The 54,225-nt window shown below is 41.8% G+C and overlaps 1 protein-coding gene and 1 long non-coding RNA gene across 3 annotated transcripts; one reads left to right on the forward strand and one right to left on the reverse strand.

Moving 5' to 3' along the window:
• Nucleotides 1-31,084: 31,084 nt before the first annotated feature.
• On the reverse strand, nucleotides 31,085-36,832 carry Lratd2 (LRAT domain containing 2). Of its 2 annotated transcripts, none has more exons than XR_003834969.1 (2): nucleotides 34,528-35,718; nucleotides 31,085-32,028 (listed from the first exon to the last, which is right to left on the reverse strand). XR_003834969.1 is itself a non-coding variant. In XM_021183664.1 (2 exons), exon 2 carries the CDS (start codon nucleotides 35,645-35,647, stop codon nucleotides 34,715-34,717), a length of 933 nt encoding a protein of 310 aa, XP_021039323.1. In that variant the 5' UTR covers nucleotides 35,648-35,743; nucleotides 36,266-36,832; the 3' UTR covers nucleotides 31,085-34,714. The 2 variants fall into 2 exon arrangements, 1 of the variants encoding a protein (XP_021039323.1); XM_021183664.1 differs by adding an exon at nucleotides 36,266-36,832 and having other exon boundaries at nucleotides 31,085-35,743.
• Nucleotides 35,740-40,740, forward strand: LOC115029411. Its single transcript, XR_003834970.1, has 3 exons — nucleotides 35,740-36,178; nucleotides 39,280-39,310; nucleotides 40,212-40,740. It is a non-coding gene; the product is annotated as an uncharacterized LOC115029411 (long non-coding RNA).
• Nucleotides 40,741-54,225: the final 13,485 nt, after the last annotated feature.

Genomic DNA, 54,225 nt, shown 5'->3' on the forward strand with positions numbered 1-54,225 from the left:
AATCTCTGAGTTCGAGGCCAGCCTGGTCTACAGAGTGAGTTCCAGGACAGCCAGGGCTATACAGAGAAACCCTGTCTCAAAAAACCAAACCAAACCAAAGCAAGACAAAAACAAACAAACAGTTGGGTTCAAAGATGTGGAGAGAGCCATCTTAATTGTGATAGGACTATTTCTTTGAGTCCTGGACTGTTGCAAGTAGAGAAAGCAAGCCAAGCATCAGAAGTCATTCATCTCTGCTCTCTGCTTCCTGGCTGTGAGCACAATGTGAACAGGGGTTTCATGCTCCTGCCACTGTGACTTCTACAACATAGCACAACCTCAAACTGTCAGACAAAATACACTCCTTTTTCCTTGTGTTGCTTTGGATGGATAATTGTATAACAGCAATGAAAAAGAAAGTAAGACTGAACGTCTCTTCAAATACAGACAAAAAGAAGGTCTTGATTCTCCTTTGGCATAGAGGAAGGATACAACAGAAGTTTTTTTTTTTTTTTTTTGCTTTCTGTCTTAGGAAATGTCTGCAAGACAGCACTTGAGGCTGAGTTCAAGTGCATGTGACTCAGTGGGGAAGGCTATGTGGACTGAGAGGTGTGGTGTGGAAACAGAACAAGAAGGGGAGGCGGTGCTGATGGGGATGTGAACTTGAGACTCTAGCCTAGCTCTGGGACATGGAAAGTCTGTAGAAGACTGGAGTCACCTTCTCACAGCAATGAGACTTAATGCACAAGCTAGAAACCAGACTCTAGAACGGAAATCAACATTGTTAATCATCCCTCCCCCTTTTGAAGGATCAATTAATGAAGGTCACAGTACCCATTTGTATTATGATAAGTATATAATATATAGCAGAGAAGTAATTAAAAGGTTTGAGTTGCATCTCTGAAGAACTACAATCATTTTGATGATTAGACACAATTGAACCATGGGGTTAAACAGAGACAGAAGCAGGAAGGCTGACTGTAAATGGTTAACTCTTTCCAAAGCCATCAAATTAAAGGCAAGCGCATATAGTCCACACTGGACTTCCTCCAGAACCTTCTGCTCTTGGTCCTGATGAGGTTCTTCCCAACATCTCATTACCTGACTCAAGACTGCTAATTTCAATGCACTTCGAATATGAAGGTAAAAATCCCATTTATTCTCTCCGGGGAAGGCTGGCCTGCTCCTTTAGAGCAGGGACTTCTGGAACACATGGCTGGAAGTAAATGGACGCTTTCAGCTGTTTTCATTACAATTCACCCCTTGACAACTCCATTTTATCAAAACTGCTGGGTAACACTATTCTCTGTGTTCAGGTAGGTTTCCCAAATGCACAAGCAGGAGGTGCAGGAACCCAGGGGAAGCTGTGGTAGGGACAGACTTCCTTAAAGAGGACTTACGTGCTAAACTCCTCCATGCTTATGCACAAAACCCAAACCCAAGTAGACAGCCTTGACTCTTCCAGGCAGATAGAAGGGGAACAGAGATTCAAAGCACTGAGTCGGCTGCTCAGCATTTGAGTATTCAAGAGTAAATCAAATGCTCTTTCCGGTTGTGTTGTTATTGTTGTTGTTGTTATTATTCCTAAAACGGGCTTAGGAATACCTCCCTCGCCCATATGGAAAGGTTGTCTAAATTAGGTTGTATCTATTCATGTGAAATTCTATGTAAATCAGTGCTGATACAAATGAAAAATAGCTGAACATTATGCCTCCTAGTAAAAATGCCTGAGAATTCACAATCAAAACTCTGAAAGCGGGTTTCTAAGATCTCTTGATGTGTAAATCCTTATCCCCTTCCCCTTGTGAATAAGCTTGAGAGTATGATCTAGATGGTCACCTTGTGGTATGTTGGTTACCTTTTCTGAAACTAGAACAAACACTTGAAAGGGATTATTTAAAATAATAATGAATTTTGGCATGACACTTGCTTCAAGCGATTTCTGTCTACAATGCTCTGCTCCTCTGATTCTGAGGATAAGGGGAGGCTAAGAGCTCCTGGGGTAGAAGCTGCTTACCTCCTGGCGCAGATGCAGCAGAGAACAAAAATGGTCCAGAGGGTTGGGTGTAACATTGCAAGACGCATTTCCTGGAGTCTGATAAACTGTGCCTCTTAAAGTTTCACACCCTCCCAAAATAACCCCATCAGCTGGAGACTGTGTTTAAATAATGCATGGGCCTGTAGGGGCTGAAGGCATTTCACAGTCAAACATTACACATCATTGGGTTATGATATAGATAAGCCTCCATTTTACCAGTCTGAAGAGAGGATTTTATTGGCCACATTAAGCTTGTGGCTCAGGATAGTGACCTGAGGATAGTCTCTAATAGCTAGGATTGACTGGAAGCTCTCCCCTCTCCCAACTGCAAGGTACTCAAGTCTATAGACAACCTGAATGAATGTGAAAACAAAAACAAAAGGAAACAAACAAACAAAAACAAAACAGCTAAGTGCTCCAGAAGAGAAATGCAGTCCAGCTCACTTGTTGATCTGGCCTTTGAAGTCTTTAAATAAAAATATGTTACTTTGTGACAGCTTTTTAATTTATAAAAGCTATGAGTCAGTAAATTACCATATTTTGGCTGCTATATTTGTGCTAATTTACTGCATAGCTATAGATAGCTAATACCTACTTTGTTATTCTGAGGTAATATATTGAAGTCCCCTGAAAGCCATTGTTCTCTAAAGGCAATGAGAAAAGTAGTGAGAACTATCAGAATCAATGTGTTAGAGCACTAGAAATTCACTAAAGGATTGTAATAAAAAAGCCAGTTATTCAAGAAAATAACTGAACTTCATACAACACAGCCTCATGACATATTAACTTCCCCATCGCCCTCTCTCTGGGCCATTGGCAGCATCAAAAGCCATCAGCCTCACTGATCTAACTATTTCTAACTATTGTGGTAGTTAGAAAAACTAGCAGCTAAGGGATTCCTGGAGAGAGAAAAGCGATCAGAGCTTCCCAGAAACTTCATCTCTCCAGGGAACTGGCACTGTTTGATTTGTTGGAAAATATGAAAAGCTCTAGTTTTGACCATTGTCTTCATTTGATCGAATCCAGAGGTCATTATTTTCTTGGAGAATAAGCATACCCACATGGATAGCTGTCAAACCTGAGCAGTGACAATTAAACGGATCTGTCATTGTTAGAGGAAGTGATATCACTTGGGGCTACATACAGGCTAACCAATATGACCTATGTAATATCTGCAGGGGCCTTTGAAGCACATGGATATTTTTAGGACTGTCTATAGTCTTCAGCAGACATGTGAATTGATGGTTCTGATCCCTCTTCTCAACGACGGCGAGTCTCTGAATTGGCAGGAAGTTAAGTCTAAGACAGAGGTATGAACCATTGCCAGTATACCAAACTTAACACACACACACACACACACACACACACACACACACACACACACGTACAGAGGTGGGCGGGGGGCGGGGAGAGAGAGAGACTAAGGAATTTGAAGAAATCTGTTTCTAATAATTAGCTAAACACTAAGTTAATTATTTGAAGATTTCAGTGGCCACACATGCCAAAAATCCAGACTTTATTTTTATTTTATACTTCCTTTTTGGCCAATGGACGTTAATAAGCACACAATAACTGACACAGTAACAGCCATCAGTAACAATATCAGAAGCCAAGAGAGAGTAAAAATCTGATTCCCAGAGTTGGCCCAATGTCATGTAAAAATCCAGTTTCTTCTAAAAAGAAAAGAAAAAGGTAAGAAATGTAAAGAAATGGGAATGTATGGAGTATACACAGAGGGGAAAAAAGCAGGCAATAGAACCATCTTAGCCAAAGCACATCCACTGTGCTTACCAAGGAAAAACATCAAAATAGTTATTATAAACATATTGAAGAAATAAAAGAAATTGTATTGAGAAAATTAAAGGAAACCTGAGAGCAGATAATCACTAAATTGGTTGTCTGTAAAAACGATATAAATTATAATACAGAACTAAACACAAGTCTAGAGCTGACGTAGGAAACAGTGACACAGGTATGAAATCCCAGTACTTGATAAGGTAAAGACAGGAAAACAACTGTCTTCATATCAAATCTATGGCCAGCCTGGACTGTGTGAGACCTTGTTTCACAAATATCCAAAGTAACAAAGTTAACCAAAGTAGAAAATGACCAACAGGAACTTAATTGCATATTTGAAGAAGCAAAAGCAAAGAATCAATAAGCTTAAAGATACATCGATACAGATTACTCAAACAAAGAACAAAACAAAAGAATAAAGACAAAGCAATTATTTCAGTGACTCACGGGGCCCAGGACTATGAGGCCCAAGAATACACCAAACTAGCCAAAGTCATAAAAACAAAGGGAAAATGATGTTCCACACAAATATCGACATCTAAAGATCCTAACAGCAACACAAACTTAATTCTCCAATGCACAAAATGTCACATAGCATTAGCAAATGAAATCTATACCAGGAATGTAAGGTTTTATGATACATGGATCTAAGTTAGGACTTCTATTGCTGTGAAGAAATACTATAACCATGGAAAGTCTTATCAAGAAAAAACATTTCATTGAGGCTGGCTCACAGATCAGAGGTCTAGTGCATTACTGTCATCACAGGAAGTGTGGTGGCAAGGGTGAGAGTTCTACATCTCAATTTCAGGTAGCAAGAAGAGAGTGAGATACTCTCTCACAAGGCCTGGCTTGAGCTTCTGAAACCTCAACCATCCCCAGTGATATACTTCCTCCAACAAGGCCGTACCTACTCTAACAAGACCATGTGTTTTTATTCTTTCAAATAATTCCACTCCTTATGAGCCTATGGGGGGGGGGGGCATTTTCATTCAAAGCAACAAACTATTAAAAGCAACTAATATGATATATGGCATAAATAGAACAGATTTTTTTAAAAATACCTTATCATCCTTACAATAGAACAAATAGAAAAACCCAATGCCATTTCTTTTTTTTTTTTAAAGATTTATTTATTTATTATATGTAAGTTCACTGTAGCTATCTTCAGACACTCCAGAAGAGGGCGCCAGATCTCGTTACGGATGGTTGTGAGCCACCATGTGGTTGCTGGGATTTGAACTATGGACCTTCGGAAGAGCAGTCGGGTGCTCTTACCCACTGAGCCATCTCACCAGCCCCCCAATGCCATTTCATAATAAAATCACCACTCACTTAGGGAGAAGCATGGGGATGGAGCGGTTTCAGCTAATACATCTGTGAAACAGCCATCACAGCTAGCTAATGATGAATAGCTAAAAGTCATTCCACCATGACCAGGTACATGACATGATGTGCATTCTTGCCACTTCCACTGATGGTCAGATTGGACGTTCTAGACAAGCTATTAAATAAACAGTAGACACAAGTCATCTACATTGAAAGGAAGATTACAGATCTCAAAGGCTAGATAAAGACGTAACAACAAAAGAAAACCACTAGTGAACATCTGTAGGTTGCCCTTCTCTCCTAGGAAGAGAAAGGAAGTGCTTCTGTGGCATATATGTTTATTCCAGGCTTTGTGTGGCTATGGCAGTCATGAAGCAGGGCAGCTGTGGTAATGTACAGGATGCTTGGCCTACTGTCACTGTCATGAAATAAACAGAACTGGATCCATAGTACTATCTATCTCTTCACATTCAAAGGCACTTTTCTTTGCTCCAGATATGTGAGTAGTTGTGAAGTACAGACAAGACCCAGGGAGACAGGCTTCTGTTATCCTCCAATGTTACATTTTACTACATAGAGTCCCTGTGTTCTCACCCCATAGAGAAAGATCATATACTTGAATGACAGAATATCCAGGGCAGAACTTGTATAACAGCCTCCAACCAGAAGACTAAAATCAATTCATTGTAATATCAAAAAGAACAATTATGAAAGAATAAAATCAATGAAAGAAGTATAAGCTACACTAAAAAATAGAAAATGGGAATGGATAGATTAATGAAAATATTAATGGAAAGATGCCTCATGCAAATAGTTTGGAAAACATAATTTTAGAGATAGCAGTTTTAACTTTATTCCCAAGCTGATCTGCAGGTTTAATGCAATCCCATTCAAAATTCAACCTGGCATTTTTATAGAAATTGACAAGTTCATCCTAAAATGTATGTGAATGTTGAGGGGTCTGAGAATAGCCAAGAGCCTGAAAATGGAAGAAAGCAGTCTAAATATTCACACTTTGACAACAAAACATAACAAATTGAGAGTCAAGATAACAAGGATCAGAAACAAGGGCAGATGTGAGTCAAAGCAGAAGAATCCACAAGGACACCTTACTTCTGTATGAATTGACACTTCACCAGAATGCTAAAGAAATAATAGTGTCTTAATAAATTGTGCTGGGCAGTTAGATTTCCACATGTAAAACATGTAATGGAGCCTGTACTTAACACCCATCCTGAACATGGAATATCAACCTAAATGCACGGCCTAAAATAATGAAACTCTTAGAATTACACATAAGCTTTAGGCATTATAGTCTTGGATTATGCAATGGATTCTTAGACATTACACAAAACATATAAACAAACCAACCATGCTAACAAAATTTACAAATGGTATCAAAGAACACCATTATTCATAATGGCCTAAAGTTTGAAATACACATGCCCATTAGCTGTTGAAGACATAAACAGAATGTGGCCCGTTTAAGTAATAGAATTATTATTATTATTCAGACACAGACTCTACATTTGATAGTATCACAATTATATCTCAATAAAACTGATAGTTAAAAGAAAATCTAAAAGGTCCAGGCATATACCCAGGGATCCATCCCATAATCAGCCTCCAAACGCTGACACCATTGCATACACTAGCAAGTGTTTGCTGAAAGGACCCTGGTATAGCTCTCTCTTGTGAGGCTATGCCAGGGCCTAGCAAACACATAAGTGGAAGCTCACAGTCAGCTATTGGATGGAACACAGGGCCCCCAATGGAGGAGCTAGAGAAAGTGCCCAAGTAGCTAAAGGGATCTGCAACCCTATAGGTGGAACAACAATATGAACTAACCAGTACCCCCCCGGAGCTCGTGTCTCTAGCTGCATATGTATCAGAAGATGGCCTAGTCGGCCATCAGTGGAAAGAGAGGCCCATTGGTCTTGCAAACTTTATCTGCCTAAGTACAGGGGAACGCCAGAGCCAAGAAGTGGGAGTGGGGAGAGAGTGGGGGGAGGGCATGGAGGACTTTTGGGATAGCATTGGAAATGTAAATGAAGAAAATACCTAATTAAAAAAAAAAAAAAAAAAGGTCCAGGCATGAGACTGCAAACCTGTAATTCTGTACTTGGAAAGTCAAGGCAGGAAGATGTCTAGTGAAAGGACAGCCTACGGTACATAGCAAGACCCAGTTGAAAAAAAAAATTAGCACAAGGTATGCTTATGTGAAAGTTTATCTATTGTACCAAAGATTAATGTTGTTGTCTGTTGCTGTTCTTAACACGAATCTGAAAAATAAGGGCATTGAATATAGGCAGAAGAAGAAAACTTCAAAAGCCATTAAAAAGAAAAATTTGTGATTGGGATGTTATGGTTTCCCTGAGGAGTTACAACAAGGTCCTGCTACTAGACAACGAAACTGACAAGATTGTCACACACCTCAAGAGGCCAGAATGACACTGGAAGAATGTTTATTGCGAGACCGCTATGTGACTGCCATACTGCAATTCACTTGATTTCGGTAAGGCTCCTGAATGTCCTTGCTCAGGTTTCAACTTAGATATTGAACACCACAAATAACTTCAGTGGGCTCACCAGGACAGTATATGGCATGGCATGTGCCTTTTTTACCTTCCTATTTAATTCTTTAATGAACCTAGAGAAGTAAGGTTTCTGGTTCCATTTTACAGATGGTGAAACCAGTTGGGTCTCCTACCCAAGGTCACAAAGGCAATGTCTACTCATGAGTCTGGGTCTGAGACTCAAAGACATGTGCTTTCTCTGCTGCTGTGTCTTCTTACTGTCATTATTGCAGGCTCTGTACACAGTGGAGAAGGTGGTATGAATATAAGCATGGCCCACTGCCATGAGATTCACTTGCATTTGATTCAAATCTTAAAAAGAAAATAGGTTGTCCCCAGCCAAACACTGAGTAACTCTCATTAAAAGGAAAAGGTGTATGGTGAGAGACCTGTTCTTTTGTTTTGGGAAGCATTGTTACTGGGTGAGTCATACTGGGTAATAAACCCACAACTCAGAAACTTAAAAGTGTGTGTGTGTGTGTGTGTGATTGAGAATCAACCACATCTTACTGGCCTTGGGGGATTTCAACTCCTGTCTTCAGGTTGAGCACAAGTCTGAGCTACATGTTTCCTTAGATTCCTGAGGCCAGTGGCTGCTTAAGGTATGCTCCTTCTCATGGAAATCATGGAGAAGAAAGATTCAAATAAAACAGAAAGATACATAAATTCTCTCATCACCTTTGCCCATGTTCTATTGGCTTACATTCAGTGGGACAGGGAAATATACTACAAGCTACAGCATTCCTTGGAAACAGGAAAGAAATGGACTGTAGAGAGAAAGCTCCACACTCAGGCACTCAAGGTAAGATGAAATCTACTTGTATTGTTTTGGTGTTATAAGATTCTAGGGCAATGCTTAGCAACTATTTGCTCAAAGGGTAAGTCCAGCAACTACTTGGCAAATAATGCTTTCTTTGAATGTGCTATTGGATTTATGCTCATTTACTAACATATCAGCTTGGTTGCTTTCATGCTCTGACAGCATACCTGCCATAGAGATAGATGGAGAAATTTCTTACAAAGTCAAAACATTTCCTAATCTTTTTTCTAACAAATTTTCTAAGCTCTTTTCCAAGGCATTTGGTCATTTATGAGAAATTTAAAAATAACAAAGGAACAAATAGAATAATATTCTCTTTTCTTTCTTCCTTCCTTTCTTTTCCTTTTTTCTTCCTTCCATCCTTTCTTTTTCTTTCTTTCTTTCTTTCTTTCTTTCTTTCTTTCTTTCTTTCTTTCTTTCTTTCTTTCTTTCTTTCCTCTTCTTCCTTTTTTTTTTCAACTTGACAAAACCCTAGACATACCTGTAAGGAGAATACTTCAATTGAGCAATTTTCTCCACCAGAAGTGTCTTGTAGGCAGTTCTATTAGACATTTTCTTCTATTATGTTTTTAAATTTATAAATTATTATTTTATTTTATGATTATGTCATGGGTGTTTTGCCTGCATAGGTCTCTGTGGACTACATGCTACCTCAATGGAAGCCAGTAGAGGGTGGCAGATGTACTAGAATTGAAGTTACTGTTGGTGTGAGCTTCCATGTAGATGGGGAGAATTGAACTTAGGTCCTCTGAAGGAGCAGCACGTGTTCTAAACCGTTGACTAGTCTCTCAAGACTTATGGTGTATTTTTTTTCTTATTTTTCACTGATATAGTAGGAGCCAGTCCATTGTATACAGTAATATCCTTGGACTAGAGGAGGAGGGGCTGGGCTATGTAAGAAAGATAGCTGAGCAAGCCAATAAGAAGAATTCCTCCAGGGTCTGCTTTAGTTCCTGCCTCCAAATTCCTGTCTTGAGCATCTGTTCTGACTCTACTTGGTGATAGACTGTGACCTGGGAGTTGTAAGTCAACATAAAGCCTTTCCCAATTTTTTCCAGAAATAGAAAGCAAACTAGGACAGCCTCCAAACTTTTCTTGCCAGGAAGCACTATATACTTAGTCATATGCAACTTTGGACAAGTGACACAAACTCTCTCAGCCTCAATGTCTTTATCACTGGCATAGAGATGCATGATAATATTTGTCTCATTGGGTTGCTATGGATATTGAATAAGGCAACATGTGTTGCTATATATTGACATTATTTTCCTCCAGAAAAATGAATGGTTAACTCGTAACTCAAAGTATCTGGGCTGTGACTTGTTGCAGGATATTTAATTATACTGTGACCCCCAACATTGTGTTTTTACTGAAAAAAAGAAAAGAAAACTGTTTCTAATCTTGGTATGGCTCAACCTTTAGCACACACCTGGCTGGAATACAGACATAACACTTAGTACACACCTTTAATCCTAAACAATGAAGGTAAAGTTAGTTTGTAGAAGGAAGCACCCATGTTAGAAAGTGATGTCTAATTAAGTGGCAGACAAAGTGATGAATCAGAGAAAGATTTGACAGAATAGGATATTCCCAACTTTCAGAAGAAGAGAAAAATAGAGAAGCTACTTAAAAGGCAGTGCAGACAGAGAGAGAGAGAGAGAGAGAGAGAGAGAGAGAGAGAGAGAGAGAATGGAAGCAATTTTTACTGTGATAGTGGTACAGAGACAGTTTGCAGAGCAATAATAAGCTAGACATAGATGAAGACAGAACGAGCCAGAGAATGAGAAGAAGCCAAAAATTATAGCATATTGCCAACGTTAGTTTGAGGCCAAGCAGAGCAAATCAGGAGAAACCCAGGGAAGTGAAATTGAATCAATCAGCTTGAAGAGTAGTTTTTGAGCCAAAAAAGCTGAGTTGACCAGCTTCCAGGACTAGGCCTAGGTTAGCAGATGGAGGCACTAAGTCTCTGAGGTGACAATTAAAACAGGTGAATAAAAGTTGCTTTTATAGTGACTGATTTGAAAATAAGGTCATCCTTGAAGGTTTTAGTTCAAATGAAGTTATACCAGAGTAAGGTAGGGTTTTATTCCAATGTGACACAATGGCTTATAAGAAGATGGCACCATGCAAATACAAATACCCAAGGAGAGTAGTGTGTATCTGTAGAAGCAGATACTTGATTGAGGCTACAAGAAAGAATCCCCTCTTAGTGTTCCTGGCGAAGCATCCTGACTTTCTTATCCTCAAATCCATAAAGAATTAAGTTATGTTATTTAAGTCAAATAGTTTTTTTTTAATGTTGATCTTAAGATACAAAAATACACGTAAAGCTCTTAGATAAAATCTGGCAGGTGATAACTCAGTGATTAATGTTAAAAATTAGTCTGTGTGTTTTTCCTTGCAGTTGCTATTTATCTTCCTAATAATTTTATAAAGTAGGCATATTAGTCTGCTCTTGTTGCTATAACAACAATGCCATAGGGTAAGCATGTGTTAGAGCAGTTTTGTCTCTCACAGTTCTAGAGGCTGGAAGTCAGGGATCAAGATGTCAACATGGATGAGAGAGTTCAGGTGAGGGTCCTCACCTTGGCTCAGAGATGGACACCTGTGGCATCCTCACATGAGGGTGATGGAGAGAAAGGATGGACACATAAGCTTTTCTTGTCAGACCACTAATCACATCCTGAGAGCCCCATCCCCATGAGCACTTCATCCCTAGTCACTTCCCATTAACTTCTCCAAATAGACTCATAGCAGAAGTTGACTCTAATATATGGCTATATGAATATTTGAATTCAATACACAATATGCATCTCAACAGTTGGAGTGCGATAAATTACTTAATCATTGCACAGGTAACAGACTGTTTCATCTTCACACAGGAAACAGGAAGTGGTAAGGCTACAAACTCTCAAGGGTTAGACCTCTAGCAAGGCTACACCTCCAAAAATTTCCATGTTCAAGAGACTATGGGGAACATTTAGTATTCAAATCAACATGAATATATTTTTTAAAAATCCTCATTTGCAGTTTTGAGGATGAAGATAGGTATATGTTGCTTCTGTGAGTTTGTTTTCTGTACCTGCCTACTACGTTAGTGGGGGAAGGGGATTTAACTTATCTAGATATCAGTTGCTAGCTGAAAAGTGAAAATGTAGGTGATATGAGTATCATAGAGTTGCCCCGAAGATTAAGTAAATATAGTCTATACAAGATGCTTAAGACATTCTCTGCCACATAACAAGCACATGGTAGATAGACATTAGTGCATTAGAATTCCATATAGGGTAGGAAAGCTAATTGGTTAATTTCCAGAAAGAAGACATAAAAATCTCCTACTACTTGTTCTCTTTAGATGGTGAGAATGGATGGTAAGGGAGAAAGGAACTTCTACATTTATATTACTCCTTCTGTACCACAGAAAACAAACCAATTCCCAAGCAGTCATTTATCTCCTCTTCCATACTAGATGGTACGAAACAGAATGCTTAGTCCTGTGATCCAGCACTGCAAGGGTTACCTAGGTGCATGCTGGATGGTTCTGAGGTGCTGAGTCATAGTGACACTGTTTGGTCTGTTGCCTGGGCAGTGGTCTAGCTCATTAAGCATTTTTATCTCATTCCTAGTACTAGGCATTGGTTTAGGGGCTGGAACCCACTGTATCTTACTTTAGATAACTCTTGAAGGTAATAGCTCTGATTTTCCAAGTGGTAATCGAAAGTAACTTATTATCCAACTTGCCAATAACACAGCTAACTTAAGAGGGATCTTAATGGTTCCCATGGCCATGGAAGTCTTAGTTTTCATTGGATCAATTTCTTGTTCTTTGGCTATTTGTATGCTATGCTTCCAAAATTTATTTTCAAAATGTTTCTTCTACTAACTTTACGGTTCTAGCTTGTGTCAACTGTTTTAACAGTTTCAAAAGAGGAGCAGGGTCACAAGCTCTGTGAATAATTAACTGCTTGCATTTGATCTCTGCCCTAAAATGGACCACTGAATTTGACTATTTGCTATGAGAAGAAAGACGAGGAAAAAGGGATGTCTCTCTAAATGCCCTTTTAAATACCCAGTTAGACAAGAAGACAAAAGAACCACTCTAAACTCCCTCTGCCCCTTGTCTGCTAGGCAAAGTCTCTGCCCAAGGTTACAAAGCTCAGCATAAGTTCTTTGAATCCAAGGAGACTGGAAGAGGTTTGGGAAATTAAACACTCTCAAGCTTAAGTCATTATTTGCTGTGTAACCTTGAGCAAAGTTACACAATTTCCTCTGTCAGCTTCCTGCTCATTTGTAAATGAGAAGAATAGTGTCTACAATTACTAGCTAATATTCCACAGTGATATGAACATTTTAAATAGTTGCCAAGTGGACAAAATTGTGTACACTGAGCAGCCAGCTTCTCTAGGCCCTACCTCTACAGATATATACTGGACTAGTCGTGGTGTAGGGATATCTGTAGGGGTCACCAAGAAAAAGCCAAGTGGCTAAGCAGGTGGGAGGAGAAGATGACACGGGGTGGGTTTTGGTGAAACATCTCTTTACTAACTGGGATGGAAAAGAACCATAGATTAACAATTAGTATAGCTATGTAACTGACAAAATGTGTCCTTTGCTTATGCATCTGCTTTTCCACAGAAAATCACCCTGTGCTTCATACTATAGGTATCTTATCCTGTTTGAATTATGCTGTGGCTTGGACATTGTTTGCCTCCTCTGCTGTTGCTGTGACAAATACCACAAATGCAATGTTGGAGAGGAAAGAATTTACTTTGTCTTGCATGTCTAGATCACAGTCCATCACTGGGGGGAAGTCAGGGCTGGAAGCTGAAGGCAGGACTCCCTGCTATTCCATACAGCATGATCTCCAACCAAGGAATTCACTCACAGCCATGAAAAACAGCAGGCACCATGGAGGAAGCTTTCTCGATGGCTCTCTCATGGGTTTACTTTTAGCTGGCTTTCAGACATGACTCGGGAAAACCTGCCTCAGGGTAGCATTACTCGAAGTGTACAGGATCCCTTTCTACCACCAAGTAACAATCAAGACAAATCACACAGACATATTCACTAGCCAATCTGATCTAGGCAATTCCTTAATCAACATTTTACTCTCATGTGATTCTAGCCTGTATCAAGTTGACAAAGCTAACTAAGATAATCCCCAAGTGTTCATCTTAGGGAGGTATGGGAAAATGAAATTGAACCCTTCGGAAGGTGATGTCTAATGAGAAATCCTTATGTTAAATGGGTGTGTGTCCTTGGGAGGGATTGTGGGTCTCCTGTTTATTCTGGTTCCTTATTTCAAGAGATGCCCTTACTATGGTATAACACAGGCAAGGGAACCCTCACCAGAGCTAAGCCAATGACAGTCCACACCCCTGAACTTTTTTGTTAGATTTCTGTCTCTGTGACTTGAGGGAGAAGGATTTGGATGGTGGTTTCAGAAGTTTCAGCTCATGTTTGGCTGGATGTACTGTTCTGGAGACATAGTGGAGAAGAAATCATGGTGTACAGAATAAACAAGCCACTTACCTTATGTCAGCCAGGAATGCAAAAGGATTGGTATGCATTTTTAAAGCATGCTTCTGGTGATGGACTTCCTCCAATCACTTCTTAAACCTCCCCCCGTCCCCTCTGAAAACTTACCCATGGGAAACAAGGGCTTCAACCCATATGGCTTTTCAGGGAGACTTCATATCAAGACTTTAATGACCTCCCAGACTGTGAGCTAAGCCAAACAGAGCTTTCATTATTGCTGTGGAAAACGAATGGATTCTGGCTGTTATAATAAACTCCCACAGGTTAGATGACTTAGAGATGAGCAGGAACAGGTTGGTTATCACAGTTCAGGAGGCAGCATGGTTGGGCTCTGATAAGCACCTGCTTCAGAGCTGTAGATTGCTAACTTCTAGTTACATGTTTGTTTCTTTTCTTCTTTTGAAAAAAATACATTTTTCATACTATATATTCTTGTTACGATTTTTCTTATATAGAGGAAAGATCTCTCTCTCTCTCTCTCTCTCTCTCTCTCTCTCTCTCTCTCTCTCTCTCTGTTTCTAAGAACTCACTTTATACACTTTATAGACCAGGCTGGCCTTGAATTCACAGAGATCCATCTGCCTTTGTTTCCTGAGTGCTGGAATTAAAGACATGTGCCACCATGCCTGGTCTCCCTATCTCTCTGTCCTCTCTCTCTCTCTCCATGTCTCTGTCTATCTCTTTCTCTGTCTCTCTGTCTCTGTCTCTCTCTCTGACTATCTCTCTCTGTATCTCTGTCTTTCTCTCTCTCAATACTATTGAAGAGGAGTTCACCCTGGTAAGCTATACTTCTCATCTACTAACACTGGCCTATATTTTCCTAATACTATTCATTTTGTCATATGAATTTCTAAATATAAACCCAATTTCTTTCCATGTCTAAACTGTTTTCCTCACATGATTCCATGTAATCTTCACAAGTATTTAGCAGTCAGTAGTATTGCAGCCTACATTTTGATGAGAAAATTGCATTTCTCAAAGTTTCAAGGTCTAGGAAGTAGAAGGCTCAGGATATGAATTCTGCATAAGCAATGGGGTAGATAGACATTTAACCAATGTGAGAGAGAAGATCTTGCAAAAGAGAAGTAAGTCACACACATGGGTGAGAAAGATTAATATTAGCAAGACTAGATATTTGAACTCCTAATCTAAGACAGCATTCAATGTATCCAATTTACCCTTTAAAAACAGAATAAAATGCCAACAAAAATTGTAATAAAGTTTAGACACACATTTTCTTTATTTTATTTATATGTCTGTCCATCTGTCTATTTGTTTGTTTGTTTGTTTTTGTTTGTTTGTTTAGACAGTCCCACTATTTAGACGATCCTGGCTTCAAACTCACAGAGTAAGTAACTAAAGGTGTGTACTACCATGCCTAGCAAGCAAGGCAAGCATTTTTTGCACTTAAAACAAGGCTGTTTCTCAGGCTCTGCTGCTGATGAAATGAATTAGCCTTTGTAAGTTCCAGGCAATGGGGCAAATATATAGTACATGGTCAGTGAAACCATTATTTCTCATTACTGAAGACTCACTTTCTTCATCTACTCCAGAAGCCTGATAGTAACACCTTAACAGGTAGCTACAAAGGTCCAATGAGAAATCCAAGGACTCATAATTTGGAAGCCCAACCTTTTATAAATGATCATTGTCTATACTGCTGGACACAACAAAAAGTATACCAAGCTTATTATTTCCTTCATTTCATCATGCTATGGAATATGTCCTGTCATCTTTGTTACTCACGTGTTAACTTCTAGATTTTTAACCAGCGTTCACTGTTGAAGCCTTCTCTGTTCCCTAATATTCTTAATTGCAGGGTTATGGATATACTACACTTGTGGGGAACTTTGGCATTTGAACTCACCCATGCCCTTTACCCAGGAAACCTCCCAAACTTCTTTCTTCTCTAACATCAAACTCTTTGCTTTCCTGCTAACTTCCCCATCACTTAACTTTCTTCAATCACAAGCCATTCTTTATGCTTTCCTTTCCTCCATGACTCTCTCTCTCTCTCTCTCTCTCTCTCTCTCTCTCTCTCTCTCTCTCTCTCTCCCTCTCCCTCTCCCTCTCCCTCTCTCTCCCATAATCTATTTGCATATCTGCACAGAATCCATCCTGAACTTGCTGGTTTATTTCCCTATTATTATTGTCCCCTGTCATAACTAATTTTGGAACTACTTAAAATGACCCTCATTTCCATTCTTCATCCCTCAACCCAAATAAAACTAACCCAATTATAGAAACTATACCGAGCTTTTAAAACCACAAGCTAGATCAAGTTGTGCTCCCAATTTTTAAAAAGATTTTAATAGATTTTCATTTAGAGTAAAATTGAAACACGTTACTATTCTGGAAACCAAAGATTTATGTTACTGCCTGCAGTTATGTTAATTCATCAAAGAATGTATATTGTATATATGAGATGTGTTGGCAATTGAGAAGGAAACAATAGGCAGAAGGCCTTGTTCTTTCAGTGTAGGTTTTCTATCTGTTTAGCCAAGATCCACCAAAGCACACTTGACTCTTTGTGTACAGCCATAATACTATTTATAAGAAGAGTGGCTTAGCCAAGCACATATGATAAAGTAGTAACAAACGCTTTATCCAGTATGACTGTTGCTAAGATGCTGACAACACACTCTGATATTTTCTCGTGAAATTCTATTTCCAAATTTTTAAAATGAAATTCTGTTTACAATTTTTTGAGCCAATGCTTTGACTCAGTAAAAACAAATAACAGTGCTCATCAGTCTTACCAGGTTTCCTGATATTGATGTTGTGACCAGAGAAGAGTCACATATCCTGTTTCCATTTTTCAAATAGTATGAAACTTTCATGAAGAGGTGAGTTAGCACCTCTACCAGAAAGAGGTAGACTCTTAGTACATGGACATCTTTTCTTATGCCAATCTTTCCTATACCCAGTTCATTTGAAGACCTTAGACACATTACATCAGGATACTTATGCTCCATCTTCTTGGGGCTCTTTTACCCCCAAAATATCATCTTGTTGCCCCCTCCTCACTGCCAAGAATCATAGCTTTCAAATTGGGCAGTGTTGGCACATCCCAGAACTAAGGAGGCAAAGGCAGGTGGATCTCTATGAGTTTGAGACTAGTGTTGTCTACATAATGAGTTCCAAAACAGCACAGCCAGGGCTACACAGAGAAATGCTGTCTTGAAAAAAATAAAAACAAACAAAGAAACAGCAACAAAAAATAATCTTAGCTATAATATTATTTCATTGCCTCTCCTAAATGACTATCTCATGAAACTATTTTATTCTAATTTACTATGCACCATTTATCTTTTCCCCCACTCAGTTCATTATTCTGTCTCTTCCCTAGAGTAGGTAGTTCATGTGACAATGAGTCTTGCCTGATCCTTTCAGAGATCTGATCATAGCATGTAAAATGACTGGACAGAAGTAGCTCTGGGATACATACTCATTGAATGAAGAGGTGGTCTGGAGGACACATACTTGCCAGTCGGGTAGCAGGGTGATGTGTCAGTTAAAAAGACTCCCCCCAAAGGTAACAGAGGATTTGCAGCTATAAGTGGTGGATCCAGCATTTCTTTTACTAACCTCCCTCTGTGTGACAGCTCAGTTGTGGTCCCCAAAGTTAGTATGTCACAGTCCTAATACTTAGCTTCTGAGATTGTGACCGCATTTGCACAGATTCTTTAAAGAACTAATCAAGATTAAATGAGGTTATTAAGATGAGTTCTAATTTAGGATGACAGGTATCTTATTAAAAAGAAGAAATTAGACACAGAGAGAAGATAGTGTAAAGAAGACACAGGCAAAGAATTTCCCTGTACAAGGGACCTTGCTAAAAACCATCCCTGCAAACACCTTGATCTTGGGCTTTTAGCACTGGGGCTTGGAGATAGATTCCTACTGTCTCTGTTACTGGTTCCATCAGATAGAAGATGAGTCATGAAACATTTTTTTATTGCACCTTAGTGTGTCACATGGAGATGGTACTTTTCTTAGGAGTTTTATAAATTCACAATCACAAATCCAGACCCACAATAGAATTAATATTTATTCTTTCTTGCCCCAGTCAATGTTTTTCTTTATTCCTTGTTTAAAAATATGGATTCTTGGAAGTTCATTAAAACCTGCCAAATCAAGTGGTACAAAAGTCTACTTTTACTACTTCAAAATTAAGTATACTGCCTTGGCTGCCCTAATAGTCCTTGGAACAAGGATTCTTGTAAAATAGCTGAAGACAGGGCATCTGTGGCCCTAAGGCATGAACCCAGAAGAGGAAAACTTATCTCGGTTATTTCCTTTAGGCAACTAAATTCACAATCTAAAGGTTTCCAAGACTGAAATGGAATTTTACAGTGTCATTTAACTTTCTCTGTGTTAATCTGACCCAAAGTTTAGGGAAGATCTCTGCCTCTTGAATCTCTTATGGGTCTTCTATCCCCACACTTTCCAACCCCACATTAAGGGACATGAAGAAGTAGAGAAAGTCAGGACACCTTATATATAGGACCTGACCTCTGTGTTCCATGTAGCCACACTGGGTGTCCTAGATTCATGCCCACAGCCCTTGCAAGAAGACTTCATGAAGTGCTACACTCTCCTTACCAGTAGGTTCTCTAGGTCCTGAGCTATCTCTCTCCTCCCAACCAAACCTTCTCAGGGTCTGTCCTCACCATAGATTACGTTCATAGTTTCTGCATAAAACAGAAAGAGCATTTAATGGCAATTTTCACCAATTTGAAACTTTTTTGGACTCTCCTTGACTTTTCTTACCCATCACATCTTTATCCTTTTTCTCTTATCTCTGCATACCATCAGGACAATATAACTGACAACTGTGACACATCTGCAGACAGTTAACTCAGCCACTTGCAAATATCCTTCAAAGGGTAGAACATTTTAAACCATCCTCAATGCTTGTGGCAAAACTGTGCATACTAAAGTTTGCATAATTGACAAATTAAATGTTTATTTAATATATTGCTAATATATACACATATTTGATGAAATATCTAAGATACACTTGTAACTTGAAATTCATATTTTACTGGGTATCCTATATTTTAGATGGCTATTTTAACTTAATTCCATAAGGAAATCTCTTAGAATAAGGATTCTCAAACATGAGCTTTCTGAGACCCTCTGGAGTCTTATTAAATCAGATAGCTGAGTGCCACTTGGAAATTCAAGGACTTAGTCGATTTGAGCTAGGCCCAAGAACTAACCAGCAAATTTCCAGGTAACATGAATCTTGCTTGATCATGAGCCAATTGTTGAGAACAACTGTCCTAGGAAATGGAGAAAGAGTACAGTTCAGTAAAATGTATCAAGTTATAGGATTTGTATATGTTTCTTTTATGTGGTGGTTAAATTCAATTTTCAAGTTTACTAGATTGAGAAATTTTGAGGTGATTGGTGGTATGTGTGTGTGTCCAGGCTGGGGTAAGGTAGAGAGGCATTTACAGAGAGAATTAACTTAGTGTCTAGGGTGGGGTGAGGCAGAGAGGCCTTTCCAGAGAGAATTAACTTAGGATCCTTTCTGAACATCGACTGCACAGTCTCATGCACTAGAGTCTTAGGCTGAGTAGTATGAAGATGAAGGACAAGGGAGCCATGCAGAAACATTCACCTGCTTCCTGATGGTAGTGGGAAGAATATGATCAGTCACAGCATGCCCTGCCTCTATACGGGTCACCATGATGGACTGTTTATCTTAAACTGTGAGCCAAACTATGAGCCAAAACAAATCCTTCTTTCTTTTTCTTTCTTTCTTTCTTTCTTTCTTTCTTTCTTTCTTTCTTTCTTTCTTTCTTTCTTTCTTTCTTTCTTCCTTTCTTCCTTTCTTCCTTNCTTTCTTTCTTTCTTTCTTTCTTCCTTTCTTCCTTTCTTCCTTTCTTCCTTTCTTCCTTTCTTCCTTTCTTCCTTTCTTCCTTTCTTCCTTTCTTTCTTTCTTCTTTCCTCCCTCACTCGCTTCTTTCTTTCCTTCTTTCCTTTGTTTCATGTCATGTATTTGGTCACAATGAAAAGAGTAACTAATATCTATTAGAATAATTGTATCATGCAGAGCTTAAGAATAAACACCTTCATAAACTTCCTGGCATTCTATGTAGGAGTAAATGAGTTTACAAACTCTATTTTTGGTAGAGCCTGGTACTTGGGCACTCTATACAAGGGTGAACTTTTATTATCAATGATATCATTATAATACCTTTGCCTCCAAATTAAAAATATGATGAAATTGTTCTTTCCCTGACCTTAATTTTCCTGGCCATACAAAGTTGCCAAGAAATGTGAAAATGATATTATAATGAGTAGCTTCGGGTTAAGAAAATAGGAAGCTTTGTATATTAGAAATAATTAACTAAAAATTATTTTAAAAATCATGATATAACTATTGTGGAAAGTCTTTGGCTAATCTTCAAAAACTTAATCATAGAATTACCATATGGCCCACTAATTTTATTTTTACTGATATTCCCCAAAGAAAAGAGTACAACTCCTGAATTCAGACAGATACCTATATGCTAATCAATAGTCATAGCATCATTTCCTTCAGCAGCCAAGAGATGGAAATAGTCCAAATTTCCATCAATGGATGAATGAGTGAACAATATGTGTTATAAACCAGAGATGTGGTCCAGTCAGAGAGGAATGAAGAACAAACACGTAGTGCACTACTGTTGAATCCTTGAGACATGCTAATTAGAAGCATTCAGAAATGAAGGGTTGCATATGGTACGATTTCATGAAAAATTCAAGCTAGGCACATCTCTAAAGATGGAGAATAGACTGGTAGTTTCCAGAACCGCAGAGAAGGGGGCTAGGGAGTGGCTACAAAGTGCATACAGATTTTCCATTTGCAAAGATGGAAGAGTTCCGAAACTATACAGTGATGGCTGTGCAGCACAGTGAATTATGTAATTTTCACCAAATTGGACATTCGAAATGGTTTAAATGGTGAATTTTACACAACACATTTTACCTCTGTTAGAAAACAAAGTACAAAATAAACCCTTGAAAGTAGAAAGCTTGGTTTTTGCTTGTTTAAATTTGCCAGAAAGCCAGGAAAATGCACCATTTTCCTCGTGGCTTCTGGACCTGGTGACTTCCCAGCTTCACAGTTGAAATCTGGGACCAAGCTGCATTGACATCTGTCTGGAGTGACTCCCCTCAAGTGTGCCACCAGGGTGCATTGCCAATTCTTCCACTGTGCCTAAAATTTTCTCATTGGTAAATCAGTTTTAGTATTTTAAAAAGCAGCAGATACTTGCAAGTATATCACAGGCCCTAATGCTTCTAAGCTGCTGTGGGCCTAAGGCATGCCCGGCAGGTGTCTGACGAACGAACACAGTCATCCTTTTCTACCCATGGAAAACTGGTTCTACAGATACGCACATTTTAAGATGCTCCCATCTCTTCTATAAGTTTCATAGCACCCCTCAACACACATACACACACACTCACACACACACACACACACACACACACACACCTGAAATACTTATATGAGCTAACACAGTACAAATGTTGTGCAAATTCTCATGCTGTAGTATATGGGTATAATGACAAGGAAGGAATCTTTGCATCATAGAGACAATTATTTGTCCAGATAATTACAACTTGTGACTGGCTGAATCTGAGGATGTATAAGCCACAGAAATGGAGAGTGGCCTCATTCAATCCACTAGTTTTAGGAGCAAACACAGTAGATAGCTATAGCAAACTAGCCCAAACCAGTAGGCTTCAACATCATAAATGTTTTATTTCATATTTCTTGTAGTCAAGGTCAGGCACAAGTAACAGTAGATTAAATTCAAATTATCAGAAATGCTACCTGGCTTTGTGCAGGTTCCATAGGCAATTCTGCATGCATGCTTTTCCTACTCGTAGAAGTCGCTTACCTGCTTTGACTCATAGCTCTTTCCTCTATCTTCAGAACTATCCTCTAATCTCATTATATCAATGGCTGCTCACTAATTATCAAAGGCCAAAAAGATAGAAGGAAGAGGAAGAGGAGGAAGAAGAAGGAGGAAAGGAAGGAGGAGAAAGGGGAGGGAAGGGGGGAGGAGGAGAGGAGGAGAGGAGAAGGGGAGGGGGAGTGAAAGTGGAAGGAGGAAGGAGGAGGGAGCAGCAGCTGTCGAGTAGTAGATATACCAAGCATTCTGTGTACACACAGTCAAATATCATTCAGAAATCAAAGAATGGATTTCTTATGCACAGTGCTGAGTGCCAGCAGTCTCGTCCTCCCATCTTCTTACAAGAACTCTTGAGAGGGCTTTCTTTATATGCAGGATAATCTCATCTCTACATGCTTGGTTTATAGCATCCACTAAAATAAGGTAATCTCAGGGTCTGGGAATTTATGAGTATCCTTTTGATTTGGAGGAGAGAATTATTAGAACATGTCTATCATCATGTTGCCACATGTTTGGAAAGCAGAAATACTGGCCTTTCCATGTCCATCTCACCCCCTTCCTGGCTGTGCTACCTTACCTACCTTGCCTTCAACATTGACCATACAGTGGGGATTACAGCTCTATTCTGGGCCAATATTGGGGAAATGGGGTGAGGTAAGATGACACAGCACTAGGACACTTCTTGACATTCTCAGCAATGTAATCATAATCCCAAATCCTCTAACCTTATCAACAGGACTACGGTGAGGTATTGATGTTTGCAAGAGCGACAAGTGAAATGCACAGTTCTACCCGGATACTTGTTATGATTTTCTTTAAAAAAAAAAAATCAACGTGTACCTTTCCTTTTTAAAATTTTCATTTCGTGCTTGTCCTTCTGGGATGAAGAGGTGGGTATGCCTGGATGAGCAATCTTCCTTGCACTCCCTACTCTTAATGACCACGCATTCTGTGTCTGGAGACAGAGTAAGCATTGCTACCTTTTGATTTCTTATTTAGAGGGAGAGAGCCGGGGAGCTCTGGGTTTAAAATTTCACTGAGACATTTTCTATGATCTAAAGCAGCACCAGGGTACAGAGATGTGCTGGGATGTGGCACAAAGGGAAACACATTCTCAGTGTGTAAAATGCAAGCACGGTTGTTCATTTGTAAGTATTTATTGAGCGCTCACTATTTTCCAAGCTCTATCGTGTACACTGGATATACAGTGCCATAAACTACAAACAGGATTGGTGCCCTTCATCCAGTGAGGGCATACAACAAAGAGATATAAAAGTCGTATAAGTAGGTAATTATAATTGTTTAAAAAAATGGTATAAAGGAAATAAATAAAGTTCTGTGCTGGAATAATGGAGTGGGCAAGCACAACAAAGTAGGATTATAATTATACTGAGACATGAAAGACTTGAAGGAGAGCCAGAGCCTCTGCCATCCAGAGGGAAGGAACCTGGGCATGCTTCAGGCTCTGTTTTGCAAACACTGGGTCTTGCATTAATAAGCTGTCAGATCCATTTAGTGGATACTAACAAGTTTATTTCCCCTCCAATAAATGAATCAGGAAGAAGCAAATCAGATGAGGTGACATTCGCATACACTATACAAGACAGAATTGCTTGGCGATAGTTTAGTTTCCTTACATGCGGATACACAGGTATGTGGAAAGAAGCAGTCATGCACAGTTTTATTTCTTATGCAGGTCAGTAGTTAGGAAGGCTGAATGGTGCTGCTCTAAGACAAAGAAAAATGTCGTGCTGTGTTTAAGAAAATAAAGAGTACCCTAAATGAACATTACCCTTGCAATAAGAAGCCCACGTGTAGGGAGATGAGCTTGTGCAGACCACCAGGCTACTGTATGGAGCTAAGACATCATGCTACATACTACTGGAAGCTACTGATTGCTATGAGGTGGTGGATGGCACACTCTGATGCACCCATTTTAAAAGATGAATAATTATGAATATCTAGCATTAATGTTTCTCTGCTGTTTGTCTAACTTCATAGATTGGATTCTAGAATTCACTGCAATGATCCAAAAGAACAAATGCTTTGGTAAACATTCACGTGTCTGCAATAGAGGAATATTGATAACCACTGATTTAAATTTCTTGCCAAAACATATGTGACCAGGTAGTAAATGCGAAACAGAAATGTAAAACTCAATGAAGTATTTTTAAAAATCTGTCAGTGAGCAAGTATTTTTCAAACACTTGAGAATGTTATCAGTATTTCCAAAAATCTGTAGGCCTTTATAGAGGGCAACATGGCTTTTCTCATCAAGGTTAAGTTTTATATAACCTTTACCCAGACATTTCATGTCAATGATTATATCCTATACACACACGCACACACACACACACACACACACACACACACACACACACACCAGGAATTGTGGGAAAAGGAATGTGAAATCACTCATTATTATAAACTATTGGAGACACTTCAAGTGATCAACAAAAGAATTGGCAAGTAAGAAAGACTTTACTGTGTTCCATAGATCTTTAAGCATATTCATGATAGTTTGCATCTAATTCAAAAGTCCTAACTTACTGATGAGAAAAAAGTAACTGAGAAATATAAATAGCATGATATTTTGGTATTTTTAGTTAAAAAAACAAAAAAAAAACAACAACAAAAAAAACAAAGCCCAAACTGAAAGGTATGTATGAGATATAAACATGGAGAAAGAAAGAAAGAAAGAAAGAAAGAGAGAGAGAGAGAGAAGAAGGATAGAAGGAAGGAAGGAAGGAAGGAAGGAAGGAAGGAAGGAAGGAAGGAAGGAAGGAAGGAAGAAAAATGTAGAAGGGACACCCAAGAAAAACAGCTGGTGACATTCAGAGGGAGTATCCAGCGGAAGGAAAGTCTTGTTTGCTTCATACACATTGACACTTTAGTATTTTACACTAGTCATTAAAAAGATGGTAACAAAGTTATCTTAATAAAAGAGAAGTTCATAGGCAAAGAAAGCAGAGAACGGCCATAACTAGGGAGCTAAGAAAAGGGTCACCCATCAATGATGCTATCAATACTGAGGCCCTTAGATGTATGTTCACTTTGAAGGAAGCTATTGGTACTTACATGTGAGTACATGGTGTGTGTGTGTGTGTGTGTGTGTGTGTGTGTGTGTGTGTGTAAGTGAGAAAGGGACAGAGATAGGGAGAGTCACCCATCTCTCAGTGTGTAATCTATGTAAGAATTCAGTCTGGGAACTGGAATGCCTATGCTGATTGTAATCCTTGCTTGGCAGCTGATCTGTTGCTTACATTTTGCAAATGATGACTCATGTCTGCGTGGACCAACAAAGTAGGGTACTGAGGTGACACCCCAAGCTGCACCTTCTATAATACCTCTCAGTTCCTTCAAGACAGAGAAGGCCTGGAATCCTCACTGTACTGGACCAACAGTGATATTTTCAAGGCAAGCTGAGTTAAGGTCTTCAGAAAAGAGATTGCTTCTAGTGTAGTAAAATGAAGACCAGTGCAGTTTGTCATAATGTCTAAGTATGGGTGTGCATGAATATATGTGTGTGAGATGACCTATAATGTGGGTTATACATAATAATATATAACCTAGGTGGCTAATATCCATATCAGCATATCCATATGGTGGGGGGAGGAGTTACAAAGGAATCAGAATGCTTATTTGTTATGACCATCTTCCGTCTTTACTAGCCACACAAAATTATTACTCAGGATTAAAGAGAACAGACCAGAACTGAGCTGTAAACTGATAAGATCTCCACTCCTTAAACCCTCCCTAGAAAGCTTCTCCAGGAATCTTCCCCCAACAGGGGTGGTACTGCTCCTCCTATGCCTGGAGTCTGTCTGGCCTGTCATTACACTTTATCACTTGGTATAACCTGTCTGTCTTCTTGCATGGAATGTGGGCATGCACCTGGACCATCCTCTCTCTATCCTCCTGCTATCTCCAGCCTGGCAGGCCTCATGAATTCCTAAAGAATGGATGAAAGCCGTTCTTGCTAGGAATGTCATTGGGCCCACAGAGGGAAGCAGGGTGGCATACAGGAAAGTTTCTCTTAAGACTGGATAAGGACAGCTGAAAACAGTTCAGCCTCAGCCCAGAGATGCAGGAAGAGAGGCTGCAGTGAAAGCTGTAATGGTGGGTACAGCTGTCAATGTTTGTAGAAAGCACCAAACTGAGTGAGTCATGATGCAAACTGTGGGCCAACGAGATAATGATGCATCCGAGTGACTAGACAAGGCACCACAGTGATGCTCAAAGCTAGGCCCTGTGGTACACAAGAATTTTCTGTAAATCTAAACATAAATTCCATTTTTGAGAATATATGTCAGTACAAAGAACAACCACCGTTTAATGCTTTATGGGTTTGTGAACAAACATAACTGTCTGAAGTATGACAAGAAAAGGACTCCCTTCATATAGATTATGCATATCCAGTGAGATACAACATCCTTCTGTAATCTACGATGAGCTATTCAGGGACAGAGATGATATGAAAAGAAAAGGAATATCCATGCTAAGTATAGCAATATTTGAAAGCAAACAGAAACATACATGCTTTCACATGCTCTTTCCAAAATACTTAGATGAATTTACTTTCTTTTTTCTTTTGTCCATTTACTCTCAGACTTGGTTTCTAATATTAAATGTGATAAATCTTTCCCGTACTAAAACAAACACAAGAAAGTAGGCTTGTGAATATTCTCCAAATCTCAGTCAGCTGTATTATAATATGATGATATATTACTATTATTGTTGTTGCACAATTAATTTTTTAAATTATTCTCCTGAAAAGAAATTCTCCAAGCCTAAAGAGATGATTCCTTTCGTAGACAGTAACTTGAGTAAGGCTTTAGGACACACATAATGTCCCACAATTTCCTTCCTCTGTGTGTGTGTGGGGGGGGGGGGCGTACGCCTGATTTTGTGCACGTGTAGAGACCAGGGGTTGATGCTAAATGTCTTTCTCCATTACTGTCCACATTGGTTTTTAAGGCTCTCTCTTTGTTTCTCTCTGTCTCTGTCTCTGTGTGTGTGTGTGTGTGTGTGTGTCTATCTGTCTGTCTGTCTGTCTGTCTGTCTGTCTCCCTCAGGCTTTCCAACTTGGCTAGCTTGACTGGCTACCTGTAATGCATTGGGGGTTCCAGATAGAAGATGGGTGCTGGTCCACCTAACTTTGATGCGGGTCTAGGTAATCTAAACTTAGCTGTCATGTTTTGCCAGCAAGCTCTGTACCAAATGCACTGTGAGACCCTGAATTTCCCTTCTGAATCCTAGTTGTTATTAACAGGAGACTCTACGGACTTACAACTGACATTAAGGTAGGTATCGTCCAAATGCATTATTAGATATTAATATTTATGCTGACTTGTTAGTATTAAGTATGTAATGCTACCCTGCTACAATGTCATATACACAGAGGATTGTTTTATAAATATAACTGAAATAATATATTGTACAGAAGGCAAGATTGCATATTCCAGGAAGTATGTAACTCTTCCCAGGTTCACAGGATAATAAGCCAAGGCCACAGCAGAGAGATGCAGGAGACATCTAGGTCCTTCGACTATTAAGTCCCAACCATAATTTGTGCACAGGTAGACCCTTTCCCTTCAGTGTAGCATCCTAAATTACAAGACTAAGAAGAATGCACTAGAGAGTAAGATAACAACACTAGGTCTTGACTGAGTATTAAATTTCCTAAGGGAAGTAGCCTAGAGTGCATCTTTATAGCCATGTATGACCACTCTTGAGGTTGTTATAGCACGAGAAACTCAGCAAGGGCTTACCAGCTGAACAAAACTCCCTCCTCCCCAATCCTGGTTCCAAGGCTGTAAATCCTGCTCTTCAGGTCTCATCTAGCAGAATCCACCCACTTACCTACTCTCCCACACTGAGCTGAGGCCTGAATCCACACTCTTCTTTCTACTAATCCAAGGCCTGCATAGTGTTATCAGGACAATCTCCAGCACGGGCAGTCATTGACTGTCATACTCCTATACCTCCTAAAAGCCATTACTGTGTTCATCCTGTTAGAACATCACTGTGAAATGACAGAGGGTTTGGTTTAACATAGCTAGCCTCAATCCATCTGGCCATTCAGTCTCTTACTGAGGGGAGTTGAGGGGGAGGGTAGTCTCTGCCTTTGTTCCACTCTGAGAATCAAAGGAACTCATGAATGAGTTGGAGAGGTGCATGAGTAAGAGCCTTTGGAACAAAAGGCATTTTGAGAACATTGAGGGTTCATTCATTTGCTCACCAGTCTTCCTGCCTTAATGAATGTGTCTGCAGTAGTTCCAAGGCACCTGATCTTTCTCCCTCCCTTCTGCCTCTTCCAAGGCAGACATGTAGCATTCTCTGATTCATTAGCGGAGAGAGTCTCTTTTACACACTATGCATCTTTCAATGACTGCGTCACAACTGTAATCGAATGATTCTGTGCTTTAATTGTTGTTGCTCACCTTGTCTATTTGAATGGAAGTGACTATATAGTTTATACATTAGGTACACTGTGGGAATTGAGAGGCCCCCTGGCTAAGGACTTCGTAAATACCAGTTCTATTGGTGACTTCATGATCTCTACTTTTTCTACTTACGTTTCAATCTGATCTACAGGCCTCTCCTCTGTCAGTTACAAACTTAGTTAAGCATGTGTATTTTTTTATTTCTTCCTATACCTATCAACCATTAGCCCATTACAAAGCCACCTTTATTATAACCTGCCCCACATGCATGATTCCCCCTTACAAACAAGTTTAAGGACTGGATCATTTCCTATTTTTTCACTAACTATACATAAATACAATTTCTTTGTGTTCTGTCTCCTAGTGAGAAAAGCACATGAAAATTCTGTCAGAATCAAAATGGGGTCACTTCTATCAGCCCTAACAAAAGCCAGGAAGTTGTGCCTAGTTACTACATGACTGGCCAATAGTCACTACAGCAAAAAGCTCAGCCAAAACCAGAAGCTTGCACAGAAGCCATGCAATCTTTTACCAGATGAACTATGAGGGCAGCTGCGTGCCAACTCTCTGTTCAGCTCCTCTTGTTAACTACTGAGGTTAAGGGTTATTGATTCTCAAAACCTGTGTCTTTAGCATGGCTTCCCTGGTCTGAACCTGTTTGAACACAGTCACAGTTGAGAGTGACTTGATTGTTCCCACTAAGATGCCCTGTTAACTCCAAATAAGTATCGTTCTTCTTTGAAGAATCTCTGATTGCAGTTTTGTTGTCCCAGATTGACACCAGGCTGGGCTCAACACTCTCTGGTCCTTCATAATGCTCAGGACTGTACCTCATTATGATTGCAAATGCATTTCTTCTGCAGACAAATTGCTATATTTGTTTAATAAGCAGTTTCCCTAGTAAATTTAGTGAAAGGAAATAGAAGCCTTTTTTTGCACCTATTCTGAGCCTGTTCGTTTTTGAGGTTCTTTTAAACACTTCTCAACATGTCATTTTCCTACATTAAGCAAGCTAAGTCCACTGAAAAAAAAGTAGGAACAGCAGCCTCCATCAAAACCACCAAAGAATTAGTGCCAATTTTGCAGTTAGCCTTCCCTTCCCAAACTTGGTGTAATAAGAACTGTGAGACGAAAGACTTCTACAGCAGAGAGAAATGGGATCTTGCCACTTGGTCTCCTTTTAACTTAGTTCCACTTTGTTACATAAAAAATTCAGTCTGTTGACAAAGGCTAGGGATTTGAACCTTTTGATACTGTGACGGTAATTTCAGAGGCTGTGTTGGTGAGCCTCTTAGGTGACACATCTATTCTACCAACTGCATGGACCTTGTCATGCCAACAGTGCCATATGATAAGCATGGTTGCTTTACCTGAGGCTGTGAAACCACGTTAGGTTCAACACAAGTAGCTGAGCTTCCCATTGTAGACCCCATGATAAGTGCATCTTCAACATTCACATAGATTTTGAAAACCATGTATTGAACAGTTATATTTGTCACTGCTGGCCTGGATACACAGGTACCCTATGTGAGGCAGACATAAATGAGTGCAGCAGCACCCCCTGACAATTTGGGGAGGAATGTGCCGAGATGTCCTTAGAGGATCAATAGGGACACACTGCAGGCCTGCCTTCCTCCTTGAACTACCTTGAAACATCAGGCTGTTTGTATCTGTCAGCCTGGATTCAGACAGGAACCAAGCATAACTGTCCTCTGAAAGGCTCCACCCAGCAGCTGACCAAAACAGATGCTGAGACCTACAGCCAAACATTAGATGGGGAGCTTGGGAAGTCATGTGGAAGAGTTTGGAGAAAGACTGAAGAACCCAATGGGGCTAGATATTCCATAGAAGACCAACAGAGTCAACTAATCTGGACTCTTGGGTGGTCCCAGAGACAGAACCACCAACCATAGTGCACACTTGGGCTGGATCTAGCCGCTCACCCTTCCCTCCTGCATGTTATGTAGCAGAGGTACAACTCAGTTATGTGGGTCCCCAAACAACTGGAGCAGGGAACTTATCCTGACTCTGTTGCCTATCTGTGGATCCTGTTCCCCTAACTGGGTTGCCTTATCTGACTTCTCTGGGAAGGATATGCCTAGCCCTGCAATGACTTGAGGTGCTAGGGTGGTTTGGTACCCAGAGGGGAAAAGGGGGAAGGTTGGGGAGACTTCTCCCTTCTCAGAGGTGAAGGGGAGTGAGGAGGAGGAGAAGGAGGGGCTGTGTGAAGGGTAACTGGGAGGAGAGGGGACCTGCGATCAGAATATAAAGTGAATAAATACATAAAATTACAAAAGAAAAAAAAAGAAAGGAAAACCTTGTATTGAAACTGTTGTATTGAAAATAAGATACTTTTCGTGAACACAGACAGCATAATTCCCACGTGATAAATATAAAAGTTTGGGCCACTAACCGGATCCAACAAACTATTCACTGAACAATGCAAGGATGACACCCACTAATATTACAGTAAGTTGAACAGCTTGAATTAATATAAAAAACGTCAAAAGAAAGGGTGTCTATGTGGAGAAAGTCATGCACTGAGCTCTAATAGATGGTTTATTGGGAACCCTCATAACATTTTTCAAAAGGACTTGACAGCTTTCATTTTATAAGACAGAGTAAAGAGGAAGCGGCTTAAAAGATGTCATCAATCTTTTATTTAACTAAGTACGGCCCTTCATTTTGAAGGAAATGATACAATTTCAAACTGGAACCGCCTTCTCAAGAAGTGGTGAAAGAAAACTGATTTAACATACAACCGCCAATCAAATCAAAGTTCCTACAATTTGCTGGGAAAGAAAATGCCTGGAGTATATATCCCGATTCATAACCAAGAATAAAACATAATGAGAAGAGGAATAAAACAGTCAAATTTATCGGTATCCTGATTTTTTAAACAATTCACAAATAAAATCCAATTTTCCAAACAAATCCATTGGATAACTATGATCACGCTCAATTCTATTTAAATTGTTTTTAAAAAATGTCTAGACAAGCACATGATATCAAGAGTCTTCAACACAGTGGATCCCATTTTAAAAAGAAAAAAAAAAAGAAAGAAAAAGGAAACTAGTAGTCCTTAAATTTTCTTAGCTTTTCATAGTATATGTCATATAAAATTAAAGTTTTGCTTCCAAAAAAATATGTTGTCACGTGGTTGTCCTTGTCCCATGGTGCCAGGAGGGCCAGGAGCACCGCAGCTTTGAGAAGCTGAACCACTGAACCATTTCCATAAAAACTAAAAATTTTCTTCAAGATCTGGAATAAAGTCTTCTGCTAGACACTTTAGTGTTATAAAGTCATTTTTAAATTAAATGTGGAATAAAAGCTACAAAAGTACGAGTTCTTTCAATACAAAAAAGTTGTGTAGCTGAAGTTGTAGGCTCCTTTGACATACATAAGCAGTCTCAATAAAATATTTGCTCGGGTAAGAAAATAGAATTTGTCTGGTTTCTCTTTTTGTATGTGTTCCACCGGGTCTTGCTTATTATCCCTTCCAGGGCTTCAGAAAAACACTGGAATTAATATTTCTTTCCTTCAAAGAGTGTCCATAATTCACAGTACAAAATAGTTCTATGTCTTATTCCTAAAGAGAGACAAAAATTATTAATATACTTTTTCCCCCTAAAGTGCCAGATGTAGCCATTGCCAGGACATTAAAGTAAAAAAATGTTTTCCCCACAACACTGCAGTCTTAAAAACCAAGAGATGACACGACACTGTATCTTAGAGCCCTAAATTGATGTTCTTTACTTTAGAGCAATGGTTCTCGACCGAATCCCGTGACCCTTAAATATGGTTAGTTTCTCATGTTGTAGTGACCCTCAACCACAGAATTATTCTGTTGTTACTTCTTAACTATAATTTTGCTACTGTTATGAACCATAATGCAAATACCTAGCATGCAACATCCAAAAGGATCAGGACCCACAGGTTGAGGACCACTGCCTTAGACTTCCTACCCCCTAAGAAAACTTTCAGTGTGTTAGCTCTTCCTAAGTATTACGTATTTGGCATTATTAGTACCCAGCAAAACTGCTGGCAGCACATTCCAGAAACTATCGTCTGAAACAGATCAACTTTCAAAGAGGAATGCTACAGGTGGGGTGGACCTTAGGAGTTCTTCCTTTGCAGGTACTTCATATATAACACAAGTTACCTGCTACACTTAGTATGGTCTTTGAGGTCTGAGAAAGACAACAAGGATGGGAGAACTTGGGGGAGTTTGCTATTCCAGAGCTGCTGGGGACAGCCATTCTGATTCCTCCCCCCTCCCGCAGTCTACACAGCGGGCATCAATATCCACTTTCAAAAATCTGTTAGACATAGGTTTCCCTAAATAATATCCTCTGTGTTTATTTTCTCTGCTGTTCCATGGACAAGACCATGTAATCAAATACTCACTAAACAGGGAAATCTGATCCATATTCCTAACTAGAAAATGGTTCTCCTCCAATGTCTGAAACCAAGGCTAGTGTGTAGGTAGCTCATGTTTGACATTCAAAGAACAAGGACTTGCTTGGTAAGCATTGTAAAAGCAGAAAGAGCATTTGATGCCTTTATAATTAACGAAAACGTTTCATACTGAGGTACTATGAAGATTTAGGCTTATTAAAAAAGGGGGGGAGGGGGAGTTTAAAGATCCCCAAGCAAGAAGCCCAACAATGACCGTGGCTTCAGGACACTCAAGTAAGATTTTGTTCCAATCTAAGAACTAGTTCCAGTGTTATAAAGGCTGGTGGAAGCAGCAAAGGCCTTTAAGTATGCTCAGGTTTTGAAAGCAGTTGACAGATTGCCTATAAGCCCTCAGAAGTCAAAGGTCTGCCTGCAGTTCAGGCAACAGGCTGTAGCAGTCTTAAAGCCTTGTACTAAAGTGCATGGAAATTGAGTTGCAGACACAATTGCTACCTGTTCAGCCTGTTCGAATGCCACCACCACCAACCTACGTTTGGGACCATCATCAAATCTGTTCTGACAGTACTACATGGTGTCGTGTCTGATATGCCACCACTCTTAGTAAAGGGTTCTGAATAGGATGTTCTCCAACCACAAAGAAATTGGGTACATATAACAAGACTTTGTACCTTAAATTAAACTTCATCCATCATGGATGGCAAAGTAACCATAACCCTACCACAGCAACTGTCTGGCGAGGAAGGGAGACCAGGGAGAGAAAAACAAAAAGCAAAACGAACCCTAGATCCAACTTGGTTTTTAAAGGGTTACTTTCACCACTTAGCAAGGGGACAAGGAGAGATTTAATTCTTGCGAGGGTAGCACTGGTTGATTCCCTAGAGGATACTTTATGGGGTGGCACAAGCCAACCCCATCTGTGACCTGCAGATGAACAGCCAAACAGGTTTAATTAGATCAGAGACACAAAGGGCTATTGCCTCCCCTGATAACAACACCATAGCTCTAAGAGTCCACAACAGCAGGCCAAAAACACAGGAGGCAGAATGGCACCTTAATTGAATCCTTTCCCTGGCTGGCCCTTGACAATGATTTACTTGTAACCGGGGAAGGAATTGGAGTCTAAGCCAAAGACTCCGCTTAGAGCCAGCTTCCCAAGAGGAGGTACTTGGGGATAGGGAGGGGGAGGTAGTGAAATCCTTTTGTAGCCTTGTAGCCTGAGTTTGCTAAAGTATTTGCTGCACTTAATACGGGGCTGTTTGGTTTCGGTCTGCTGATCCCAGATCTTGTAGTTTCAGCAGCCCTGTGCCCCGGGAATCCCATAAAAATAAATCACTCCAGCTTCTAGGATCCCAAGCACAGCTCAGCGGGGGAAGCAGATAAGCAGTTCTCCCAGCAGACCCGAAGCGGCTCCTCCCCAATCCTCTCTGGCCTTTGTACCCTGCATCCTCCAAGCTGAGTGTAGGGAGGGATCCAGAGAGGCCCAATGCAGGGCAAGTGTGCTCTGAGATTTCCCCCAAGCCTGCTTGTATACGAAGGGTTGAATTTGGTCCCAGATCTGATAGGGTTGAAGCCGCAAGCAAGTTCACACTTTACCCCACCTCGGAAAGGAAGGTGGACTGAGAGGGCCTGAAGAAAAAGCATCCCATGGCCACCCACCAGCCAATCCTACCTGCTCCCTAAGTCCCCTTCCTCCTCCCCTGTCCAAAGCCTGCAGTGCATTTCACCAACTCCGCTTTTTCCAAAAGGCCCAGGAATACTAAATGGGGCCCAAGTGTAGGGGGGGAGAAGAGCAGGGAGGAAGGGGGCGTGGCTGCAGCAAACGGCTTCCTTTTGTAGCTCTGAGCCCAGGTCAAGTATCAGTGCACGACGGAGTCTCCGTTCTCCTCCTCGGAGCCCGATGCTGGGGGACGCAGGGGGGACGGTGTAGTCCGAGTCGCGTCGCTGTCGCCCTCATCCGGCTCAGCCGGGTGCAGGTGCGTGGCGAGCTCCTGTAGCACCGCCGCGCGTCCGATCTGGTCATTGCGCCGCTTCTCCATGATCAAGTCCTCCAGGCTCTGGAACTCGAGAGTGTGGCTGCGCTGAGCAGAGAGCTGAATCTGCAAACGGTAGGGCTGCTTGCCGATGCGCAGCTCGCCACCGATCTTGAACTCGCGTTTGCCATAGCGGCACCAGGCCGCAAAGCTCTCGGAGTTGCGCCAGCTGAGTTCGCGCTCCTTGGCGCCCACGTGGGCCAGCGCGTTGCGCACGACAGCGCTCGGGCTCAGTGGCTTGTAGCGATACAGATCATTGACCACGCGGCCGCGCCGGCCCTGGCTCGCATCAGTCAGGAAGCTGTTGCTCACCTCCAGCCGGTGCAAATGCACCACCTGGAAATTGCCCACGTAGACAGCCCAGTGCGGGTATTGCGCTTGCGATACAAACTCCACCAGGTCACCCGGACTGCACTTGTTGAGCAAGTTCTCCGGTGTGTAGGTGCTCAGAGCCGCCGATCCCGGCGCGAAGCTTTTCTGATAGATGCACTCATCACGATAAAACACCGAGCATTCCACCTCGTGCTGCCGCGGGTCGTAGGGCTGCGGCGGGGGAAGGGGAGGCCGATCCCCGGAGTCGGACAAAGCTCCGCCATCAAGCCCCTGGGGCGGTGGCTGAGGTTCCACATCCTCGTCGTCATTGGAGAAAATATAAGAGACTCCGATGCGGGGCCCATCATCTCGATCCACGCCGGTCGGGTCGGCCGTGGGAACTTCCTTATAACTTAGGTGGGTCAGTTTTTCCACCTGGTTGCCCATAACGCTGTGGACGCTCGTTCACAAGACTTCAAGAGGAGAAAGCGAAACCACCGTCAGAGTCATTGGCACTGGTGCCCGGGCAGGGGCTAAAGCCACCTGTTGGAAGAGAAGACGAGGGAGATGTTTGTAGGTGCCACTCCAGAAAAAGACGTTTGTTTCTTGAAAAAGAACCGGTAGGGGCCCGAGCACCTGGAGCCATTTTAGGAGAAGTCTGGGGGACGTGCTTCCTCGCGTTTCTACACCACTAAGGTCACGATCACTGGAGACATGGCCACTCCAGCTTTCCCCTTCCTCCAGCTATCACCTGGACCCAGCCAAAGCCATTGCATCAGCAGCTCCGACAGCTTCCGCCCGCGCCCTACCTGCCAACCCTGGGCAGGAGTGGGGGAGGGAAGGAAATAGAAACTTTATTCCAATTTCCTTCTCTTTCCTAACTTCCCCTCCCACTCCGGATCATAACTAGCCTTTTGACGTCCTTCAATGTCTGCACCCCCAAGAATCTGCTAGGCTCCCTCGGCGTGGAGGTGACAGGTGAGCCTCCGGACCAGACTCACCTGCCGCAAGTCACTGCGGCTCGTCGGCCCCTCCCCCGTGCGCCTGCCCTGGGGTTCAGATTACCTGCGCGGACTCTCTCCCCGAGAGGTAGAAGCCCTAGGGGACCGGGAGGGGCACCCTGCCGCACCCGAGACTTCTAGGGCGAGTTCGCAGGTGTGGGCTCCGCAGTACCTCCTCTCCCAGCGCAGACCGAGGCGAAGCTGGGCTTCGGGGAAGGAAGCATTTCTCCCTCGCTGCCCCCCGCGGCTGTGTAGAGCCCCAAGACTTAAAGATGGGGGGCAATGCCTGTTCACGCTCGTTGCTGCACAACCCCTCACGCAGATTTCCGGGAAGGTGGGGCACGAGGAGGGAAGCAGAAGGCGCTAGCTGGGTTTCCCGGGGGCCGCAGCTCCCGCTCGGGCTAGGCGAGCAACAAGCGCCGGAGCGGGAGGGACGGGATTGTAGATCCGGCTCGGGGCTCCCGGGCGGGAGTGCAGCCCGTGGCATTTAAAGAGACAGACGTAGCTCTGGGAGCTCCGGTCTTTCCTGTGCCCAGCTCAGTCTCTCGGAGCCCCGCCCCCGCCCCGCCCATCAGGGCTGCTCCGCCCTTCCAAGACCACGCCCCCTCCGTAGCGGTTTTAAATCCGGCTGGTAAACCGTGTACCTCCCACGGGAGCAGGCTTCCTCTACCGCCCTGAGCCCCCTTGCCTTTCTGTTATGCTGAGTTGGGGTTCTGAGAAGTTGGAAGCAAGACGCCACCTGCCAGTATAGAAATGCAAGTGGTGAAATGTTGGTCTTTCTTCCTCTTCTCCTTCCAATTCTTCTTAGATGGAGTATCTAAAGAAAGAGAGACAGACTTTTCTTATCAGAACGTTTTTATGACTTAAAGGAGTCTGTGCTGCAACAGTTCAAGAAACACATCAGCTAAAACCTTTTTCCAGAGCAAGTAATAATTTGGGATAGTAAAAAATAATAATAATAATTCAGAAAGAGGAAGCAGTATAATACAGGACTTAGTTGACTAGCTCCCCAAATCCCTAATGACTGTTAGGTGTCCCTCCAAGTAAACTCAAGGTTAACTTCACAGCCTTCTTTGTTTTGGATTTCTTTTCTAGTTGTGAGAGAAAGCATGCAGAAATAGGGTGGGGGTGTAGAGTTGCCTAATTGTCCTTAAATTAAAAGCAAATTAGCAGAGACCCCTGATGAATATATTTCCTTCCTCCTTACATAGAGAGGGAAGTGACAGCCTTTTTGGTTATTAACCTCCACAAGAGGACACTTTCTCCCCTGCTGGGGTCATTTCTCTACCCCAGACCTAAACTACTAAAGTGATTTTTGTTGCTGCTGCTGCTACTACTGCTCTTCTTCTTCTTCTTCTTCTTCTTCTTCTTCTTCTTCTTCTTCTTCTTCTTCTTCTTCTTCTTCTTCTTCTTCTTCTTCTTCTTNCTTCTTCTTCTTCTTCTTCTTCTTCTTCTTCTTCTTCTTCTTCTTCTTCTTCTTCTTCTTCTTCTTCTTCTTCTTCTTCTTCTTCTCCGTCTCCTCCTCCTCCTTCTCCTTCTCCTCCTCCTCCTCCTTCTTCTTCTCCTCCTCCTTCTCTTTCTCCTCCTCTTCCTCCTCCTCCTCCTCTTCCTCCTCCTTCTTCTTTCCCCTTCCTTCTTCTCCTCTCCCCTCCTTCTTCTAAATAGTGGGTCAGAACAGAAATAGACAATCTTAGGAAGCACTCAAGCCAGTTAACAGTGCAATTCAAGACCTACACCTTGTTTTCCATCGACTGAATTTTTCCAAGTAACATTATTTATTCATTCTGTGCATACCAACCAGTGGAAACAGGAATATACTAACACTACTATGATCCTTTTTAGTTTGAAAGCAGAAACAAAAATCAATCTACTTATGTACCTTTAAGCCAAAACAATCAATATTGTCAGGGCTCTGATGGAAGTTAGTCCTTCAGCAAGCCTAAGATCACAGTATAAGCTACACCAAAAGAGAGGTTTGTGTGTATCCTAAAGGTTTAATTTCAATATCTTCTGATTGGCTGGAGATATATGAGGTTAGGAGAGTGGTTCCTGGACATTTGAGTAACGTGCTCCAGGAGCCATTGCTCCTACCATGTGAGCACAGAGATGAGTGTTATACATAGAATTTGGCTGTTGAGTGGTAAGACCTTCTGCCAGACACTGTGGGCCAGTTTGCCCCTGTGTCTGACACTGGATGGGCTGGGAAGAGGTGGAGTCTGAGTCTGTGGAAGGGAACAGTTGTACAGTAGGCTGCTGCTTGCACCCTGGGTTCAAGTCCTAAAGGCTGAGAAAGCAGTACTTCTTTGTCTCTCTCTTATTATCTCAGCAATTGCTCTGTTATTCAATAGGCCAACAATAAAGTCCCAGAAGGAGCAGACATCACATCATCTTATCTAGTACTCAGTCAGTTAATAAGTGTTTAGTAGACGCTGGAGGGGAAATTTTCCATAGACCAAAAATCAGGGAGGGAGAGAGAGAGAGAGAGAGAGAGAGAGAGAGAGAGAGAGAGAGAGAGAGAGAGAGAGAGAGAGGACTTCCTGGTTTTATGAAGCAATCAGCAAGTCAGCATGTGATACCTTTGATAATCATCGTCTGGTGCAGATTTTTTTAATTAATGAATGTCAAGGGCTCAACCTCCGTCTGGCCACATGGAGCACTGGGTCAGAGGTTATACAGTGTCTCTAAAAAGGCTTTTTTCATCTCAAATAATTAGTGAATGAAAGTTGAGATTACCAGTTTTAGTAGAAAAAAAACCTAAGACTATAAACCCATTAGTCCCATTATCTAGGATGGTAAGCATTGAAGGGCTGGAACTGGTGACTCTGGCTCTGAGGCTGCTGTGAGTAGCTGCTTTTCAAAGGTGTGATCTAAATTTGCTTCCACTCCTGTCCTGTCATCCCATCTAAGGAGGTCCCCCTCCTGGCCCTAGGAGTCTCTCTGCTAACCCCCTTTCCATCCAACAGACATGTATTTCACACCTTATCACTTGATTATATATAATTTAGTTCATGACTATATGCTATTTCCCACTGTTTTCTAATTCATATATTGACTATGTATTTCTTCTTTGTGGTGTAGAGGACAGAACCTGGGCTGTTGTACAAGATAGGTAAGCTTTCTATTATGTTTTCTCCCTTTCACATGTTTTGAGATACTGTCACACTAAGTTGTCCAGGCTGGCATTGAATTCTTTGTAGCTAGATTTTCAATCCTCCTGCTGTTACTTCCCAAGGACTGTCCCCAGGTCAACTGCTAATTGAAATATTTAATATTCTTTCTTTTATTTCTATTTTTAATTGATTTTGTTATTATTTTTAACTTTATGTAAGCGGGTTTAATTTTGTTTGCATGTGGGTTTGTCATGAGTTACCCAATTTTGATGCTGAGTACTGAACTCCGGTCCTTTCTGCAAGAAGAATAAACCGTTTACTGATAAGGCATCGATGGCTCTAGCCCCTGTTCTCTCTAAAATAGAGAACTTCATTCAAAATCTGTTCCTAGAAGACATATTAGACATGTGCCCATCATAGCATTCATTCATTCTACAAGTTAGCATCATAGCATGTGTTCATTCTACGAGCCCAGCATATACCTTGCTAGATACTCCTGTCCTCCAAGAGCTCAGTTAACAGTTGAGGACACAGACTAATAGAGTCTTTAGCACTCGTTGGCATGTTCTATAAGAACAGGAAATAGAAGAGACTGAGGTAAAATTAATCTCAAAACCCGTGGATTGGGCAATGGATAACAGAAGGCTTACCATTGGGATTTCATACTGTTGGGCTAACAAAATTCTAAATTCAAGAGTTACTACCATTGAGTGGGCCTCTCAGAGCAAAAGCTTTATGAAGGCCATGTCTTCTTCCATACTGGGAAGACAGAAAAGCACATATTTGTTTTACTTCCAGGCCTATGCATTTATTTTATTATTTTTTTAACCTCTTGATTTTTTTCACGACATTTAATGAATATTGAAGTGACACTTTTTTTTTCCTCTCATTGTGTCTCAGTTACTGTGGCCTTCAAGACTTGACTGGAGGAGACATGAGATAAATAAGCAGAAGAACAAATAAAAGTGCCTGAGATCAGGACTGTGAGGAACGTAAGACAGCACCCTGAGATTGAGTAGCTGTCCTGAAGGAGAGAGTGGCAGGGACGTCACTGGCCTACTTTACATGAGATGGCCAAGGAGGACCCCTCAAGAAATGGAATTTGGGCTGAGACATAAAGAAAAAAAAGGGCTGGCATTGCTATCCACTCTAGAAGGAAGATGGGAACAGTGGAAGGATGGAGCTGAGAGCGTTTAGAGAGTAGGGGAAAAGGAGATTGAGATGAGAGTACACAATGGGCAGGGCCTGGAGGCAAGAAACCTCCTGAGCTAAAAATAGAGTCAGTGAAAACACTGTACCAGTGGTGGCTATTGTACTTGCATTTTTTTTTTTTAGAGAATTTTGTTGATTAATCATTCAACCACAGTAACCCAAATTTCATATTCTCTGCACCTGCTCTAAGAAGAAACAAAATAAAAACAAGTTGTGTTCAATGTTGGTAAGTTCCTGTCTAAGCGCCTGAGGCTGAAATGAGAGTTGACCGTTCTACCCCACGAGGCCTGAACTCTGACGTTGCAAGTGGGGTGAGATATTGGGTTGAAAATTGTCTCTCCTGGAATGTATACAACAGGGGATCAAAGAACTCTGTGGTTAAGCAATCTAGACTTCTGTCTATCCCCAGGCTGGGCCTCATGCTCACCAAGATAATAGCATTTTCTCAAATGCAGCTACCTCCATAGCACTCTACATCCCCAAACCCCTAGGCTGACCGGTACCCATTCTCCCTGAGGGTTTCTGGCCATCTTGTAAAGTGAACAGTGGTAGAGTGGAGTGATAACTTGATGTCCCTTGTGTTTGCCAATCATGTGATGCTAGAGTTGTCTCTTCTCCATGCTGGGCCTGGTGTCTCAGCCTTTCGGGTAATGCTGATGCTCTCTGTCACAACAGAGATGTTCAAGGAAAATCTATGTGCAGGAGCATCCTGTAAATCCTAAAGGCCATGTGCACACTGGGCATGATTCACAGCCCATGATGACTTTGTGTAAGGAGTAGGAGAGCCTCCTGCTGTGGGCCTCTTTTGTAACAAATCTCCACACACTCCTGATGTTTGTGTGTCCCCAGCCAGCGTGTTAAGTCCAAAGGACATGAGTCCTACTCATTATCACGGAAGAGGCCAGGCCCTGCTGCCTCCAAGTCTGGTTTTCACAATGAATCAAACAGAGTCGAAGGAGGGGTAGAGTACTCCCATCCTGTGTGTGTTTGCTTGGCCTGTAACTAGCAAATCTGAGTGACCAGCTTATTTTGATTTGCTAGGAACTTGAATGGTTTTAGTCCTGAACACTTCTGGCCAAAGCTAATGGCAATAGTGGTCATCCGACCTGGGTGCCTCCCTGTCTTGGTCATTGCCCTCCACCCTGAACAAAGAGCTGACATGAGAACTGGGTTAGGTATGTTACAGCGATGGAAAAGAGTGGGTACAGAAAGCAGGGAATATTGAGTTTTCAGAGATGCTGCTTTTAACAGAGACTAGGGCAGACAGTCATCCGATCAAAGAGACTATTAGATGAACACTTATTCTGTTTTTGTTCATTTGTTTTAAGTTTCATTCCCTGGGATAGGTGATACCCACAGTACTCACCTCACCTTTGAGAGCTATTCACCTGTAGCTCTGTTCCCAGCCTGCCAGACTTTGGCTACGAAATCAATGTAGGAGTGTTACACATTGACACAGTCCAGATTAAGGAGAGATGTACCAGAGGCTGCCTAATCATGAGATTTTTTTTCTTTCTTTCTGTTTCATTTTTTCTTAGATAACTAGGCCAGACTCTTTCCAACAGGAAGGGCATGAGTTACTGTGCAGATGGACAGAGACAAGAAGGGGGGCCCCTGAGCAGAAGCTAGAGCTGCACCTGCAGCCTGGGACCTCAAGCCATTCCACCTACTGCTCACACATTTCTCTTGCTATCAGGCTGTCTAGGAGAGAGAAGAGATGGAGCTGGTCCTCTATCAGGCCCACTGCTTCAGGGGGCCCTGTGATCATATTGTTGATGTTGCCGGAAATGTGATTTGTGCTCAGGAGTCTGAGATTGTAGCTGGGCTCCCTCAGGAGCCTCATGAAAGATGCATTTCACCAGGCGGTTCCAGGGGAGAGACTGGCTTAAATTACAGCTCTAGGAATCCAAATATTGGCATATCTGCACATCCAAATGTGAGTGGGGGGGGGGACCCTAAATTCTAAGAATCTTATTCTGCATTTCTTGTGTGCAAAAGGGATGATGGGACTCAGAAAGGGTAGATTCAGAGGCTTCAGAAGAGAACACCCCAACTCTTCCACCCTTTTCTCTCTCTCCCCCATGCATTCTGCATGCCTTCAAAGAAACAGGCTGTGACACAGAGGAGAAGGTAGCATTTGTTCAGTGTGACAGTTTTTAGTACAGGTGGGACAGGGTATGCAGCATGTGGGACACAGGAGGGCTCAGCCATCTCTGTCTGCCCCTCCCTGTACAGTTTTCTGGATCTAGGATGAAGGTTTCTCATGGATCAGTAACGGCGCTACGGTCATTCACAACCCAGCAGGGTGAGGGATCCTGCACCGCTGTGAGAGAAACCATGTTATTTCTCTGCTCAAAATCCTCATCTGCCTTAGAGAGGGGTGGGGTGTTCCTACGGTAGACTCCAAGGTCATCTCACTAGTTTTCTTCTCATTACAAGACAAGATGGCCCTTCATTACTCCCTTCCCCCATGGCAAGTCCACATCTCCCTCAGAATCTAAACTTTTCTCATTCCTTCTGCATGGAGTACTTACTTGTCCCTGCAAAGCTTATCAGACTCTGTTCAGTCTTCACCAAGATACCAGCTTCCAGATACATATTCCCTGACAATATTATTTTAAAATCCCTAGAATTTCCCATACATGCTCTTGTGTACAGCAGTGACTTAGATGTGGACCCAAGGGGTCTGTGGCTTGGTATTGAAGAGATGGTATCTTTAAATAGTGAAACTTCCTGGAAGATGGTTAGATCATTGGTGGCACTTCCAGTGGAAGGAATTGTGATAATTCTAGATTCCTGATTTGTTCCCAAGAGAGTGAGTTGTTATAAGAGCAAGCCTGATTGGCTTCCTGTCTGATCATGTGACCTCTCCGCTACACATGCTACAGCTATAGTGGTGGCATCCATTACGAGGCATGAATCAAGCAGAAGCTGGTACCATGGTCTTTATCCTGTAAAATGGAGTAAATAAACCTTTTTCTTTGTAAGTATCCAGCCTCAGATGTTTTGTTACAGCCATGGAAATAGATGATTATAACCCATTTCTGTTCTGTTATATATTACTTAAACTACGTATTTATTCCCTTTTCTTATTTTGTATATGTTAGTAACTTGATTTGGTTGTCATAGCTCATATATTATAAGCTCTGAATTATAGTTGATTGAATAATAGACAGTATCTTTATGGGGCATCTCTATCTCTCTTCACAGTATAATTTCTCTTCAATTTACAGGGGGACTGTCAAGCTCTAAAAGTTAAGTAGCTGCCTATATTGTAACCAGCACAATAATCCAGAAATATGGGCTTCAGACAGGTCTTTGAACTGGACTTGGGTGCATCAAGAAATATAACCTTGTGCTACCTTGCATGGTATCTACCAGTCAAGAATGGCTACTGGATATCTGACTTGAAATGTGTCCTAGATGCAAGGTGCTCAGTGAGTTCTAAGAAGTAGTAGAACAAACCAAACAAAACACAAAACTTGACTTTGTATATTTATTACATGTTGAAATGGTGATTATTGGATTTTAGGTTACACGAAATATATTGCTAAAATCAATATCATCTGTTTCTTTTCCCTTTCAAAATATGGATGCTATAAAAATGTACATTACAGCTGTGGTAGCTGTATGTTGGACCAAATTCCTCAAGCTATTTTTGTTGCTCTTCTGTGTTTGTCTTCAACTGGATTCCTCCTCAGACTCCAGAAATGAGGATAACCTTGCCCTTCCTATCAAAATAGAGACACCCTGAATGCATCCGGTCCCAAAGGGACCAAAATACCTGCCTTAGACAGTTCTGGTTAATATAACAGTATTCTGTTATATTTTTTTTAAAAGTATATGGGGGAGAGTATAGGCACAGAAAGTTGCTTCTTACAGTTTTGTATTGGAAATCTGGGATGGGATGTGTGCTGGTTAGTTTGGGAGTTTTGTTTGCTTGTTTGTTCTTATCTACTTGATACAAGCTATGGTAATCCGGGAAGAGGAAACCTCAACTGAGAACATCCCTTCCATTTGCTTGGCCTGTGGGAAAGCCTATTGGGCATTTTCTTGAATAATGCCTGATGTTGGTGGTGCCAACCCTCAGTAGGTATTCCTGAGTTGTAGAAAAGAGCAAACTGAGCAACTCATGAGATGCAGGGCTTCTCTACAACCTCTGCTTCAGTTCCTCCCTCTAGGATCCAGCCTTGAGCTGCTGGTACAACTCCATGGTAAACTGTGGTCATAATATATAAGCCAAGTAAAATCTCCTCCAAAGGTTGCTTTTGGTGTTTTATCACAGCAATAGAAAGCCAAGTGGGACAGGGTGTCAGTATGGAAGGGCTCAGGTGAGGGCTGTCTTCTGGGTTGCAGACTGCCATCTTCTGGTTGTACTTCTTAAGGCAGATACGTGTCAAGAGATTGGAGTTTTATACAAGGGCACTAATCACATTCATCAAGTCACCATCTTCATAGCCCAAGCAGCTCCCAAAGTCCCCACCTTCAATACCATCACATTCTGTAGAAAAACAATACTTAAGACATACACGTTCTGACTATAGCAGACAGCTCCCTGGAGAACCTGGAGAAGTAGTTAAGTGACAAGAAATGCCCACTGAGATAGAGTTCCATGAGCTGCCTATCAGTCAGGGCACCCCACATTAACATGATTGAGAAGGTTCAACTCCCCGTTGACTAAATGACCCTCTGAATGGCATTTGGCTTCTATGTGGGAACATTTATGGACACTGCAAATCAATTTGATAATTTATTCCCTTTTCTCTCTTCTCCCTCCCTCCTCTCCTTTCCTTCCTTCCTTCCATCTTTCTTGTCTCCCTCCCTTTCCTTTTCCTTGTCCGTAAGCAAACTAGCAGCCTGGTTTATATCAGACTCTGTGGGTTGGCTTGACATGAATCACTTTAATGGACTGGCAGAGAGGGATTTAATGGACTGACCGTGAGCTTGAGGCTCACACATCAAAGCTGGTGATATGTAACAGCAGCACCCTACGAGCTACATATGCAGCCCTTGCCCTTGCAGAGGAAGCAGGTATCACTGCCATTTCTTCATTTTACAAAGAAGACTACCCAGAAAAGGAAATACAAGTAGCTTACCCATGGGAATGTAGCTAGCTAGGGTTGTGAACATTCCACATCAGACAGCAAACAGTACCAAGCTGTGGCCTTAACCTTCAGGCAAGCACCTCATTCCAGCCCACACACCAGCTACAACTAGTTTCCATACTTCCCGTCTTTCTTTGATCACCAGTTGAGTCATCTTCTCAGCCCCTGTCCACATCCAGGTCTAATGTTTTTCCTGTCCTTTTAACCTCATTTCCTCCTGGTTTCCTGTTTCCCCTACTCTGCCCTGTTGTCAGAAACTTTGTTTTCCTGTTCTCAGAAAGATTATGCTAGCCTCTGGCCTCAACCAAGGCTGTTTCAGGCCCTGGGATGCCCTGAGTCTTACACATCCCTATACTGGATGTTTTGCATTCTTTATGCCTCAACTCAAAGCCATGCCCACTCTCCAGGCACTGTGCAAGCCAGCACCTTACCCACCCCAGGCTTCCTCTGCCCTTAGTCTCTTACAAAACACATACTGGGAGGGATTTGACTTTCTTATGCTTCCTAGTTACTTGCCCATCTAGGAAACCAGTTCTGGGCTAGTGATATAACTTACTGGTAGAATGTTTGCTGTCCCCCCTAGGAACTCACTCTATGAGGTGTCACATTTCCACCTCAGTCTTCCAGTAATCTTCACATTTTAAATGCTTGATAAATATGCACAGCATGAATGAAGTTCTCCTTGGATGAGCCTGATAGTCTACTCTCCCTGATAGCAGGGAGAATGGTAAGAGAATTCCTTCTTCAGACAATTACACTGATTTTTATGTACTGATATCTTTTTGCAAACTGAGGTGTTCAATGGAACAAGGAGAAACTTACCAGTGAAAATGTAATTCAAGGTGGAAAATATAGGCGAGGCAAGGGAAAGAGAGAAGGGAAGAAGGAGAGAGAAAGAAGGAAGGAAGAAATGGAAGAAGGATAAAGGGAATATGTGTGTGTGAGTGTGTGTGTGTGTCTGTGTGTGTATGTATGTATTTTGTTGAAGATGGTGTCATTGGGAGTTGGTTGATAGTATTTTGAGTGACTCAAATGAGAGGTTCAGTAGGGCTTTTGCTGTGAATAGACTTGACTTTGGTCTAAGGTGAGGGCCCATGTTCTACAGAGCACTCTAATGGAATCTAGCCACTGAGTTCTAGAAACGGAGCGCCCACGTGATATTATGCTTTGATCTACTTAACAAACTTATATGAAGGACTAAAGAAACTTTCATTCCTACCATACCAAGTGGCACTTAATGATCAGGAAGCATTTTGAAGCAATCGATTAGTGAGTGTATAGAATTAAGCTATGGCAATCGGTTGAGGATGACATATAAAGAATATTTAAAGATTAAATCAAAAGTATAAAATAAAAGCTTTATTTTCATAGCTTTTGCAAATCAGAGTAGCCGAAACTGCTGTATGCATAGTTGTTAACTTGCAAAAAAATGAGGAAGGAAGCCTTGTCTCTGAGGTCACTGCAGGATTTCCCTTCGTGCCTGGCAGTGTGTAACGGCAGGCATGTTGCGATGATAATATCCATAAGTGCTGGTTAGTTTTAACTTACCCTGAAACTCTTAGAGTCCTATGGAAAGAGAGTGTCAGTTAGGAATTATCCAGATCTGGTTGACCTATGGCTTGTCTATGGTTATTTTACCTAATTGTTAATTGATATAGGAAGACCCAGCCATTTGTATGTAGCAACATTTCCTAGGAAGGAGGAGGCCAGATTAATATACATGGTGACACATTTACTTGTAAGCTAGAGAGCAGGGATGGGTATATTCCCTCTTTTTTTATGACTGTGTTTATGAGATGACTCGTGCCTGAGTTCCTGCCTGGACTCCCTCCAAAAGTTGAACTGTAACTTGGAATTGTAAGCCAAATAAACTCTCCTTCCCTAAGCTGCTTTTATGCCAGGTATTTGTCCTAGCCACAAAAAGCCAAGACTTGAGCACCATCCTACAGTAGAAAAATGGGAAAAAATTACTTTAGAAGAATTTTCTGTGAGAGTATTGTCAGAGAAGATGGATATGGACTCAGTAGACTGAAGAGGGACTATGATCTAATTTGCTGGGAACCGGAGGAACATCAAGGCAGCCAAAGGTAATCCATATTTTCTCTCTGTCACCCTACCCACTAGATATCACATTCAGGTTCTCTAGTCTTTGGGGCTGTACAACTTACAGCATTCCCCCACCCTATCCTCTTTCTCAGGGTTTGGGTTCACATAGCCCTCACTGGTTCTGAGGCCTTTGGAGCTGGACCAAAGCATAGTAGTACCCCTATTCCAGGGCGCGGCTCATACACCTCTTGTTTTGGTGAGTCAGAATTGAAAAGCACTGAAAAATCTTAGGTATAAGAGCAGTGGGGAGGAAAAAATGCTCTCATTCTAGCATCTATCTGCAGCCTTTGCCAACAGTAAAGCAAACATTCTAGAACAATTAACAACTTCCTGAACCTTTCTCCAACCCCAGCCATGAGCATGAACTTTTCTGTGAATCTCATGAGAAAGGACATGTACCAAACCTTTTACACAGCTCCAATTGTAAGGGTCCAAAGATGGCTGAAGGAAGACCCAAGACTTAGGGAGTATGCAAAGGCAAGGAGTGTTTATTCTATAGAAAAAACCAGCATGAGAGGGTCAACATTCTTTGAAATGGCGATGCCAGACGGAGGTGTGCAGGCCTTCTTATAGGGAGCCGGAAACTCTCTAAAAGAATTAGGTAACCTAAAATTTCACTGGTGGGTGCTAGGGGGTCACAGGTGGTCAGTGGTCTGCATTCCTATGCCGTGAATGTTTAACCGTAGAATGAGATAGGGTTGCCCAGCACAGATGGCCCATTCTGAGATAAGATATTTCCCCATGTTTGTGGTTATCTCCAGACTAGTCTTTGGGAGGGGATTTTTATGACCTTGTTTCTGAATTTTATTATGGTCTGTTCCTGGAAGTGGTACCTTTTGGTTTTCTTTTCGAAATCAGGCCTGGTCCCTAAATGGATATATATATATATATATATATGGATTTTGCTGAAGTTGGTTCAATTGGGCATTGGTTGAGGGTTTTTGAGTGACTCAAATGAGGGGCAAAGTAGATCCTCTTGCTGTGAATATCAGAACTTGTCTTTTCCTCTCTCACCCCTCTCCTCTCTCCTCTCATGGACCAGTTCAGTCTGGTGGCCTAATTCAGACTGGACCTTTCCAGATACCTCTGACTGATTTTCCCTCATATCTATAACAAAACCCTTCTTCTCAACCATACGTACCTAGGAGTGATCATGTTCTCATTTTCATTCACTTCTCTAAGAAGGATGAAACATCTTAGCATTAGCCATATGTATGTGCCTTTGGGCTCCCAGTTTATACCTCAAAAGGCTTCAAATAATCTCCTTTTCCTGTTCTCCCCCTTTTGATAGAAGAGGGAGGTGAACCTTAAAATGCCTTAGATGATATTCTAATCTGATAGTGAAAGAATGGCTCAAACACTGTATATAAGCTTATGGGCTGGGCCGTAAACTCAGATCTGCACCTTGATGTTGGTCTCTGGGGTCAGATTTCTCAGGGTTCATCACATGGCTCTATCACCTCTCACATGACATCCTTGGTCCTGTTCCCGCACACATTTGGGCATATCTTGCATTCCCTTACCCTCCCTTGAGAAATATATACTCTCCATTTGGGTATATCTCATTCTTCTTCATGCCTTTCTTCTTAACCATCATGCTAAAGTCTATGTTAAAATATCTTCATACATATGTATGTAACAATGATTAGTTGGGGGAAAGGCCACAAGTTGGAATGTTTAGAGGGGAAATTATGTAATTATGTCATCTCAAAAAAATAATAATAAAAATATATCTTCAACAAAGTTATCTACTTTGCTTGATCAAACTGGCTAGTCCTGAAATTCTTCAAAGCTTGGAAGCCATGATCTGGCTTTGGCCTGAGTTGAGGACCCTAAAAGCTTGAATGTATTGTCTCAGTCTAGTGAAGATAACAGTATCTCTAACCTTTTAACCACTGACCAGTCTTTGTAATTTTGTAAATCTGTTTTCCTGTCTGTCTGCCTATGTACCTACTTACCTATCTCTTCTTGGTTAGATCTCGGTGTTGAAACCTAATGAATAAACCAACTCAGTGCATGTGGTTTAACAGAACATGGACCCAGGCAAGACTGACTCAGACCCACATGTGCAGATCACCTCCCCATTCTAGGCAGTGTCCATGCTACTATTGCCACAAGTCAGTGCCAAGAAAAGTGTGTTCTACAAAGTGAACTAGCTACTTTAGCAAAGCTTTTCTCATTCCTAGTTCTTCTTGGACCCCAAGCCTGATCCAGAACAGTCATCTCAAGAGCTTCTGCCTACCCACTGAGATTTCCGAAGCATTGAGAGGAGATAGCCCCATCGGGCTGCAGAACCTGACCTTTCTATATATGGATCGCCTGGAGTGGGATAGGGCAGAGGGTGACCCAGGAATCCTAATTTGACAAATGAATTAATTACCGAGGGAGGATGTGAATCGTTGGAGCTCCGGGGGGCATGGCTGAGAAATAAATCGTATTTCAGTGTGCTGTACCAAACCACTGAATTCCTGCAGGCGCTTACACACAATGCCAACCTGAGCATGAAGGAGTCTGCCAGTCTGCCAAGGTCAAAAAACGATCCCTATTCCTACCAGGCTAATTCTCCTCACCCAGTGACACACAGATTACTGTGCAAACAGTCAAGGACTAGATCTCTGCTCCTTAGCTGCTTCCTGTCATTACATCGAGCCCCAGGAGGGCTCAACTTCCTCATTCATTATGTAAATGATTTAAAGACAGAATCTAACAGATTAATACTCGGAATCCTCTCCTCTGAAAGCCTCTCGTTAACTCGATTTCTATTTAACTGGAGTTAAGGAAAACCACCTAGTTACAACCTTCGTCAATCTTTCTAAACTGGTAGTTCATGTGCCTGCCTGAGTTCTGGGAGTAAAATGCATTATTGCTCCATGATCAGGTATCTTGCAGTGTCCTGCGGGCACTATTCTACCTATCTATGAGGATTAAAATTTAACTGCAGTTAGAGTCTTGTGAGGAATCTGGCCCTTCCTGCTCTAAGGCAAAGAAGAAATCTATAGGTCTTTGTGGAAAGCTGCAGACCTCGACCTAATACTTACAACCAGCACAGGGGCCAGAGCTTGTTCTCAAAAAAATGCTGATGGAGTCCTGGTGTGAAGTGGATTTATTTCTTGTAGGGTGTGTTTCCTCATAATTGTAAGCATTGTTGCTGATGATTGAGAGATGAGCTAAAGACTCTGTTGTGTCATGCACACCTGTCCTTTGAGTTGTCACACAGTGAGTGCCAGGCTTCCTGGACTTTCTCAGATTCTGCAGACAGATGATGGACAGAGGCTAAGTGACTTGCTTCATGGACCTGCAAACTAGCAACATGGGCCTACCTGGGAACTTCTCAAAAATACAAAATAACTCAGAACTGCTAAGCTGTTTCACTTTAACAAGGTCTCCATGCAGTGTGTGTGTGTTTTGTGTTTGTGTGTATGTATTTGTGTGTGGTGTGTATTTGTGTTTGTATGTGTTTGGTGTGTGTGTTTGGGTGTGGTATGTGTATGTTTGTGTATGGATGTATATATATGGTGTGTTTGTGTGTTTGTATGTGATGTATATATGTGTTTGAGTGTGGTGTGTTTGTGTATGGATGTATGTGTGTGTGTGTGTGTGGTGTTTGTGTATGGATGCTTGTGTGTGGTGTGCTTGTGTGTGGTGTGCTTGTGTGTGGTGTGCTTGTGTGTGGTGTGCTTGTGTGTGTTTATGTGTATGTGTGTGTGGTATGTCTGTGTTTATGTCTGGTGTATGTGTATGTATGTGTGGTGTGTGTGTGTGTGTGTGCGTGTGTGTGTATGTGTGTGTGTGTGTGTGTGTCGAGGCAGACCTAAAAGCACAGCCTCTGGATAGCCACTTGCTTGCCCCAACACTTTCTATTATTTCTCTGTGGCTTTAGGCCTCTCGCTACAGGTCTCTGTGCTCAGTCCCTGATTTGAACAGCACCCCCATCACTGTTCTCCGGTGAATGTCCTGAGCAGTGACCCTGGAGGCTTAAAGACAACTGTGAGCACTGTACAAGCAGAGCACACACAGGTGTCCTTATTAAGTGGCACACACAAGTCTCCGTAGCAAGTGTCCTTGTTAATGGTTTTCCCAGTTTTTTGTTCCTAGGCTGTGCTTGTTTGTGTTCTTTGAGGCCTAGGCACCTAGGCCAAAGATCTCTATACCTGGATGATCTCAATTACTTGTTAGCTTAATAGGCTCTCCCTTTCTCAGCTTGAGCCTAGCCAGGGCTATCAAGGTTATTTACATCACAATTGCACAAGTTTTCTGCCCTGGGGCATCATCCAATCAAACTGACTTTACTAAAGACCCTGAAAGGTTCTGGGTCTGTTTCCCAGGCTATCAAGGCAGGGAGTTGCTTGAGTAAGTTTTCCCAGCAGGTGAAATCTTGACATGAAACCTTTGCATGGAGGAGTTCTTAGCAGCAGAGGTTCTAGCTGCCCTCTCTAGGATTGTATTGTTTCCTTTTCAGGAAGGCAATAATGGTGTTCACCGGTGTGAATAACATTCAAGAGCCTAGAGCCAGGGGAGGAAGTCTGAAAGGAAAGGGAACCGCTAACCAAGCAGAGTTTGTGGGAGATTAACACAGAAACAGATCCCCAGACACATCCATGGGATTTATAACAAGGCTGGGTAATTTGTTCTTGCATGCTAAGATAAGGGTAAACAAATTTCATGCTGAGATGCTGGCCCCTATCTAGAGAAGGCTGGAAGGATTCTGCACCCTGTTGCTCAATGGCTGACTTGACAAATTATCCCCAGGAGCTTGTTTCTTGCAGACTTTATCAAGAGGTTGCACTGAGACCCAAGTGTTAAAGGTAGAGATGGCTTGCCTTGATGCAGACACAGTTCTTGTGCATCTCGGCATGGAAAAGCTCAGACTAAGACGTGACCCCAGCATTTGCAAGACCTTTGAAAGCCACTGTGCTGGTCTTGAGAAACTGTGTGATACCCAGATGGGATGAAAATATATTCGAGAACACCTTGCATGCCCTTGAGCCTTGAACCACATTGGTAGGGCACCTGGCTCTGGACATTAAACATTCTGTTTCTTGTGGTTTCTTATCTTACCTGCATGGAATGCAGTGCACAGTGCATCCACTTGTAAGGGGACAGGACAATAGCAATTCCTCTATTGTCTTAGTATTCATTATTTGTAGCATATTCCGGGCACTGATAATGTTTTCAGAAAGAAGACATCTAGAGCTCTAAAGTTAAGTTTCTTAGCAAAATCTTTGAATGGCACTTAAAAATGGGAAAATGTAGGGACTGGAGAGATGGGTCAATTCTTACCAAGACTTTCATTCAATTTCCAGAATCTACATGGTAGCGCACAACTGTCTGTAACTCCATCAGGGGATCCAAGACTCTCTTCCAGCCTACTCACACACTATAAACATGTGTCCATGGACACACATGCAGGCAAAGCACTCATAAACTGTAGCAGGAATGGCAGGGATAGAGGAGGGGGCGCCTCTACATAAACACTGGGGGCCGTGCAGCCGAAAAAGCAACTTCTGCAGGAGGACCTAATTGAGGACTGCCTAAGAGAACAAGAATTGCTGCTGCAAACAGTTTTAGCCAATCAGAAACTGCTGTTTAGAATAGATACTTTCTTGGGACCAATGGGAGTGTGGGTGGAGGGTATTAAAGGAGCTTGCAGCTGTGCTCAGATGAGCTTACTGCAGCATTTCACACCTGTTCCCTGGAGTCTGCAACAGCCCCAACTTCCAAAGGCAGAAAGGATCGGGCAGAGAGTTGTCCAGGGTACAGGCAACACTATACATAAAATAAAAATAAAGGTTAAATATTGGAAAAGTACCATCCAGTAAAATAGCTTATATGGTGGCCTCTCTGTGTGTTGAATGATATCAAGAATTCTGTAATCTATGCTTATTACTCCCATTCACAGAAGTTGAAACAGAGGCTTCAGAAATAGGAAATTCAACCCAGAAAGCACAGCCAGAGAAGGTCAGATCAGCCCCTGGGGAGCTGTGAATGTTGACAGTTTTGACACATTTATTAGGTATGTCAAGCTAGGCTCTTCATCCTGATACCCCCAAAAAAGGGCAGTATACCTACAAGTATACATGGACATACAGAGCAGAATTTCTGGAATGTCTCTTGCCCACAGGGCTCGTAAGTGGCTTTGAAAAAACCAGATGACTTCACTCACAACTTATGCTGGTCTAGACAGTGGAGTAGTTTGGTAGTTTGCAGGTCTCATTTAATTTGTATGTGGTCCTTTAAGTATCATTCCACTTTACCTGTAAAAAGAAAATCAAGATACCAAGATGTTAGAGATTAGTCAACTGACCTAAGAGCGCCTAACTAAACGAAAGTGTGTGTGTGTGGGGGGGGGGGATGGGGGGGATAAAAAGAAAGGACATGACTGTTCCTAGGTATGGTGGAGGAGAATGTTTGTTATAGACAAAAGGGAGAGTATAAGTCAGAGTCAGGGACACCTGGGAGAGTCCAGAGTGGACATGACCTGGACCATGTGA

This window comes from Mus caroli, chromosome 15 (genome assembly GCF_900094665.2).
Source record: "Mus caroli chromosome 15, CAROLI_EIJ_v1.1, whole genome shotgun sequence".
In the NCBI taxonomy this organism is placed as follows: domain Eukaryota; kingdom Metazoa; phylum Chordata; class Mammalia; order Rodentia; family Muridae; genus Mus; species Mus caroli.

Bases quoted from the DNA above. Each gene is read 5' to 3' on its own strand.
- Lratd2 (XM_021183664.1), bottom strand. From the start codon at position 35,647: ATGGGCAACCAGGTGGAAAAACTGACCCACCTAAGTTATAAGGAAGTT.